Source organism: Cajanus cajan, chromosome 5 (genome assembly GCF_000230855.2).
Source record: "Cajanus cajan strain Asha chromosome 5, NIPB_CcT2T_4, whole genome shotgun sequence".
Classification (NCBI taxonomy): domain Eukaryota; kingdom Viridiplantae; phylum Streptophyta; class Magnoliopsida; order Fabales; family Fabaceae; genus Cajanus; species Cajanus cajan.
The window spans coordinates 11,454,078-11,525,288 of NC_138521.1; the positions used below are offsets into that span (position 1 = coordinate 11,454,078).

The window sequence follows — 71,211 nt, forward strand, 5'->3', positions numbered from 1 at the left end:
AGAAGAAGATGGGTTGGAAGACCAAATGAAGAATCGAAAGAGGAACTAGAAGAAATAATATTAACTTTCACCCTACCTAAGAAAGGAGATTATTATTGCTTGAACCCATAAATAAAGAGGAAAAAGGATGTACTGAGTAAGTACTCAACTATTGGTTACTAAGGGGGAGGCAAGGTGATGGGAATTGCTTAGAATATTTGGGAGGCAAAAATGGTAAGTAAGTCCTTTTGAGAACTATAAGGGATCCTATTTATAGGCGTGAAGAGCTCTGAGAAATAGAGTGTTGCACCTCTTTGAACCATTAGATCTCTTCAAGATCAACAGATGAAATAAAAACAACCTTTCATATTCCCACAATGTTTCTTGCCTAGGATTTCAAAAGCTTGCTAAGGTATTTGACATGCCATCATTACACACTTGAGGTGACCTTGATGTTACATACCTCGAAACAACGGCATATCCAGAAAGCAAAAATTTATAAATTTGAAGGTGAGAAACGAAAAATTCTCCTGTCAAAAGGATACTGAACTCTTATCCCTAGAGAATCAAAGACTTGGGGCTTATGTATCAGAAAGGTCTTAGATCACCTTACAGAAGACATGTCGACTCCCAACATGATGTCAGAAGGTTAGTACCTTATCTGAAGAGTAGGTATCTGAGCACTAATTGACAAGTCAAGCATGTGTTACTCTTAAAACTAGGTCGTCCTCAACATGTTGAACCCTTTCTTCTACAATTAAGTCTAGCATATGATAACGCTCGTTAGATGATAATAAAAAGGTCTTAAAGATTTTTTAATGTTTCCTTGAGTCATAACACTTTCTCTCCTATTCATACTCCTACATTTCACTTAGCCCCTGTTTGTTTCAGGGGATTTACTGTTCACGACGAACGAAAGGTGAAGAAACTTGACGTTTGTTTCCGCTGATTTGTACCGAAAGAAAAGCAAAGAAAAGCGGGAGAACCCGCGTGGCCGTTCCTCGCGAAGTTGTGAAGAAAAGAGATGAAAGCCACATAAGAAATGAGAAAACCCGATAATACCCCTGCCCAAAAGCTGAAAAGAGATGAAGCTCTGCCATGCTCATGCATGCAAAGACTGTGCCATGCAGCAGAGGAATCTTTGCCATGGTTCACGAGCCTTTGTCTTTCGTTTGAATGGCACAGTGACGCATTTGAAATGAGGCTGAATGGGTCTCACTAGTGACGCGTTTATAAGATACTTGGAAGCTCTGTGTGTGTTGTGTGCTCGTGCGAGGGTGGTTGTTGCTGCAGTGATTCTCGACGGGGCAGCCATTGTAGGTAAGCTTCACTTCTTTATGCATGAGGGAGGGTAGCCGAGGTATGAGAATGAAGAATGGAGGGCAAACCGCAGTGAAAAACTGAACCCCTAGCCAGCATAATCGATTATGCATGGCACATAATCGATTATGGGTTGGCATAATCTATTATGCTGAGGCGTAATCGATTATGCCAGCCCATAATCGATTATGTGCCATACATAATCGATTATGGTGGCATTTTTTTGCTTCCAGGCGTGTAACGTAGTTAGTAGCCCAGAACGGGTCATTCCAAACTACTAAAATAAGGGTAATTTAGTAGCCTAGAACGGGCCGTTCCCAAACTGGAACGGGCCATTCCAAACTAGTAAATTGGCTTAAAAACCCTAATTGAGAACAGGCCGTTCCAAATTGGCTGTTATGGGTAAAAATACAACCCCAAAACGGGTCGTTCTGATTTGAGAACGGGCCGTTCTGGATGTAAATTTTACATATGACGTTTGAGTTCAGAACGGGCCGTTCTAGATTTGAAACGGGCCGTTTTGACCACTCCTGAATTTCTATAAATAAGACCTATGTGCAGTTGAGGAGGCGAGGTTTTAGAGAGAGGTTCTAGAGAGAAAGACTCTGGGTCCGTGAGCTCGTTTCTCTCTCAACCAATTTTTAAAGTTCATGGGTGAAAGTGGTTGATTTGTCATTCGTAGTTATTGTATTTTTTTATGCATTGTATGTATTGTTTTGCTAATGGTTTAAACATTGTAAACTTGACCATAATGTTATAAAAGTATTTATTAATGGTGAAAGACACATTTTAATGTTATTAGTTGCAATTATGTTTTATGGAATATGTCTTATGTTTAACATCATATTTTTTATTGGTTATTTTATATATAATTTTCAGGTATGGCATCCGGTTCAAGAAAAAGAAGTTCAAAAGAAACAAAAGGAAAAACTCATGTCACCTCGGACAGAGCAGCTGGTCCTAGACTACCACAAATTGAAAAAGTTCTAAATCAGACACGCTTTTTCAGCTAGCGTGATCAGATGATTAAATATGGCAAGGAGTTTTACCACAGGATAGTCCTTCATCCAAAGGTTATGGACTTTAGCTACTTTGCCACATCAAGGCTGTATTTTCACCACCATATAGAATATCAAGGTTTGCAGCATTTTGTGGCTCTCAAATGTGATTTCTTTGAAGATCTTATTAAGGTCTTCTATTCGAACTTGAGAGTATCTGAAGCTGGTTTCCTCTATAGTGACGTGAACAAAACAAAGATAAAAATAAAACCATCTGATTGGTTAACTCTGGCTGGTTTGAAGTATCAGGGGCAAAAATTATCATTTCCACACATCCTAGAGGAGATGCAATTCGACCATGACATAGCACTGACATCTATGATTAGACTAGAGCTGCAGGGCCGAAATGTCAGAAATGTATGAAGTCTTAACATTAACGACAGACTCCTACATTATGTCTACGTCCATATATTGGCTCCCCGATCAAGTAACTTTTCCCAACTCTTGCAAGAAGACATTTTTGTGTTATGGGCCTTAAAGAATAACATTTTGATCAACTGGCCCCATTATATCATGCAACACATGGTCAAATGCAAGGACAATGGGATGCCTCTTCCATACCCCATTTTAATTTCACGCATTTTGGCTGTTTCTGGCGTAGACTTATCAATTGATGTTGCAGTCGAATTAGGGTGGCCACATTTTTTTAATAAAAAAACCTTGAAAAAATTAAATGTCGTCAATGTCAATGGGGTTTGGTTACATGGCAGGGATAATCATGATCATGGCCAAAATGTTGAAGATGAAGACCATGCAATGCCTGAGGACCATGCTGACGAGCAGCCTACTGACATCACACAACAACCTCAGTCCAGTATGATGGTCAAATGGTTTCCCAAATATGGACTGACATTGAAGGGTTACAAGAAGGATTAAATAATTTGACCATCAATGTTAACAGAGGTTTCGATCGAGTACATAACAGGCTGGATGACCTCGAACAAAAAATTGATGACTTTCAGCGTTCATTTGAATAAACTACGTTATCTTATTTTCTTTTTTATTATTATAATTTAAATATATTTTATTTAGTTGCAACATTTTTCATTTCTATTATTTTATGTCATATTTAATTATTGTTTACTTAATTGATGACTGAATTGTATTTTCTGTTCCATTTTACAAATATGTTATTACCCATCTACTTTGTAATGTTAAAAATTTCTTAATTTTTAATTGGTAAATTTAACTTGTACAATTAACAAATGTATCTTCATTTCATCCTAATTTTATCAATTTTTTTAATTTATTAATTAACTTTCAAAAAAAAATTGTACATTTTTTTATATTAAGAAAATTCTATTATTTAAATATTGACATCAAAAAATGGAAATATAAAAAAAATAAAGTAATACATGTTTATAAAATTAAAATAATAACACTTTCATAAACATTAATAAAATAATGTTAGAAAATATAATTATCATAATAGATTTTGTTATTATTATTTATTATTATAAATATTATTATTATCATTATTATTAATATTATTATTATTTATTATAATTACTATCATTATTATTTATTATGATTCTTATTATTTTCTAATATTTATTATTATTATTATTATTATTATCATTATTTATTATTTTTTTTAATAAATTATACCTATTAATACAATTTTATTATAATTATTATTATTTACAATAAATAATATTCTACTCATTTTTAATCCAAGGGTAAAAGTGTAAATTACATATTTATCTATTAAATTTTTAATTTTTATCTATCACATCAATCAATTTCTACACAAATTCTCACAAACTTTCCACTCACTTTCTACTATCTTTCCGTTAATTCAAACAACCTCACTTTCCACTCTCTTTCTCTTCAAATCTTTCCTTTTCCACTCCCCCAAATCCATCCTTCAATCTAAATATAACCTTAAGCTCATTTATGAAATTATACTGTACACTCTCAATATTTATTAACTTTGACATCAAAGTCTCTTTTATATGTATAACCACCAATCTAGAATCGAAGACAAAAATTTTAGAAAAGGACAAATATTTTAAATTTCTAACAAATACATTTACCAAATAGTGTAATGTATCATTTTCAAATTTCTTTCTTTCCTCTCCATGTTTTGCTTTTGTATTTCAAACGAATGCTTGAAGTTTTTTTTTTCTTCCTTAAACGTGTCTTTCAAGTTGCAATAGTTAAATTAAACGCAAAAATGAGAAAAGCAAAAGGCCAAATATCGCGTCTTCCTTTATATATAGTTAATTTAAATTATTCTTTTGTCTATTAATTAATGACACGATAATATTTTAATTGTAAATGGTAACCTTATGCGATGCTCGGGTAATGGTTTGATAGTGGGTTTTGCTATAGCTTGACTATTTGATTTTGAGTAAAGCTTACTTTAGTGACATTACTTTGAGTTTTGAATTAATACAATCGTAAATTTCTTCTTTTAAAGATGTATTTAAAAATTTTTAGTTTTGAGAAATAATGTGCATGACAACGCTTTTTAAATTTAAAAATTAATTTAAGTGTTTATTCATTTGTTTTTAAAAGTAATGAATGATGAAGTGGTTACTCATTTGTTTTTAAAACTAATGAATGATTGGGCTCATCTTTGTTGAGGTTGACTATGGTAAGATTGTTTTTAGTTATGCTCTCGGTTGGTCCAACTTGACTTCGGTTAAGCTGTAGTTGATTTTGATCATAGTTCAACTATTATTGAATGATGTTCTTAGCGTGTGTTTGAATTTGATTTTAGAAATCAATTTTTTCTTCTCTTTCTAAGTCTAACAATGAATTTACACTGAAGCTATTATTTGTTCTTTTTACTCAAACGTGAAAATCCACGTTTAAAATCCAATACAAACACGTACTAAGAATTAGGATCCTGAAATGGATTAAATTAGGGTCCATTGCATTTTAAAAAGCAATATATTAACCTCCTGAATTACAATACTGACTTAGGTCAACAATATTAAGCTACTTAAGTTGATTCTTGTCTTAAGCAGATGTATAACCCAATGGATTGAACCATGAAATATTTTTTATCCAAATAAAATATAAGTCATTGAATTAAAATTATATGCGTATTCAATTAACATTACTTCTGAATTATTTTATAAATGTTATTTATATCTTACATTGAAGATTCTTAATGAGACGCAATAACAGTTAAGTTTTCATTGATAAACTGTCAGAATTTAATTTTTTCCCATCATAACACACTATCTATCATAAAAAGTTTGATTGAGATTCATATGAATCTAATCATTGAAAAAATAATTTCACGAATTTTTATAAAATAATTGCGTAGGTAATTAGATATATATTCTGGTGAACATGAACAAGAACAGAATGAGTAGAAGCATGTTTGGATGGGTCCCAGTGACTGAGAAGCTGATGACGGTGAATGTGGTCTTGGCGGTGATGTGTCATACGTCACCACGAGTGATGGAGACTTACGAGCTGATGTAGATAAAGCTGGTTGCGTCTCCAACTCCACTACTAGCTACACTTACATTGCACACTCTCTCTTTATTCACTCGCATATACAATTATTTGTTATTCAATAATAACAACTTGCATAGGTACAGATAACATGATAGCATCTCCGATGTCCGTGCCATATCACTCCCACATCAACTCTAGTTTATTTTATAAGTTACTTAAATTTTAGTAAAATTGTTTGTAAAAATAACTTTGCTAAAATTTAAGTAATTCATAAAGTGAACCAGAACTAATTTAACAGTGATATGGTATAAGAGATTGCTTATAAGCAACCCCATTATAGATGCTATAAGAGAGGAAGTTTGTTTTTTAAAACATTTTTTTAATGTATTTATTTTTATTGATTAAAATTTATCAAAAATTATAAAAGTTATGATTGTGAAATTTATTAAATTATATATTTTTTTAATAAATTTCAACCAATTAAAACTCAATTTGATATTTTTAGATTTAATTCTGATTAGAATTATATTTAATTATTAAATTTAAGATATTATGTGAATAATATAAATGTTTTCTAACAAACATACATAAGATAATTATATATATATATTATATATATTATTATGTTGATTTAAATTTATATAATAAAATATTATATAAGTTTTAATTTTTTTAAAAATTTGTGTTTACTTGATCTATATATTAAATTTTTTTAATTTAACATGACTATATATATATATATATATATATATATATATATATATATATATATTTATAACAAAAAATATTATGTGATTTGGGTTTTAGGGCATGAGCTCATATATAGTGATAGATCTTGTCAAAATATTTAAGGGAATCAAAATGATATATTTTAAATTATTTATAGTATAATATATAAAAAAAAGATATACATTTTTAAAAGACAAAAAAATGGGGAGAGCATTGACTGCCTCTAATAAATTTTCTCACTGCTCACGAGGATAAGTGTAATAATTTTGAAGGCTAAAAAAGAGGTTAATCGAAATATTTAACATCACTAATCAATGTTTCAAAAATAATTTTGAAGGCTAAAAAAAGAGGTTAATCGAAATATTTAACATCACTAATTAATGTTTCAAAAATTAGATTGACGATCAAATAGGTCGCAAGTCAAATTAGTACAAATTAGTAGATCATTTCGTATGATTAAGTCTTTATTAAAATTATTTTAAAAATTATTTATAATATATATATATATATATATTATACTTATAAATTCAATAAATTTTTTATCATATCTTAGAAAAACACAAGAGAAATGTAATTAATATAATATTGAAAGAGCAATTAACTTATAACTATTGAAACACATAAATTAATATAATTTTAAATTAAATAAATATTATACAAATTATTTAAGTCACATAAAAAAATATTTGAATCATGTGAATTAATATATATATTTAAACAATTATAAATTTTATTTTATTTATTAAAAATAGAAACATGTAATTAGTTTTTTTATTTTTTATTTTTAAAAAAAAATTGGTTAGCCAACTCACTTAACTCATCAACTCGTGTGGTGGATCGAGTCGAGTTGAAATTTTTCTAACTTGACAAAAAGTAAGCTAGGTTGGATTGATCAGTTTAAAGCAACAACCCATGATGAGTCAATCCATATGAGTCGAGTTGACTTACTTTGACACCTCTAATTTTTAAGAAATTTTCTCCAATGAGATGATTCATAGAAATTATTTTGTTTATCATAATTATTTATGAATTAAACATTAATATTTTAAAATAAATCAACTCCTATATATTAAACATGAAATTCTGTCGAGTATTTTTAAAAAATTTTCTTCAATGATAGATTTTTAGAAATTTTTTAACTTCTTATCTAATTTTGTTTTTATTTATTATATTTGTAAAATATACTATTAATAAATAAAAATAACATTATTTTATAATATAAATTTTTTATTATAAATCTAAAATATAATTTTATGTTTAAAAGTATCTATTTTTACAAATTTTGAATATAATTTAATTATTTAAACATAATATTTATTTGTATATATAATTTACCATAAATTTTAGTTACATATAATATATATTTAGCATGTGCATTAAACATGTTAAAATAATATTTATCAATAAATAAAAATAATTTTATGCTACTATATACATTATTTATTATAAATCTAAAATATAATTTATATATTTAAAATATTTATTTAAACAAATTTAAATATAATTTATATGTTCAAATATATTATTTATTTACATAAATATAATTTTTTATTATAAAATTATATATATATATATATATATATATATATATATATTAGTTACTAAGTTATATAAGTTTTAAAATTAATTTTGTTGACAGACTAAAACATTACTTATTATTTAATCTAATCACTCTATTTTTAAAATGATTAAATTAATCTTATTATTTTTTTAAAATATTTAATTTAGTCATTTAATTTTTTTAAAAAAACATTCAACATTATATTTTTATCGCTTTTAACATAAATTGTGATAAAAATAATATTAAATATTTTAATAAAATTAAAAATTAAATTAAATAATATAAAAAGTAATAAAATATTGAATCTTGATTTATTAATTGGTGAAATACTAGATAATCCAAAATTTTCTTGAATGAGATCCATGAAAATAGCATTATAAGAAAAAATTTATAGAACTTGAAGAACTATTTTTTAGATAAAATATTAAAAGAATGTCCAAAAATACATTTATAAAATTTCCATACCAGAATCTATAAAGAAAAAAGATGAAATTAAATTCTAAAAATAAATAAAGAGCTAATAATTTATCCTAAATTATATAATACAACTAAGACAGATAGGAATATGTATGCATTTTCCAAGCAATATAGTGAGAAGGGTTGGCTTCTTGTTGCACATGGTTGAACAAGCTAATCCAATATCTTATGGTTAAAAAAATCACAAAATATCCAAAAGATGGCACTTGGTAGTATTGTGCTAAGAAGAGATCATACTCAAAACTACAATGACACTCATCAAGTTATTCCCAAGCTATACATATGATTCATGAGACATAAATAATATAATAACAAGCCAATTTTGATTCGGTTGGTCGTCTATGCCACATTGCCACCTTATGATCCTTATCCTATAACAATGATTTTTTACTATTTTTGTTCAAGTAGATTGAATATACGGCAAGTTACTCCATGATTTTACATTCTAAAATCTAAAATAAATTTATATATCTATATATTGATGTGATGTAAGAACTGTCCATCCATGTGAGTTTAAAAGAGACAAGAGAAAAAAGGTAAATAACAATGAATGAAAGTTAAAAAAAAAATGACAAAAAAATGACTTCAATAAGATTGACAAAGAAAGATCAACAAAAATAACAAAATCTAACGTAAAAAAGATGAATTGAAAGAAAATAAAAAAGATGAGATATTTAAGAGAAGCAATTAAAAAGAAAGAAAAATTTTATTCACACCGAAACTGAAATTGAATTAGAGAGAAATGATCTGATTGATCTCGCTCCTTTTTTTTCAAAATTTTAAAAGTTTAATAATATATTCTTAAAATAATAAATAATTTTATATTAAAAAATATTATATTAAAAAATCATACTTTTCATTATTATAAAAAATATATATTTATATAATCCATTTATTTCTTTTTACTTTTTTTTTCAATCATCTGAACAAATTTTCTTTTATCTTCTCCCACACTGTCACACACATACATATTCTAATTTATTTTTTCTCTATTTTTATTATTTTATTTGTCTTTTTTCTATTAACTATTTTTTATTTTTATTTTCTCCGAGTTCTTTTTCTAATTCTAATATTTTGTGTGCATAAAATAATAATAAAAAAAAGAAGTAAGATAAAATAATGGATAATAAAAAAATATACAGTTTTAAAATGTTTGAATTGAGTAAATGAGAAAATATATAAAAAAAATTCTTTATACTTGTTTTTTTTTATTCGTCCCTGGAGTATCCAGGACCGATAAGGGAGGCATCTCAAAGGGTGAGATAGCTAGCCCCAAGATTTAACGCGACTGTCCCTACCGCTGAACCACACGCTTGAATATTTGTTTAATTAGATAGAAAAATAACGAAGAGAAAGAAAACGAGTTTTTTTTTTCTTATAAAAACACATTTATCCTTAATATATATATATATATATATATATATAATATAATATAATATAATACTTTTTAAAAAATAAGAGATATTGTTAGAGTTGTTAAAGTAGGCTACTTGATCTAGATTAGTCTGACCTATTATTAGTTGGATAATATGTGGGTCAATCTAACCTTGTTATTTTTTGGTTAGCCTAAGAAAAATTAACTTGGTCTCGACTTATCAATAGTCGATGCGTTAAATAAGTTAACTTACTTTAATTAAAATAAATAAATAAAATATTGAACTTTATATATATATAAAAAAAATTAAAAGACGATCTTAAATCTTTCAAATTTTAAAGTGTTAATGCTAACAAGCAAAATGTTAAAAAAAAATGTTTTCAAAAATGTCTTCAAAATATCTTTGAAAATGTTTATCAAACAAAGTATATGATGCAAATAGATAATATAAATTAGACGAAATATACAATTTGTCTTATCTAAATTAAATATTTATTATTTATTGAGACTAACAACAAAATTTGTATTGAGTGGTTCATTCTTTAACATATCAAACCAGAAAAACCATCTTGGAACTTACAAATCTATTAAAGAGAAAAATTATGTTTTCCATTAGAACTAAGATCCATGAAATCACGAAGAAAAATAGATAAAGTCACAACTACAACTATTCTGAGCTGACATTGCTTCTGTAAGTTCCATTTGGCATGAAAAGTTGATAAGTAGTTTTATTGATTAGATAAGAGGTGTCATTTGATGAAATATATTTAATATTTGTATTAAATGAGTCAAACAGTTTCCTGCCAAGGAAAGATGATGAAGATAGACAAATTAAATGTGTGTTGGACTCAAAATGTTGCAACGGTCATCTTTTTCAAGCTAGTATATAAGAAGATTCAAAACTTAAGAAATAAAATATGCACAATATACATAAAAGACTTGTATAGAAAGAAATAATTTCTGTAAATCATACTTATTCTTTCTTGTAAAAAGTTAACTGCTTTATATTAATTGTATAATGTCTAAGTAAAACAAACACAACATATGTATAACCTTTATAATCATTGTTATAAGGTTGAACCAATAGAGGCTTGTTTGTAAAAGAATACTTGTTTTGAGTCTGAAGAGACTTGTTTATAAAAGAATACTTGTTTTAGCTTAGAGGCTTGATTGCTTGAATAAACAAGTTAAATAATACTTAGGATTGAGTCATAAGTGATTTGTTGAAAAAATACTTGCATCTTTAAGATAATGGAACTCAATTTGGTTAGATTGAGAATTGGATGTAGTCTTAATGATTGAAACGAATCAGTATAAAAATACCTAATATTCCATAAAAACAATTACATAAAAGATATACTAGGTCGAGTAATTTGTGAGCCAACCAACGATTGGGTCCACCATGAGTTAGTCTGTGATGAGTTTACCAAAATTTTCTTATACTTAAAATGGATCAAATTTTTTTTGACTCAATCCAACTCAAACGATAGGTTGGATTGGCTCACAAATTATAACTCATTTTGACAACTTTAGATATTATCATAAAAAAGTAGTTTTTTTAAATTATATGTTTAGTAAAAATAAAAAATTTGTCATTTTATCTTAAAGTTTCACTTCCATAATATGTCAAATATATAATTATAATAAGGTTAATTTTGTAATTTTCAATAAATATCTATCTCTATCCATTTTCTTTGAGGAAAATATTGTATTTTAAATTAAGTAAAAATAATTATCCTTCAAATATTTAAGAATTTGATTTTTATTTTATTTTATTTATTTATTTATGTTAATTTCCTATCCCATAAATTAGTCTTTAAAGTTAAATTTTCTTTGTTAAGTGATTGTGTATGCTAATAATTTATAATTAACTTATTTATTAATATTCACATAACTATTTAATAAATGTCAAATTATATGATATACATAATTTTTCTATTATTTATGGTCAAGCATTCTCTCTTAATAATAAAATATGTATTAGAACACCTCTTCATAAAATATGTATTAGAACACCTCTTCACTCGTATGTGGCTATTAAAAGTCAATTAAATTATCCTTTATTAAGATATATTATCATTTAACAAATGATACTTAACTTAATAAGGATTAATTAATGTGAAAAAAGTAATAAAAAACAAAAAGTTAAAAATTATTTTTAAGAAAGACTAAAATCAAATTCATAAAAGGAGATACTAAAAATTTACTTGATCCTATACTGAATTTTCTATCTACTCTATTTTTTTAACCAAACAAAACCTGAAACTATTTATTGTCTTTCACTCTCCTCTCCTTTTCTTTCTTTCTTTCTCAAACTCTATTGAAACAACAAACAATGCGTTAACGTAATACTCAATCAAAGTATAGAGACTCTGTTACCAAGTACACATAAACTCAAATTCTTATCATCATAAAGATACTCCACTTGCTTAGCTTAATTTTGAGCCGCAAGATGATGATGGTTGTGTAAGTCTGAATGCATGGGAATAAAACTATAAGATGAGGGTCACACGTGACTGGGCTTGGCTGGGCCTGGGCCTGGGCCTGGGCCTGGTGAAGTGTGATGATGCCAGCACTAAAGCGTACACGTCAGAGACAATCTTTGACCGTTGATTAGGTTCCCAGGATGCGATTTCCGCCGTGGATTTCACTTCTGACATGCCATCCTCTTTCTTGCTACCGACAAAATGACGTATCCACGCATTCACATGCTCTTTACTCGGTGGACCCCACCTCACTTTTTCCACTTGACCATTTTGCCCCTACCCGCCGCATTCTCTGCGTTTTTTTTTTCCGTCTGTTCACATTTGCGAATGTCGTGGCATTATGTCATCTCAACTAACAATCATTACTGCATCGCATAAACGTTACTCATCTTTGACCACTCGCCTCTTACGTAATTTTGGATATGTGATTATGAGGAGGGAAAATGCTGTATCCTCCGTTTCCGAAAATAAGAATTATTTTTTTATCATTAAAAATTGGTTATCAAAATTTTTTATATATAAAAAAAGGTTCTTACACATGGGATCCACGTCATGTTACTTCAATGGTAAAATTTGTTTGAACTGATTTTTATATTTAAAAATTTATTTTTTTAAAAGCATATTTAAAAACTTTATTAAGAATCATCATCGGAGATGGTCCAAAAGTTATTTTTGACTTTTTTAGGCTAACTCATTTAGACTTCATTGTGTCATTATTACTTAACTTGTTTTTGTCACCTTTAATTTATTAAAAATGAAAAGAAACATTTGATATCTTAAGAATGTAGAGATTTTTGTTGGGATGAAAAGAGTGAGAAAATAATAAAAATTAGAGCGTAAAAAAATATTACTGAATATACCAAGTAGTGGTGAAATTTAATCGAGGTAGAGGGGCCCAATTCTTTCAATCGGTATCAACAAATTACCTTTTCGTGTTACTTATTTGTTTCAACCATTGGGCTTGCTCGGCCCATTTATTCATGGTGAGACATGCAACTAAATTTGTCATGGTCTAACTATACCAAACAAGCCCATGCATATCATCACTCCAAGTCCAAATATAAATTAAAATTATGTAAAAATGTAGATATTTTCATGAAGCTAGAAGCATAAAGAGAAAAAGGAAAAAAAAGAAATTCATTAATCGTGTCTAATATGAATTATTATGTATAATAAATTTGTTACCATTTATAATAAATAATTAAAAAGTCATACTAATAATATGAATTGTAATTATTTGATGGTATAAAAGTATTTTAAACAAGCATATATAAATAGAGGGTGAAGATGTTTTCGTTTGGTAAATGAAACAAATTCAAAAACTGAGTGCGAGATGCTTAAACCAATATCAACTGGCTAGCTCCTTAATTATTTTTAGTGGGCTTTATTACACCCCTTTTACTATAATCCAAACCAATCATATGTTTTTATTACTGATTACCACCCAAATCTTTTTAGAGATAAAATATTTCCCTGTTCAATATTTTCTACCGGATTAGGGATAGTGGGCGAAAATTGAAGATCATACAACCAATAAACATTTAACTGGAAACATTTAACTAACGTTTTTAAGTTACGAAGCCTAGAGATATACCTATGATTTGCCAAAGCATATATTACTAGTTACATTTCCAGCAAACCCATAGAAAAAAAAAAGACTAAGGCTGCTATATAGCCTTTATAATTTGTAGTATATGCTTTAACAACCAGTCTCATGCTGTTATTATATTGAGCATTGATCACTTCCCAGAAAAGAAGTAGCTTTAAGTGTTGAACAATCCATATATATGTATAACCAGTAAAATACCCACAATTAGTTTCACAATCTAAATTATAAACCATGTTGTTTTTGTTAATTAGTCAACATTGGTATACTTAATTGAACGATTTAGCTTCCAATGTATAAATTGGAAATGGCTCTATATTTTAATAGTGTCATTCTCCTTGATCTCCTTTTAACCGAATTAGGTTTTCCAAGAACTTTAGAGTTCTGAGTAAAAAAAGAATAATTTCTTGAATCACATGAGTTTATATGTTGGAAGCTTTTAGCTCTTTATATGCATTATAGGTAGCTCATCTTCCATCGTTTGTTAATTAGTCAACTTTAAAACAAGTGATTCGATGCATGTAGTTCATATAATATGGGTCTCCCATTGCTACCTCAAACAACATTAGCCTTGTAAGCACTTGATCAAGGGTGAAAAAAATAATGCGTACCCTTAAGGTGCCCATCAGTTTATATGTATTTTCGAAGTTCTTAGTAATTTGCATGATCATATCTTCTTTAGTTGATTCAAGTTATTCGGTGTGTGATTTTGAGGCAATCTTCAACTTTGGAGATTCAAATTCGGATACGGGTGGGTTTCATACAGCCTTTCCTTCACAGCCTCGTCCCTATGGAATGACTTACTTCAAAAAGCCAGTGGGACGTGCTTCTGATGGAAGGCTCATTGTGGATTTTCTTGGTATTGAACCAACCGTTATAAGTGCTTTTTTTTATTTTTTATTTTTATTTTTAACTTCTCTGTTGAACTTGATAATGTTGTTAATTAGAGTTTAACATATACATTTTAATGCAAAAATTCTTAATTAACTAATAAAAAATCATACCTATGATACACTTGATTGTGAGACTATGACTCTTGTTTATGGATCCATTACATAGATGATTTGTAATTGAACGAGAGTGTAAATACGTTTTGCAATATATTATTTTATTGATTTAAATGTATTTTTAATTCCACTAAAATAAGTGACTTTTGATTTTGGTCTTTTGAATTTTTTTTTTCACTTTTCATTCTTCTAAAATTTATAATAATTGTTTTTAATCCTTATGAAATTAGTAAATTTTAATTTTGATCCCTATAATTTATTTTTCTTTGACCTTCTTGCAAAAATTTAAATACACCTCTCTAAGGATAGTTGTAAGGTAAATAATAACATTTATTTTATTTTAAGGATTTATATAAAATTTTAGAGATGTTAAATACTAACATTACATCCCTAATATTTGTGGATAATGCTTAATATGATCACTTAATCTTTTAAAAAATAAAAGTAATTAAAAATTATTACATAAAAAATAAAAACTAAAAAAAAAAGTTAGTCCCAATTAAAAAAAATATTGAGATGGAAACCAAAACTTTCTAATTTTATAAGAACTAACAACATATATAAATCTTATTTATTTTATTAAATATTTGATGTTATTTGGTGTTGAACATGCAGCTCAGGGTCTTGGCTTGCCATATTTGAGCCCATATCTACAATCAATTGGATCAGACTATACTCATGGGGCTAACTTTGCATCTTCAGCCTCCACTGTGCTCCCACCCACTACTTCCTTCTTTGTAAGTGGGCTCAGCCCATTTTCCCTTTCCATACAAATCAGGCAAATGGAACAATTCAAAGCCAGAGTTGATGAATTTCATCAAACAGGTACACAAAAAAAAAATGTTACTAGAAATAAAATAAAATATGCATTTGTTTTAATATAATAACAACACACTACACACTCACTTATACTCATACAAGTCTTCCATTACATGCACGACACAGGAACAAGGATATCATCTGATTATTTCTCAGGAGCGAAAATTCCTTCACCAGATATATTCGGAAAGGCTATTTACACGTTCTATATTGGTCAAAATGACTTCACTTCCAAAATAGCAGCCACTGGTGGTGTTGATCGAGTGAGGAACAACCTTCCTCTAATCGTTTCCCAAATTGATGCTGCTATCAAGGTTTGAATGTATCATGCATGTTATATAATCATATTTAAGACGAATTTTTGTGTTATATTCATTCAACCAAGTTGGCACAGTATTAATATATGAGAGGTTAGATTATATATGGCATGCCAGACAATTTTAATGATGCATCTTAATACCAGTCCAAGGAAGTTCTACACTAATAAAAATTAAGAAAAAGCATTATTTGTTAAAGGAAAAATGTAGACGATTTTTTACGTGGTCATGTGACTAAATAAATTTTAATTTTAACCATCTATATGTTTAGTTATATGACTTGTTTTTATAATAAAAAAAGTTCTCATCTGATACACCATTATTCTATATAAAAGAGAGGTAGTGCAGAACTAGTGGGTAAAAGAGTGTGTTTGAGATCTAACATTATTTATTTCTTTTTAGTTGATAAGGTAACTTTGAAGCTAGTTAATCATATATCTCTATTAGTTTTTTTTGGGGATTTTCAAATGCTATTAGTTAATTGAGAACTTTTAGCCCTCACTGAAATTTTTGGGAGAGATCACTTATTCATACAACAAATTCGTTTCACGTTTTTTTACAATACTATTACTTCTTTCCATCTCATCAACATCATATCGTACACACTCTCTCTTTGTTATATAACATGTTTAAAATTTTGTAGGAGCTATATGCACAAGGGGGGCGTACATTTATGGTATTCAATCTTGGTCCTGTGGGATGCTATCCAGGATACTTGGTGGAGCTTCCTCATGTTGCTTCTGACTTTGATGAGTTTGGATGCATTGCTTCTTGCAACAATGCTGTCAATGATTATAACAAATTGTTGAAGGAGGCATTGAGTCAAACCAGAAAAAGTTTACTAAATGCTTCCCTTATTCATGTGGATACCCACTCTGCTCTGTTGGAACTCTTTCACCACCCCACATATTATGGTACATGCACCTTTCCTTGACTGGTGTAGTTTAACAATGATCTTATGAATGCTTCTTATCAATTGTTATAGAAACACCCTTTAAGCCATTATACACCAACAAATATTAGCATTGTTATACATAATTATGATTAGAGAAAGTAAGTTATATACCTCGTAATGTTGTTCAATTACAATCTATCATGTTTAGTAAACTCGTTTACTTTTATAATAGTTATCCTAAAAGTCACACCAACAATGATTTTTGATTAGTTGACCGTGTAAAACTGCTTTACATTAATAGTGCATGAACATTAAACTCTGTATGAACATTAAACTCGAATAATTATGCATGAAATCAATTATATTACCAAGTGCCATATGCTACCAGTGCTATTATTAATTTTTTTTATTTTTTTGGATTCAATATTTATAAACCAACCATGCTGATTCCACATGTGTAGAGCTGATTTCTTGTTTCAATTTGTTTTCTTGGAGCAGGACTAAAGGATGGTAGCAGAGCATGTTGTGGGCATGGAGGCGGTTTCTACAACTTTGAACCTAAAATTTTGTGTGGCAATATGATTGCAAGTGTATGTGATGAACCCCAAAACTATGTGAGTTGGGATGGGATCCATTTCACAGAAGCAGCAAACAAGATTGTTGCACATGCCATTCTCAACGGCTCTCTTTTTGATCCCCCTTTCCCTCTTCATGAACACTGTGATCTCCAACCTATTGGTTGATCCAGTGCCTGCAACATTTGCTCTCTCTTATTTACCTATTAACTTAAATCATTTCGAAACACTCGGCAATATCAAAATATTAAGTAATGTTTTGGTTTGTGGAGTGTCACTTAATGCTTGTGTGTAATAATAGTTCGAACAAAATCATGGAACTTGTTGGTATCATTACTGTTTGATGAAAAAAAAAAAAGTTATGCTTTGGTTATGTATGTATGGTATGATCAATTTCTGAAACTGCTGAACTACCATGCTTCATGTTACATACAAAATATTTCAGTCAGAGTTGGCCTATCTTCCTTTAAAGATTGTTACAAGTATATTGTAATGTTCTATTTGAGTTCCAATAAAAAGTCCTTCAGATTTGGGTTCTAATGAGTATCACATCATATCTATCATTTTATGAATACCTAAAGCGCATCAAAGACAATAAATCTATTTGGATACAAGATAAAAGCATTTTTGAAAATTTCTTTACTAGAAATAAATAATATTTTCAGTAAAAAAATTCTCATAAATACTTCTAAGTTTGTATCCAAATAGGTTTAATAACCAAGATGCAAAATCTTTGGTACCTTACAAATAGATGTGGCTATCTTGGTCGAAGAGAACTCTTTCAAAATTCATATAATTCCTAGGAATTCTTGTCTAAGTAAATATTAATTCTTGTCTAAGGGTTAGAAGGAGTCCAATGCAACCAAGCAGGGACATTCTAATTATTTTTAAAAAATTAAACAAATCTAAATGCTCAAAATAGTCAAGTTTGTTGTCTTCATAATGCATCAACCACTGTTTGTATTTGTTTTTAATAATCAACCTGCACAGCTAGTGCACAGATATAGACAAGAAAGAAGAATACTAAGGAGGTGGGGGACCAGAGAATTAAAAAAATTAATTTTTATCTGTGCATGAATTCCAAATAAAGAAATTTAAGTGAAAACAAAACATGACATCAATTAAAGTGCTATTAACACCTAAGGTGATGACTATATCGCTACAAAAATATATGCTAAATTTGCTGTACTTAACATTTAACAATTGTTTTGTTGACAAGGATCAAATTCAAAACAAACCACATTTGTGTACTGATTCATTTGCAGGAGGTAATTAATACTACAAGATAGAGAAATGAGGAAAAATTGATCACCAATGAACTATTAACGAATGGCATCTTCATTCTCAAGGATTGGTTGGGTTCTAATCGATGAAGCTAAAGGCAATTTAGTTTCTCCAATCCAAAATGTATCAAAAAGCTCACCTCCTGATGATATTCTCTCCAATTTTCTTATTCTTCTCCTCTTGGCCTCCTTAACCAAAGCTAGCAATATCAAAACCAAAATAACCAACCCAACAAAACCTATTACAAATCCTAACACCCACCATATAGTAAATCTCTTGCTTCGTGTGTGAGGTTCTTTTGGAGAAGATGGAACTACAAGAGTGTAGTGCCCTTGGCTACGTGCTTCACAGACATATGGCTTACTCATGTTTATGAATTTCACCAATCCATCAACACTAAACTTGGCACAAATTGGTGTGTTATTTTTCCCATGTTGCTCAGCAAGAGGAAAACGAATTCTGATGGGGTCACCACGGATGGTAAAGTCAATATTCTGATTAATGAATGCTGATTCTGAGGAACTGTAGGCCATAAGACCAAAAACTGGAGCCACCATTGTGTAGTTAGACACATTGTAATAATGAGAAGACCAATGCCCCAAGTTTTCAAATAAAATAACTATTCTCTTCTCATTAGGCTGTGACACAATCCGTGGTGGAAGATTGAAGAAACTAAAATTCATTCCTCTTAACCATAGAGAGAAACTGCGCAATCTAACAACTGAAACTTGCATGCCTGTGAAGTTAGAAGGAAGGGAAACATTATAGAGAACACCTGTTTTAGGATTTTCTATCTCTTTGTTTGCTTGCTTGCAAAGAAAGGCATCCAATGATTCATGATCATAATAAGTGTGTGAGACATCAACCAAAGATGACAAAAGGAAAGACACAATTACCAATGTAACATGCCACCATCTGTGTAGCCCCATGAATGTCACCCCAGAAGCCTTCTTCTGCCTCTAATGCTAATGGCTTTCATGCAAATCCATGGATGAACCAAACCCATTGAAGCTTTTAAGATGCAATAGTATTTTCACTACTCATTAGTGGAAGGAAAATTGAGTCTAATTTCTCAGCATAGGCACAAACTTGGCTCTCTTTTCCTGACCAAGTGTTGGCATCAAAATGATGTAATGTGGGGAGGCACTTTATGGATTTGGTTGGGAAGTTAAACTTATGCCACCTTATACAAATGATTAGGTTCCAAAAGGAACGAGAAGAAGGGTATGAATTCTTCAACTATTGTTATGTATGTGGAGATCCTGTTGGAGTTTCTTGTGCCTAGAAATGAGAGGTGTGTGTGGCTGTGGGGAAACTAATGAGGCGATGAAATATGAGTTGAAGTGTTGTATTGTAATGACATTGGTCAGCAAATGAAAAGGGGCATGAAACATTGGAAATTTGGAACCTGAGTTGGTGATGCTTTATAGGTTGTTAATTTGTTGTTGACTAATTGTCATTATTAATTATTGGATTCTTCAATGACAAGGGTATTTATTTAGGGTCCTTCTTGCATTCTATTTAGGGTTTTGGTCAAAAGATAAAAGGGAAAAAATGGTTTGGTCATCATGACCTGTGCCAACAAGGACTTTAGGTGCCATGCACCTCCAATGCCTATTTTAGGCAAATAATTCGTTGGGGCAGCAAATTAGTTGGTGAGTTTTAAATGATTAGTTTTATTGTCACTTGTCAAGGTGGAAGCAATGTAGTGAGGTTGTATATTTACTAAACTTTTAAATGATTTTGCAAAATTCTTAAACTAAACTAAGTTTAAAATGTTAGCAAAATTGTACTCTCCAATTTTTTGAAGGACGTACTTGGGATGGGAGGGTGTAAAAAGTTAGAATCATTCTCTAAATATAAGAATCTTTTTATTAATTCATCTGTTAAAAAAATTAATTTTTATTACGTAATCATGTTTTTGTCGAATCTTTTGTCGATGTTAAAAAATTTAACATAAAAACCTTTAAAAAGGTTGTTAACTTGTTTTAATAGTTGGTATAATGCACAAAATAAAAATTTTATTTATTATTTTTAATTTATAAATTTTATTATAATTAAAATTAGTAATGAATATATACTTTTATACATACCAAACATATTTTAAATTTATAATAAATATTTTTATTGAGATACAAGGTTATTTTTAATTATTGATATTTTTAAAATTTAATTTTAAAATAAATTTGAAAATAATATATTAAAAATAAAAAAATAAGAAAATTTCTAAACATATTTTTTCCCCCAAAAAGTACTCATTCCAAATAGATATTTTCATTTATATACATAATATCCTAATGGTAGATTCCCAAAAACCACTCGTTAACTTTTTTCATTATATTATTATTTATTTATTTGAAAACAATAAATTTAGTAAACATGTTATTTAAAATAACTTATGAATTTAAATTAAAGTTTAATACTTTTGAATTAATTTAGTTTAGATATTTTCTAATTAGTTAATTTTAGTATTAACTAATTTTTTATCCAGAAAAACTAAAATAAAAAATATGCATTCTTTATACACACATACGTGTAGATATATATATATATATATATATATATATAAAGAATATTAAATTGTAAAAATTTTAAACTTCACATTTTTTTTATGAGTTAATCACTTATATACTGCTAGTGTAAAATTTTTTTACACTGACAACCAATTATATCTTTTAATTATGCCATGTCATTGTAAACACATTTATTTTTAACAATGACATGACACAATTAAAAGATATAATTGATTGTCGGTGTAAAAAAACTTTACACTGACAGTGTATAGATGATTAACTTTTTTTTTTTATATACATTTCTTTTAAAAGCCAAATAAAATGTTTAGCATATAAGAATACCCTCTCTATAATTAAAGCTAGAAGTTTTTCTGAATATTCAGTACCCTGCAACAAGTTTTTCATCCCCACCTCCCAACGCAAACTAAATAGAGTAAATACTAATTTATAAGTTATTAAATAAAGTAAATTTTACTCTTCTCTTCATAGATACTTAAATTACAGAGCTTTTATATTTATTTTAAAATATTACACTCACCTTACAGAGCTTTATATTTATTTTAAAAAATTACACTCACATTTACTGAGATAAAGGTAAATAAGATAATTGTTCTTTGTTACATTCAACATTCATGGTAGTTATTCTTAAAACCCTGCTATCAAATTTGACAAGTAAGAAGATGAAATGAACATTTTCAATAAAGTTCCAAAATAAGTGTTAAAAATTAACTGCCAATTACATTCAAAGTTATTACATTAAAAAAGAAAAAAAGAAGTTACATATTTCTTCTCAGGAAGAAAGTCTAATTTTAGAAGTTGAACGAAAGGAGCGTGTAACCTAGTCATCAATCAAGGATTAGAGTATACTTTTAGCATACATTTTATTAAAGAAAATTTTGTTAGTTTATATGAGAGAAAACAGGTCAGAACATATGTTATATTTCCGTGTCCTGAACTCATATATGACTTAAATTTCTTACACAGGGGAAGAAGTGAAAAGATAATGGTTTCCATTGAGAGCCATATACATAAAATTTGCTACATTATTTTAGCAATGAAATGGGTTCATTACAGGGGCAATAGAGGTCGAGAGGAATTCTATTCTACATCAAGGGATACATACGACTCTTATACAGGAGATAAGAGTAAAACAAAAACAAATGGTGCTCACAGAACATAAACTTCACTTGGTACCTGCAAACACCATTCTATTCAGTTCCAGCAATTTTCTTCTTCAGTGCATCAATGTCTGTAGCTAGCTCCTTCCTGCTAGACTGTGTATACAAATACACATATATTACTTATAAGATGTACAGTGAATAAGGCAAGCGTTGCAGATGTAGAAAAGGGTAAGTAGATCCAGGGTAAAAAAGTGATCATTCAATCACTTTTGAATTAAGGGTCTGTTTGAACAAATTTCTCTATAAGCACTTTTAAGGGAAAAAAAATAAAAGAAAAATGAAATACATTTAACCATTAGCTAAAATTAGCTTATGCATAAATACATAAATTGAAAAACATTTTGGAGAAGCTGATATAAGTAAGAGAGCTTCTACTAATTAACTTCTACATAAGCTAATATTACCTTTTGAAGAAACTTATTTCATTTTTCTCTCCTAAATTTTTTTTTGAAGAAGTTTATTCACACATGTCCTAATTCAATAGCTCATTTACCCAAAACAAAACATCATAGCAAAAAGGTAAAAAAGAAAACAAAACATGAATACAACAATATTGACACCAAAGCAATCTCAAGGCCTGATATACAAAACCACCACTTATGTCCATACAACAAAACGTGTTAGATTCTAAAATCTAAAATAGTAAAGTATTCGTGGTGTATTCTACTTACCTTAAACAGAAGGTATCGGTAGACAAACCATCCAGTGTACCCTAGCCCTACCAACTCCATAATCTTTGGAAGCTGAAACATACATAAAACAATTTCAGATTGGTTCACCAAGCTTTATATAGCATAGAAACTCAAGCATATAACCAGAAGTGATAGTACAATATGGTAAAAGTTAATCAGATTCAACAAGAGTGATGGCTTACCAAGGGAACTGAGTTGATGGCGCTCACAAGAATTGAAGATAGCCAAACAGCAACTAGAGCCCCACCACCATAAAGAAGTACTGTGGACTTGTTTTCAACAGCATCCCACTGATTATGATAAATGTAAGATATTATTTCCACTTGTTAAAACTTAATATAGTGTTTGGTCAGAGAGGAGGGGAATTGATAAAAATTTGGGAGAGAATCCCCCCCTCCCTTTGAACCAAACAGTGTAAAAGCAGGGTTGGCAAAGAGGATATTAGAATAACAAGATGGAGGATTTGTAAAAAGGAAGTCGAGGATAAAACCAAATTGTTGAAATGATCCAAGAAGTAAAATTCTTGCCTTTTCCTTCAAATCTGTGAACAACTCATTGGCATCTACTGGGGATGATTCCTCTGAAGAAGCTCTGGTCTGAAGCAGAGAAGATTTCCGGGACACTGAAAGGGAGAAAAGAAGAAAACAACTAAAATTATTAAAAGATGAATAAATAAATAATAAGAAAGTTATAAAAGAACAATATGACTGAGCTCAATAACTAGAACATTGAGAATGCAACAAAAAAATGAATTACTAGTGCTAAGGATAGGATCATGCTAAAACTACAGACACAGAAGGCTTAACCATGTGTATAAGATTCCTAGACAAGTATTAATTTGTGGTGGGCATTAATTTCCTCATTCACATTGCAGAAACTAGCTTAATTTTCTGGATTGGTGTTTGGATTTAGCCAAGTGTATCAACTCAACATAAGTTGTTTACCACCCTCAATTTCAAAATGCAGAAGTGTTTCAGTTAAACAATTAGTATCACCTTGGACATATTCACAGGGATGATCAAAACATGGATTAAGGTACATGAACATGACAATCCTACCTCTCACTTAATCCCCTCATTCACATCACAAAACAAATCTAAGTGTAAGGACTTTAACTAATAATAACAAAGGAGAAACACACATATAAGAGGAAATAAGGGGGGAGAGACACAATATTCCATGAGTGAAACAAGATACATGAGCTTGACAGCAGCTAATTAGCAGTGACAGGCCTCAAATTAAAAGTATAACATTGCATGAAACAATCATATTATCTATGACAAATAATAAAGCAACATACTTTATGAGTTCATGTAACTGAAACAATTACTGAAGACTAGCCTCTAGACTCAATCCCATTAGTAACTCAAACCAAACCTAATTGAAAATTTCACACCCCATTGTTTGGAGTTAGCAAAGGTTGCTCCTTTTTGCATATCAGTTTAAGAGGAAAGAAGACTAAACAAAATGTACATTAAATTACATAAAAAAAAAACCCTTTTTACAATTTTTAAGAGAGAATTTTATAAAATCTTAAAAATTTCAAACATGCAACAAAAGCAACAAGGAAAAAGAGAAAGGAAACAAAAGAATACCTGAAAAGTGGTTGAGGGAAGGTGAGAACAAAGTGGTGGTGGTGTTGGAGACACGGGGAGGGAGAGAAGGCAAAGCAGAGCAGCGTGTAACGTTGGTGGTGGTGGTGGTCGGAATCCTAGGTGGGAGTAGCACCGTCACTGCCGCCGCTGCCATTATTATTATTAATCAGAAATGTGATGCCTATCCCCAAACCAAGAAATTGTCACTTTGGTTGGTCTCACTTTGTTTCTGTACTCCCTTCAAATTCAATAGATATTTATTTAATTATTTTGAAAAAAAGAGAGGACATGTTGCTCACAATGACTTGTTATCCACTGCCACAATACAATCTGGGACACCGATTTCAAACATTTGACACGTGGACCAACCTCCCTCCCTCATTGGCTACTTCCCTATCTTAAAATCCACATCCCAAATCACCCTTAAACCTACGACCATTACTGTTGTTGCCATTTACACCTTTTCCCCTTCTAAATAAACTATGCATTTCTTTTGTTTAGTAATAATAATTATTATTATAAATACTCTATATTAAGATTACCTTTTTGTATAAAAAATATATAAACCCTAATTTTTATATCTCAATTTCACTGCTTTCCAAATTTTTATTAATTTTCTCTCATTTTCTTTCTTTGTCGTAAAATTATTTTACCTTAACTTTATTCTATTTTAACTCTTATAATTATTTATATATAAAAAATATATATTTCAATCTCAATAATGTATATTTCATTGCATTCTTTGATATTTGTGTTCATATATTTTATGAAATGATTGATTGTTACGAATGTTCATGACTTATATTCTTTAATTAGGTTATTCAAGATTCAAATTATGATTTTGAGTATGAAATAAATTATATTAGAATAGTCACCTTATGCAATCTGATAATCCTTAACAAAAATTAGTTTATTTATAATTATAAATACTTTATACCAACATTATGTTTATAAAAAAAAATATCGAACATCGTTGATATATTTATCGATAATTGTTAAATAATTATGCATTGAATTATTTTTTAATTTTAAAAAAGTATTTTTAAGGAATTGATGTCAACACTCTTATAGAAAATATTTTTCATAATGAAAAAAATAGTAGTTATTCAATAAGTGTTTTTCAACGAGAACATTATAGAAAGTATTTTTTTGAAAGAGTGATTATATTGGTTTTTATGGTGTGTGGGACGAGGGAGAGTGAAGTTGAAGCATAATCGTATAAAGATGTTCTTTAAAAAAAAAAAAAAGAATTATTTAGGTAAATTCAAATAAAAAAGGAGTGTGTTTAGCAAAAAGAGAAGTGTAAATAGTAAAAGTCTGCAAAATCCATATGGTAAACCTACGACCATGACTTCAATCCTCCAACCTGGGTCCAATCTGGGCCGGCCCACTGAAAATTTCTTTCCGCCCAGCCCATGTTCCATCAACACACTCTCCTCTTGGTCTCTCTTTGCCCTACCAAGTTCCGAAAGCCACACTCACCTCTCACTCCAAACCACACCTTCCGAGTCCGAAGGCCACCGACCCACCACCGGAACCATGCTGCGCCTCCTAAAGCCGAAGCCTTTTCTCTCCGGGCACCACCTCATCCAGCGGTGCGCCGTGAGCGGCACCGCGAAGGGCAAGGCGAAGATCAAAGCCGGGCAAGCCCTAAAACGCTCCCGCATCACCACCAGAAAGCCCGGATCCGAACCGAAGCCCGGAGGCCCAACCGGGTCGCGCGAGAGGCAAGAGCGCGAGCACCTCTACGAGCAGTGCCTCCAAGCCCCCACCCCTCTCCGCCACCTCACCCCAAAGCAGCGAGAGCGCGAAGCGGAGCGCGAGAAGTTGGGCCTCATCAGCAAAGACAGACAACGAGAAATCGACATGATGAGGAAAAAGAACCAGAAGTTTAAGGTTTCGGAGAAACCCACGATTATTGGGACTCCTGGTTTGGACTACGTGAGTTTGGGGTTGGTGGATGTTGAGAAGTTGCCCAAGTATGAGTTGAATGTTGAGGATGGGAGAAGGTTGGCGAAGGAGTATAGTAGGGTTCTGATGAGGAAGCATAGGGCGAGACAGGCTGCGGAATCCACGCTTTTGAGGATGAAAAAGGAGGCAATTGATGCTTTGCCTGAGGGTTTGAGAGAGGCTGCTTTGGTTCCTGATTTGAGTCCTTTTCCTGTTAATCGCTTTATGGCTACTCTTACTCCTCCCATTGAGGGTTACATTGAGCAGGTTAGGGAAGCGGCTAATAGGGTCAGTGGAATGGAGAAGATTAGGTGATTTTGTTTATGGATTGGGATGGAATAGCTAATAACATTGCTTGTTGTTTGACTGGTTGGAATAGGATGTAATGTCATGAAATGTATTTGGTCTCATGCTTTTGTTGTTGTTCTTGTTGGATCAAACTCACTTGTTTTTGTTTAGAGGTGTGGGATGGAATGATGATAGAAATAAGTTTTGGGAGGAACCAGGATGAGAGGACTTTTACAAATTAGTTCATGAATGAGTTAATTTTAGCTTATAGAGAAACTAATTTAATTTCATTGTTTCTTCTGGTTTTCTTCTTTTATTAAGTGTTTTTGGAGAAATTTATTGACACAGGTCTATAGATTGTTTGGAAGTTGATGAAATGAAATGCGGTGTGAAGATGGTTTTGTTTTTCTTTCTTTCTATTGGTTTGGGGTGTTGGATGAAATGAACTAATTGTTTTCTAATTTCAGTTTGGGTTAAGTGATTTTGTAAACATGGGAAGAAATGTCTAGTGAATGATATGATGGTTTTATTTTATTTCATTGCTTGTTAGTTGTTACTTGATTATGTTTCATTTGATCTTGTTTTTAGATGAGAAAAATATAAAGGGATTAGGTTTTGAAGTGCATTAATGAATTGACCTTAGGGTGTGATTTGTGATGTTATCATGTTATGGTTGAGCTAGTTTCTTTTTGAGAAATGATTAGAGTGAAAAAAAGATTGTTGATCAGGAAAAGTTATGTTTGACAACTGATGAAAATTTATCTGGATGTTATATGCAAAGAAACTTGTGATTACTTATTGTTTGGAGTACACTAGAGTGGGATTGCTCTTTGCTGCTTGCTTGTATGGAGTGAACATATTAAATGACTAGTATTTGCACTGATACTTGACATCTATTAACAGCAACTTTAAATATAACTCATGATTTGGTTATTGAAAAAATTCAACACATGTAAAATTAGTGATTTGTATAAGTGATTCATAAGTCAAGTGCTAAGTTTTGTAACGACAAATGTTGAGTGATCCAATATGAAATCAACTAAAAACACTATCAGAGCAGGAAAGAAAATTTACAAAAAGGCTTGGAGTTTGTTTCAGCCTTTTATAGATTTAAAATATAATGTTGGCATGCTTGACTCATTTTTGGGTTGATTCATACCACAATCACCTGTATATGATCCAAACCTTCTTGTGCATCTTGCCGCGGATGTGGCAGAGGCGCTTGGTGTGTACGGTGTACCAATTAACAGGACTCTTGGATGGACTGTGTTGTGTTGTGTTGTGTTGCCCCTCCTGTAACCTCGTCAACTTTTTTGGGCTTTTTGACCCGAATAAATAAAAATAAATAAAAAATACATGAAATAAATTAAAAAAAAATAATTTATCAAAGTAGGTGGTTTCGGACAATGTGGCGCCACGTGGATGAGAAAATGCAGGGGAGGGCGTTTTTCAGAAAAAGCCTCCCCCATGCGCCTTGTATGGGTGACGTGGCACCTGACACACGTGGAAAAGAAAGAGCAGGGGGAGGCGTTTTTCAAAAAGAGTCTCCCCCCAGGCGCCTTCTATTTACATAATAACACGTGGCAGGTTGAAAAAGAAAGAGTAGGGGAGGAGGCGCCATCTGTTCAACATTTGACACGTGGCACAACTTCCCCCATTTTTTGTTTAAATGTGAGTCCGAGAGTAGAGGCTCAGATATGTTTTTTTTTAGAAAACGCTTGTACACCTGGCGCTTTGAGAAAAAGCTTCTACCACTTACGTTCTGAAAAATTTTATTGCCCCACAAAATTATTTTTGCACGCTGTTATCAGGTATGATTTGTACTTTATTTATTTAAATTAGAAATAAATAGTTAAATAAAAAATGTTTAGGGCTGATTCGTTAATGGTTTCTGGGTGTGGAACGGCCCGTTCTGTTTTCAGAACGGGCCGTTCTGATTGAACAATTTGGTTGTTATTTTGGATCTGGAACGGGCCGTTCTGAAAGTAGAACGGGCCGTTCTGGGGTCGTTCTGGTTGTTTGCTTTACTGAAAAATGGAAGGGATCACAATGGCCCGTTTTGCTTTCGGAACGGGCCGTTCCAGAACCCAATTTAAGACACGTTTTGTGCAATGAGAATGGCTCGTTCTGGTTTCAGAATGGGCCGTTCTGATTGCAGTCATGAAGGATTTCAATTGAAAATTTTGAATTATTATGAGGGATTAAATTAGGCATTTAGGCATTTATAAAATTTATTAGTAATTAGTTGTTTGAGTTTAATATTTAATTTGTTTGTTTGTTTAATTATATCAGGATGTCTACACAGATGATTCATGTAGGACCTATCGACGATTCATTATTAAGGCTTCAACCATTCCATATATCTAAGCATATATGGAATGGAGCTGAAGATAATGTTTTGAAGGTTAGGAGAGCAACACAATCAGAGTTGCGTGGTGTTGAGATTCCAGTTGCTATTTAGGATCTTCTACAAAGGGCTGGTTTTATGGGGATGACGCAGATCAGTTACTTTCCTATGGACAATCATTTAATTTTTGCGTTAGTTGAGCGATGGAGACCAGAGACCCACACATTTCACATGCGCTTGTACTATGACGTTGGAGGATGTTGCAATGTTACTTGGGTTGAAGATCTCCGGGGCACCCATTACTGGATACGTAACTATGGATTGGGGAGCTCTTGTGCAGCGCCTTCTTGGCATGACACCCCCTGAGTCAATGCCTGCTGGCGGTTGATTGAGGATGACCTGGATTGACCGACACTTTTCTAATGTTTCTGAGCATATACATAGCCAGGAATAGTTGGAACGCTATACTAGAGCGTTCATTTTACGCATAATCGAGGGATATCTATTAACTGATCACTCTAGCTCGTTTGTATCCCTCAGATACCTGAGTTTCCTAGAAGACCTGGATGTTTGTGGTCAAATGAGTTGGGGGTCATGCATCCTGGCGAATATGTACAGGGAGTTGTGTGTGTGCACGAATTATGATCACAAGGAAATTGGTGGTTCAGGTATTTTACTGCAATTATGGGCATGGTATCGGTTTCCATTTTTTGCACCACCTTATCAACCTTTATCTACATTTCATGTTCCTCTAGGGGCAAGGTTAGTAACTATATTACTTGTGATCGATTTAAGAATAAATATATTTAGAATTAATTTGTATATTGAAGAATTAATGCATTTTTTTGTTTTTATAATAGGTGGGATTATGCGTTGCATAAACCTAGAGAGAAAACAAAAGATAAAATTGTGAAGTATAGAGAGTATTTTGACCGTTTAAAAAGAGAGGATGTAAATTTTAATTTTTAATATTTTATTGAAGATTTATATTAAAAAATTAAATTATAAATGATAATTGCTAATTACTTATTTGTTATGTTGTTTTGCAGTTTGTATGGCAACCATACTTGGAGTTACTACCTACATTACCTCCTTACTGTTTTGAGAACTCACAAGTATGGAGGTCAACTATCCCATTGATTGATTTCCACATCGTCGAGTATCATTACGCAGATCGTGTCATGCAACAATTTGGGATGGTCCAACACATTCCTGCGCCTCCTATTCATCCAGAGAAATTGCATGATCTTTCCTTGAGAGGCAAGGATAACACGGACTGGTCACGCATGCACGTTCAATTTGTGCAGGAGTGGCAATCACAACTTCATCATGTATGGACACAACTTGCGTGTGATACACCACACTTGAGCAATAGCTCAGAATACATGGTGTGGTATAGGAAACATACAAGGCGGTGAATTTCTCCTTCTAGTGCAAAGAAAGGATATGTGGTGAGTACAAATCTAAAGATGTATTTAAATAATTACTTGTGACATATTTACAAATTTAGTGTTCTGATGATATTTGTTATGTTATTTGTAGACTGATGTTTTGGAACACATGTATCATGGGACCAGTGAAGAACATAGGGATTCCTTCGATTTTACCATGATGCATGAGAGGATCGACCACTGCTTGCAGTTGCGAGACGAGGTGAGCAGGGTGAGTTTTCCTTTTACACCGGCTCCAGCTGCAACATTACCACAACCAGACGCAGTTCAGGTGGAGCACATTGGGGCAGGTCGACGAAAAGGAAAGGGGCTAAGTCGTAGACGAAGGCGAGTTGATCTCTAGTTCAGGTGCATAATTTAACCATTTTTTTTTCATTACACAATTACAAAACAACAACAACAAATACATATTATTAACTGAAGTTCATAATTTTACCAATATTTAATAATAATATTCTCCAAATTTAAATTTTACAATCCACATAAAAAATTACATTACAACCATCCTAATTAGAAATAAACATAAAACTAAATTACAAATATTTTTTCCTCATTAAATCAAATATTCTTCGGAATAACCTGCAAAAAATGTAACATACATTTGTTAAACAATATTAGTTACAAAATAAATTATATTTGACTAACACTACTCACCTGTTGTACATTATTTTGTTATATTAAGGAAGTAAGGACCACGGAAACGGTTGGGGGCAAACACGACAACCTGAAGAAAAAAAAAACAAATTCAATTCAACACATAAATAACATATAATTTAATATTATACAATAAATATTACCTGTTTCAGAACTAACACACACCCCACAACAATGTCTTCCCCATATTGTTGGTGTTGCTTAACTTTGTAATGTAAGCTTGCACCAATCGTGGCAGTTGGGTCCTGAAATAAATATTTACAATTAATTACAAAACAATTTCTTTTAATGTATAAAATTTTTACTAACCATACCTTTAAATTAATAGTATAATTTCCCTTTCCAGTTGGGGTCATAGACTCCACAAAAGCAACAACTGTTGGAACTCTTTCTAAATTGTGGTTGATATTAATCAATGTTGTCACTTCAGGTAGATCTATTGTTAAAAAAACAAAAAAAATTAAAATTATTTGCATAATTAATTTTACACACATGAAACTTAATATGCTAAACAAACCTCTAGATTTGACATAATGAACATCATAGCGCCACGGGTTAGAGTTGAACACTAACATCGCAGGTCCGTTAAGATCAGACAAGAACTGTTGTGTTGGCAAGGGATTTTCAGATTCCCTGTTCCTCATTGTAGCTTGGACCAAACCAACTGATCCAGGAATAAGACGGCCAATGTCACGTGCACTAGATGTCTCTTCGTCATTATCATCCCCAAGTTTTGGTGTAGGGGGTGACAACGGAGACAATGGCTCCTGTTCTCTAGCTTCTTCATTCTGTTTAGCTGCCATAACACTTCTCATTATTGACAAAAATTGCTCATCTGTCAATACTTCTTATGATGGAACAATGTTTTCTTCTTCGTCACTATCAGGTACATAATTTATCCCTCTACGAGACATTCCTGATAAAATATAAATCAAAATAAATATTCTATTAATATTGTTTCAAATTCTAAAATTTAAAATATTTAGTATAATATCATAATTTTTAACATTGCAATAAATACATTTATTCAATTACAAAAATTAAATTATATAACTTTTTCAATTAAATTATTTTTTATTGGCGCACTGGAACGACCCGTTCTGATTTTCGAACGGGCCGTTCTCATTGCAACAGTGGTGTGTTATCTATGTATCTAGAACGGGACGTTCTGAAATCAGAACAGCCCGTTCTCATAGCGCTCATAAGATGTTCATTTTAGTTCCAGAACGGCCCGTTTTCGTTTTAGAATAGGCCGTTCCAGAACAAAAACTAACAAGTATTAAGTACAATAAGAACGGGTCGTTCTGCTTTCAGAACGCCCCGTTCTTATTGTACATAAACTTCCTCACTTTACCATCCAGAACGGCCCGTTCTGAATACATACGTTTTCAGAACGACCCGTTCTACGTTTAAAACTTACGTACTGACCATTCTATTTAAAAATAATAATAATAATCATTGCACCACTCTATTTTATCTTTGAATCTCCATACAATATATTATAAAAATTAAAATTTAAAATTACAACAAATAAAATATGATACTCACTTGCACTATCCTGGACCACCAAATAAAATATGATAGCATCTGGACCACACCGGAGGAAGTGAATTTTGTGAAACCCAATAACACGTTCTACATTTAACTAGTGTTTGAATTTGATAGCGCCTGGGGTTGGGGCGCCACGTACAACGCGCCTAGGGGAGAGGTGCATTAAAACGTGGCAGCACGTAAACAGATGGCGCCTCCCCCACCTGCTCTTTCTTCTCCAACCTGCCACGTGTCATACCTAAATAGAAGGCGCCTGGGGGGAGGCTCTTTCTGAAAAACGCCTCCCCCCTGCTCTTTCTTCTCCACGTGTGTCAGTTGCCACATCAGCCACATAAGGCGCCTGGGGGGAGACTTTTTCTGAAAAACGCCCACCCCATGCATTTTCTCATCCACGTGGCGCCATGTTGTCCGAAACCACCTACTTTGATAAATTGTTTTCTTTATTTAGTGTATTTTTTATTATTTTATTTATTTATTGGGTCAAAAAGCCGTAGCTTTCTCTCGAACTGCTCTATATATACGTGGACCAACACAGTAACTTTCTCTTGTAATTGTGGGGCTTTTTGACCCCAATAAATAAAAATAAATAAAAAATACACGAAATAAAAAAAAAAACAATTTACCAAAGTAGGTGGTTTCGGACAGTGTGACGCCACGTGGATGAGAAAATGCATGGGGTGGGCGTTTTTCAGAAAAAGCCTCCCCCAGGCGCCTTATGTGGTTGATGTGGCAGCTGACACACGTGGAGAAGAAAGAGCAGGGGGAGGCGTTTTTCAGAAAGAGCCTTCCCTCCAGGCGCCTTCTGTTTAGGTATGACACGTGGCAGGTTGGAGAAGAAAGAGCAGGTGGGGGAGGCGTAGAGTTGTCAAAGTGGGTCGGAACCCGTGGGCCAACCCGGCCCACCTTGAAAACGGGCCGGGCCGGGCCAAAAAAATTTGAAGTTTTATAGTAGGTAGGTATATCTCAACCCGGCCCACTTTGACCCGACTCACCTAGGCTAAACCCGTGGTGGGCCGGGTGGCCCACCAACCCGCCAACTTTTTTTTTTTTGCAATAAAAATTTAAGTATAATTTGTAGTTAATTTTGTATGATGGTATATTAAAAATGTTTATTTTAGACTTTTATCATGATTTGTATTTAATTTTGTATGATGAATTATGACTTATAACTATTAATGATGTTAATTTTATGACTATTATGTTAATTATAATTAATTTAAAATTTTGAATTTTGTTAATAATTTTTTTTAAATTTTTGGTGGGCTGGTGGGCTGGCCCGTATAACCCACCAACCCGTGGTGGGCTGGGCCGGGCCAATTTTTTTTTTGAGAAAATTACAAGTGGGCCGGGTTGGGTTGGCTCTTTTTAAAGTGGGTCAAGGTGGGCCGGCCCACATGGACCGGGTTGGCCCGTTTTGACACCTCTAGGGAGGCGCCATCTGTTTACGTGCTGCCACGTTTCAATGCGCCTCTCCCCCAGAGGCGTTGTACGTTGCGCCCCAACCCCAAGCGCTATCAAATTCAAACACTAGTTAAATGTAGAACGTGTTATTGGGTTTCACAAAATTCACTTTCTCCGGTGTGGTCCAGGTGCTATCATATTTTATTTGGTGGTCCAAGGTAGTGCAAGTGAGTATCATATTTTATTTGTTGTAATTTTAAATTTTAATTTTTATAATATATTGTATGGAGATTCAAAGATAAAATAGAGTGATGTAATGATTATTTTTTTTTAAATAGAATGTACGTAAGTTTTAAATGTGGAACGGGTTGTTCTGAAAATGTATGTATTCAGAACGGGCCGTTCCGGATGGTAAAGTGAGGAAGTTTATGTACAATAAGAATGGGGCGTTCTGAAAACAGAACGACCCGTTCTTATTGTACTTAATACTTGTTAGTTTTTGCTCTGGAACGACCTGTTCTAAAATGAGAACGGGCCATTCCGGAACTAAAATGAACATCTTATGAGCGCTATGAGAACGGGTCGTTCTGATTTCAGAACGCCCCGTTCTAGATCCATAGATAACACACCACTGTTGCAATGAGAACGGCCCATTCTGAAATCAGAACAGGCTGTTCCAGTGCCCCAATAATTTTTTTTAATTGAAAAAGTTATATAATTTGATTTTTGTAATTGAATAAATGTATTTATTGCAATGTTAAAAATTATGATATTATACTAAATATTTTAAATTTTAGAATTTGAAACAATTTAATGGAATATTTATTTTGATTTATATTTTATCAGGAATGTCTCGTAGAGGAATAAATTATGTACCTGATAGTGACAAAAAAGAAAACATTGTTCCATCAGAGGAAGTATTGACAGATGAGCAATTTTTGTCAATAATGAGAAGTGTTATGGCAACTAAACAGGCTGAAAAAAGCTAGAGAACAAGAGCCATTGTCTCCGTTATCACTCCCTACACCAAAACTTGGGGATGATAATGACGAAGAACATCTAGTGCACGTGACATTGGCCGTCTTATTCCTGGACCAGCTGGTTTGGTCCAAGCTACAATGAGGAATAGGGAATCTGAAAATCCCTTGCCAACAAAACAATTCTTGTCTGATCTTAACGGACCTGCGATGTTGGTGTTCAACTCTAATATGTGGTGCTATGCTGTTCATTATGTCAAATTTAAAGGTTTGTTTAGCATATTAAGTTTCATGTGTGTAAAATTAATTATGCAAATAATTTTAATTTTGTTTTTGTTTTTTTAACAATAGATCTACCTGAAGTGACAACATTAATTAATATCAACCACAATTTAGAAAGAGTTCCAACAATTGTTACTTTTGTGGAGTCTATGACCCCAACTGGAAAGAGAAATTATACTATTAATTTAAAGGTATGGTTAGTGAAATTTTTATACATTAAAAGAAATTATTTTGTAATTAATTGTAAATATTTATTATAGGACCCAACTGCCATGATTGGTGCAAGCTTACATTACAAAGTTAAGCAACACCAACAATATGGGGAAGACATTGTTGTGGTGTGTGTTAGTTCTGAAACAGGTAATATTTGTTGTATAATATTAAATTATATGTTATTTATGTGTTGAATTGAATTTGTTTTTTTTTTCTTCAGGTTGTCGTGTTTGCTCCCAACCGTTTCCGTGGTCCTTACTTCCTTAATATAACTAAAAATAATGTACAACGGGTGAGTAGTGTTAGTCAAATATAATTTATTTTGTAACTAATATTGTTTAACAAATGTATGTTACATTTTTTGCAGGTTATTCCGAAGAATATTTGATTTAATGAGGAAAAAATATTTGTAATTTAGTTTTATGTTTATTTCTAGTTAGGATGGTTGTAATGTAATTTTTTATGTGGATTGTAAAATTTAAATTTGGGGAATATTATTATTAAATATTGGTAAAATTATGCACTTCAGTTAGTAATATGTATTTGTTGTTGTTTTGTAATTGTGTAATGAAAAAAAATGGTTAAATTATGCACCTGAACTGGAGATCAACTCGCCTTTGTCGACGACTTAGCCCTTTTCCTTCTTGTCGACCTGCCCCAATGTGCTCCACCTGAATTGCGTCTGGTTGTGGTAATGTTGCAGCTGGAGCCGGTGTAAAAGGGAAACTCACCCTACTCACCTCGTCTCGCAACTGTAAGCAGTGGCCGATCCTCTCATGCATCATGGTAAAATAAAAAGAATCTCTATGTTCTTCACTGGTCCCATGATACATGTGTTCCAAAACATCGGTCTACAAATAACATAACAAATATCATCAGAACACTACATTTGTAAATATGTCACAAGTAATTATTTAAATACATCCCTAGATTTGTACTCACCACATATCCTTCCTTTGCACTAGAAGGAGAAATTCATCGCCTTGTATGTTTCCTATACCACACCATGTATTCTGAGCTATTGCTCAAGTGTGGTGTATCACACGCAGGTTGTGTCCATACACGATGAAGTCGTGATTGCCACTCTTGCACAAATTGAACTTGCATGCGTGACCAGTCCATGTTATCCTTGCCTCTCAAGGAAAGATCATGCAATTTCTCTGGATGAATAGGAGGTGCAGGAATGTGTTGGACCATCCCAAATTGTTGAATGACACGATCTGCGTAATGATACTCGACGATGTGGAAATTAATCAATGGGACAGTTGACCTCCATACTTGTGAGTCCTCAAAACAGTAAGGAGGTAATGTAGGTAGTAACTCCAAGTATGGTTGCCATACAAACTGCAAAACAACATAACAAATAAGTAGTTAGCAATTATCATTTATAATTACAATTTTTTAATATAAATCTTCAATAAAATATTAAAAATTAAAACTTACATCCTCTCTTTTTAAACGGTCAAAATACTCTCTATACTTCACAATTTTATCTTTTGTTTCCTCTCTAGGTTTATGCAACGCATAATTCCACCTGTTATAAAAACAAAAAAACTATTAATTCTTCAATATACAAATTAATTCTAAATATATTTATTCTTAAATCGATCACAAGTAATATAGTTACTAACCTTGCCCCTAGAGGAACATGGAATGTAGATAAAGGTGGATGAGGTGGTGCAAGAAATGGAAACCGATACCATGCCCATAATTGAAGTAAAATACCTGAACCACCAATTTCCTTGTGATCATAATTCGTGCACACGCACAACTCCCTGTACATATTCGCTAGGACGCATGACCCCCAACTCATTTGACCACAAACATCCAAGTCTTCTAGGAAACTCAGGTATCTGAGGGATACAAACGAGCTAGAGTGATCAATTAATAGATATCCCCCGATTATGTGTAAAATGAACGCTCTAGTATAGCGGTCCAACTGTTCCTGGCTATGTATATGCTCAGAAACATTAGAAAAGTGTCGGTCAATCCAGGTCATCCTCAATCGACCGCTAGCAAGCATTGAATCAGGGGGTGTCATGCCAAGAAGGCGCTGCACAAGAGCTCCCCAATCCATAGTTGCGTATCTAGTAATGGGTGCCCCGGAGATCTTCAACCCAAGTAACATTGCAACATCCTCTAACGTGATAGTACACTCGCCGAAGGGCATGTGAAACGTGTGGGTCTCTAGTCTCCATCGCTCAACTAACGCAGAAATTAAATGATTGTCCACAGGAAAGTAACTGATATGCGCCATCCCCATAAAACTAGCCCTCTATAGAAGATCCTGAATAGCAGCTGGAATCTCAACACCACGCAACTCTGATTGTGTTGCTCTCCTAACCTTCAAAACCCTATCTTCAGCTCCTTTCCATATATGCTCAGATATATGGAATGGTTGAAGCCTTAATAATGAATCGTCGATAGGTCCTGCATGAATCATCTGTGTAGACATCATGATATAATTAAACAAACAAACAAATTAAATATTAAACTCAAACAACTAATTACTTATAAATTTTATAAATGCCTAATTTAATCCCTCATAATAATTCAAAATTTTCAATTGAAATCCTTCATGATTGCAATCAGAACGGCCCGTTCTGAAATCAGAACGGGCCGTTCTCATTTCACAAAACGTGTCTTAAATTGGGTTCTAGAACGGCCCGTTCCGAAAGCAAAACGGGCCATTCTGATCCCTTCCATTTTTCAGTAAACCAAACAACCAGAACGGCCCGTTCTACTTTCAGAATGGTCTGTTCCAGATCCAAAATAACAACCAAATTGTTCAATCATAACGACCCGTTCTGTTTTCAGAACGAGCCGTTCCACACCCAGAAACCATTAATGAATCAGCCCTAAACATTTTTTATTTAAATATTTATTTCTAAATTTAAATAAATATAGTACAAATCGTACCTGATAACAACGTGCAAAAATAATTTTGTGGGGCAATAAAATTTTTCAGAACGTAAGTGGTAGAAGCGTTTTCTCAGAGCGCCGGGAGTACAAGCGTTTTCTAAAAAAAAACATATCTGAGCCTCTACTCTCGGACTCACATTTAAACAGAAAATGGGGGAAGCTGTGCCACGTGTCAAATGCTGAACAAATGGCGCCTCCTCCCCTGCCCTTTCTTTTCCAACCTGCCACGTGTCATTATGTAAATAGAAGGCGCCTGGGGGGAGGTTCTTTCTGAAAAACGCCTCTCCCTTGCTCTTTCTTTTCCACGTGTGCCAGGTGCCACGTCACCCATACAAGGCGCATGTAGGGGAGGCTTTTTCTGAAAAATGCCCTCCCCCTGCGTTTTCTCATCCACGTGACGCCACGCTGTCCGAAACCACCTACTTTGATAAATTGTTTTTTTTTATAATTATTTTGTGTATTTTTTATTTATTTTTATTTATTCAGGTCAAAAAGCCACTTTTTTGTTTCTTAATTAAAATATTTGTTTCTCTCTTCGTATTATTATTCAAAATCCCGTTGCTGTATGCGCCAAATCTAGGGTATTACAAAAACTAATAAAAATATTACTGTTACAACTATATAAGACTTGTCACTTTTGCAAAGTTTCGTAAGTTTCTAATTCGAGTTTTGTATACGAAAACAAGAATAGTTGGGAGAGAAGGTGGTTATGTTATTCGACAAAAGTTAATCAATAGCAAAGTTGGTAAATATTTTTTACTAATAGCTTTTAAAAAAATTCAATAGTATTTTTCAGTATTGTGTATAAAAAATGTGGTGGTGATTGTGGTTGTAGTCGTATTCCAATTAATAAGTTGCACTCCATATTAATAGCATAGTTAAAAAAAAAATAGTGATACTTTTTTGGGATTAAAAAAATTGTGTGAAGTTTTGAATTGGATAATATTTTTATTTTGTATTCTTGAACTTAAAGGAAGATAATTGCAATTTAGAAGATAAAATACAATAATTATTATTGATTAAAAAATCAACTATTGATATTATTAATTTTAAATTTTATTTTGCAAGAATTTGATTTTAAAACAAATCTTGATTTTATAATCAATTATAAGTGCATTTTATCTCCTAAAATACAATCTTTCTTCACTTTAGAATAAAATCCATTGTTCTTTGCTTGATTTAAAACAAAATCATAAGCGAAGACAAATAAGATTAAAAATTGATAAAGAAGAGTAAAATATATATTTTTTTACTCAATATATTATAGACAACTTTTTATTTCAAATACAAAACATTCAAGAAATAAAAATTCCTCTTGTTATTATTATCTAATTTTTATCAAAATTGTCATCCGTTATTGTCATCATTGTTGTTATGCATGTTTTTCTCTTATATGTTATTCATTTTATTTTAAGTATTTTTAAGAGTTAATGATGTTTATGTTTTATAACATTGGTTAATGGATTAGTTTTTATTGGAGGTGCTTTATTTCTTTAGCTAGATTTATTTTATAAATTATTTTATTTCAACTATATTATTTTTTATTTAACAAAAATATGCCTTTTCAAGAAATTAACCACCATTTTAAAGTCATTGGTTAGTAGAGAGGAAGAGATCTTCTCATGTAAAAAAAAAAAAAAAAAAAAACTTTGAGATTTTGAATTAAATCTCATCCTTCATTTTACTAAATTACTGCTTTATTATAAAAATTTATTATATTAATAAAATTTATTGAATGGATAAATCCAATCATGTAAAAATATCACATGAAAGAATCATTCACGATGGTAGAGCAGAAACCTTCACCCGTTTTAACTCGTAGTTCACAACCACAAGCTATACAAGTGTCCATAGGAAAATGTATATTACCCTATAAAATCTTTGTCTCATAAATGAGTTTGCATCTGGTATATTCCTGATTGGATTACTTTCATTGCAATTCTTTCGCCTCTATAATGTCCATCATAAGGTGATGAATTATATTGAGTGAGAATGGTGTGGCTTTCTTCCATAAGAACACAGCCAGTGGTTTTCAATGTTAGCATAATAAGGACAAGGTTGTGTCACAACTGTGAATAATTGCTCATTTGGAAATGTTTCCTTGATGAGCAAAGGTTCCTTTATTTTAAGTATTCTATGTTTTCAAGTCAAGACACGTGGTCTGCAACTTGTTTATTAGTCTCCTTATTTATGTCAAATTTCCAAATTAAATTGTTGCAGCAAAATAACCCAATTTTCAAATCATGTGTGGAAATGAATCCCACATTTGTTGAAAAGTGACAGGTACGGTGCAAAATCATCTACTTCTCGTATCCCAGGTGAGACAGGTTTAGCTCCATCTGTACATTATTCTTGTTTTATTCCTAAGGTGATATTACAAGATTGTCAAGATATTATATCCCGAATTTTCTAAATTTAGTCCCTGCGTTGATTAAGAATTGGATTCTACATCCTAATTCGAAATTGTTGTCCTTTTTCTTTAATAGAATTAGAATTAGAATTAGAACTGGATTCCTGATTTCCTGTCCAGCAACAAGAACATCACATCACAACGCAATTAACAAAACATGCTTCTGGTTCTGGGGTTATGCCCAACATTTAAATAGACTTTATCATTAAAATTTAAGAAAGTATTTCTTTTTAAATTTTAGAATGTATTTTATATATATTTCTTAAATGTGTAATTAAAAAAGATAGATAAAAATAAAGACAATTATATACAATATCATTTTTTAATTTAAAATAATGAAACTGAAATTTTAGTACCAAAGAACCCATTCGGCTGAACATGTAGGTCGTGTGTTTATTATTGACAAGGCGAATGCTAGCCCAATAAATAAATGATTTATAGGAATAATCGCTCGAATTCGACCATGAAAATGTCCAGATTACCATTTTCTGAAGAATAAAATTGAACCCCTGAATTCTATTCTCTAAAAACATATATAACTAGACAGAATTATTCAACAGTTAGTGGTGAGTAACGCAATATATGAAAGAGTGAGAAATCGAGGTAAAAACTGAACTACATGAAAGCAGAAAAAAAAAAAGAAGAAAAGAAAGTCATACCAGCCATTTCTGTTTTTGATTTTTTTAAATACTTGTTTTCAGAAACAACCTTTAAAACTTAAAATGAACTTTAGATGAGAAATTAATTGCTGGCCGGAAATTATTCTATAAAAAAAATTAAAACAAAAAATAAATCAAGCAGAGGCCCTTGATAATTTTCTTTTGACTCAGGTTAATATAGGCCCTTAGTGGCCCATAGAGAAAACGACTCATACTATGTTAGGTTGATTATGTTAGGTTGATTATGTTAGGTGTGTCGTGTGATATCAAATCCGACACTTAAAAAATCATTTTGAGCAAATCACGGAAATGGAAGACAGGTTCACATACCTAAGATAACATATCACGAGTTATCTTCTGAATCATATGTAACACTAGCCACTTGGGTTGGGTGCAATGCCTATATGTATATTAAGCTTTTGAAAGATTACATGTCAACAGAAAATGAGAAATCGAGTTCTAAAAAAGAGGTCAGAGCTACCAACTGGAATAGAAAGTTTACAACAGGAAATTAGGGTCAGTGCCTGATGGTGAGTTCAGCTCTAAGGTGGAGGACACCATTGATGAAGTAAAGACTATCCTCAGCCGTGAACGAAGTCCATGGAATAGCAAACAAGTTTCTATATCCAACGGCCTTTCCCCCTGTGAACACATAGTTCCCTTTGTACTTGCTAACAAATTCCTCTGTTGGCCTAGACCTTGCAGCAAACTCATAGTCAACGGCAAAGCTTACTGAGCCCTTTTCCTGCATTCCCAAAAACAGCCCAAAGCAATGGAAAGAGCTCTGTTGGTCCATGTTGCAATGTGCTGATAGAAAAAAACCTTGTCCACCCAAGTGGAATGCCTGAGAATAAACCCGGCCACATGGGAACAAGTTGGCACACTCCTCCCTCTTCAGATCCAAGTACACCACACATTGCTGCCGAGGAAGTTCAAATTCTACCACCTTAACGGGCCGGTACTTGTACGCCCTCTCCACAAAGCGACGGTATGAAGAAGCAGAGTCTTCTGCTGCCAGTGATCGTTGCCGATGTGGAGCCTCTGCTTTGAAAAATAGGCCCTCGAGTACAAGCTTGGATGCAACATCATGGTCAAAGTCAGAGCAGGTCAAGACCTTCTTAAGCTTCCGGCAGGTCATGTAAGGGAAACGAATTAATCGTGCAAGCCGTGCACCCAGGACTTCTCGCCTTTCTTCCAGTTTGGGGTACTGCTGTCGAGACCACTTCAACACAAAGTCATATACAGCATCTTCAGATGCAACCTGGAGATCGTCGCTAGACAATATTGCCTCTACTCCAGCTAGGGGCAAGGCCATGACCTCTTCCTGGAATCTGGTCATATGCAAGATTTATTATCATTCAAAAAAAAAATATGATACTAAGATGAAAACAATGAAAAATGGCAACAAAAGAAACAGGTGTTTTCCAAAAGAATGGATAATTAGAATAAAGTATTCCATATAAGCGAGAAAAATGCTTTCCAAAAGACTCTACAGTGGGATTACACAATAGTAAAAGCCTCTCTATAATGTTCATAACCTATTAGTAGCATGTTTGGTTGGACACATATCTAAAATGGGTAAAATCATGTCCAATGTAAAAAATGCAGAAGCTACAATTGAGAGTTTCAGTGGAGACATGTACATTAGGTCATTCAAATGCTAGACCAAACACTATAAGTTAATTAACGAAAAGTAGCAGCCATCCACCAGCAGTATCCAATTATTAGATGCAACACACACAAACATTGGAGTCACTTCTTTGAATATGTATTTTTTTTTTTCCGAACTCTTCCTAATCTCCAACAAGAGCAATGGAAAGAAATTTAAAAAAAAAAAGAGCAGCTATTGAAATCAAAATTTTAATACCAACAGCTAATAAAGGAGGCAGGATGAAGAGGGACTATATATATATAATGCCACTTGATACAAGTAAAAAAACCAGATCAACACAAGGGTTTGTTTGTTATGGTTGAGTATCAGACAATGTGGTTGAAATTAAAATAACAGGGCAAACACTTACTTAGTTATATCCTTGTATCGACCAGCCAGATACTGCTTTGCAGCATCAGTCAATGGTTGGACTGCATCAGCCATTAAGACACTAGAAGGAAGCTCCAGATAAAGCAATGCAGAGTCAGGCGTCATTGGCATATTCCGCAATAACCTGCTGCAGTGTCTCATGCATGAAGCAACTTCAAATTTATCAGCAGCCATCAACACATCCAGTAAAGCTGGTGCTGTAGTAGTGCTCAAGGTATTGCTGTACATAAAATTCAGTAGCTCCATGAGAGCAGCTTCCTCTGCAACACAAAAAGAAATATGGCATTTGTAAGGTAACCATTACAGGGGAAACAGAAACAATTGCACAAAAGAAACTAAAAATCTTATTCATATGCTCATACCAGAGGCATTAATTCTGAGGGTGACATGTCTCTGCTCAGACTCCCTCATCCCATTTGAGAAAAGCTGCAAGAAGTAAAAACACACAGCTAAGCAAACATATTTTTGGCAAAAGTATTCAAATGCTGCCCTATAAATCGAAAAATCTTCATCTACCTTATAGAAGAAAGGACTTTTAGCAGCCAAGATAGGCGAACTGATATGCAGCGTTTTAACTCTAACAACTGCACCTGAAGAGCAGTCCATGCTCCAGTCCGAATCATTACTATTTGTAGCTTCATCACCTACATTAACCACACCAAACTCAAAAGTGTTCATAGAGCAGAACAGAGAACTTTGTACTGAAAGAAAGGAATCAAGGATATCCATATCTGTTTCCTTGTTACACACAAGGGGAGAATGTTATACTTTATGGTAACACTAACACAGATTAAGTGCATGTTTGATTCCCTTCTCATTTTTTTGTTTTAAAACCATTTTCTAATACAATTTCACACTACTGAGCAATCAATTTCACATCCAAAATCTATTACGTTTTAAATAATTGTATTACAAACAAGTATTTTAAAAACCAAAAAAGACCTAGTGGAGATGTTTTCTCATCTTCTGTTCCCAATCCCATCTTGTTCATTCTCTCCCTCAATTCTACACTCTGCACTGTGACTAACATCACCCAACACCTACTATCTGAACAACCATATTTAGTCCATTTTGAAAACTAAAAATAGTTTTTGAAAACAGAAATCAAACACACCCTAAGTAACCCAACGGGTTGGCATGACCTTTTCAGTAGGAATTCCGATTTCAATTCTTGCCAGGAGTGAAAACCCTTTGTGTCGGCGACAATCACAGTACCACAAGCAAAATTAATTTCGCCCAGTGGGCTGGAAATATCCGTAGCAGAAAAAAAAAAAATAAAACACTAAGATTTTCAATGTATTAAACTCAAATACCAGAATGGGGTTCTTCAACCATCGCAACAGCCTCTTCATCTTGATTTTCACACTCATCCACATCAGGCTGTTTCTCTTTCAAAATTTGCTCGTCTGGCACCGAAGCAAGATCCGCACCTGCAACCAAACCAGCACATATACATATTAAGCACAGCATGAAAAAACATCCACTTTCACGCAAACAATATCCAACATACCCTATCAAGTAAAAACAAAATCAGAAACATTACTAATTCCTACAAAAACACACACAATTTCCATTCCCCATTTTAACACTTACAAGGTCCCTTTAAGTAAAAAATATATATAATAATAATAAAAAATCAGAAACATCCTCAATCCCTACAAAAACACACAATTTCTATTTCCCATGTTAACCCTCCCACGGTCCCCTTTTCTATCCAATTTGAGAAAGCACGTCGCACGTGCACAATCACAAGCATTCCTACTTCCAGCAGTGAACAAGTCCACAAACCCTAGAAGAATTTGGAGTAAAAGAAGAGAGGGTACCGGTGTCCCTTTTGATATCCTCGCGGCGGCGCTTGCGGTGGCGAGCCCAGTCGGCAATGGTGGCGCAGGTGTCGGAATCGCGTGGGGCGTCGACGGGGTCGGACATGATCTCGATCCGGAGAAGCCTGTCGGAGAAGTTACTGTCGTTGAAGGCGAAGGCGAAGTCGGCGTCGGAGGTGGAACCGCCGCGAGACCACTCGGACTCCATCTTGATGACCGGGTCAAACAGATCCGAATTCAAATCCTTCATGTGTCTGAATCCAACCAAGATAATCAAAATCCAAATACCACAAAATGGTTTCGCTTTTCAAAGCTTTATTACACAATTAAATAAATAAAAATTAAGTTTTTTTTTTTTTTTTTTTTTGTTGAGGCGGTGGTGAGGTGTGAGGTGGGATGAGATGAGAGACAAAGTGTAACAGACAAGCACTCACAACAATAATGATATCGAAGATATTCCAATCCTCATTCATATATATATATCATAGAGAAATTTGTTTATTGTAAAATTTATTTTGTTTAATAATTTATATTTTATATTAAATTTTAATAAATTAATCGTTAAATTAAAAAAATTTATTAAATTATTTTTAATTTTTTTAAAATTTAACATATATATTACAAATTTTAAATTTAATATTTTGACGTGAAATATAAATTCTTAAATTACTCCTAAAATTAATAAATAAACAGATTTTTCTTTATATATACATTTATCTTTTTTAAGTTCTTTGTCGGCCTGTTACTTTTCTTTTTCATTTTCTTTCTTTTAATTTTTATCATCTCATATATTATTCTATATATAAGAATTAAAATATAACATTTTATTTATTAAAATTTAAAAATAAAATTAAAAAAATTATAACCAAAATGTAGAGTAATTAAACATTTATTATTTAAAATTGATTTGTTTGTAATCTTCACGTTTTTTTTTAATTAGTGCTTCAATTATTAATTAATTGAATAACGAGTATCCGTGTGCGCGCTAGCGAAGAATGGATCCTGCTGGAAATTATTATGAAGAGGTCAATCGAGGAGGCCAGTCATCTTTGGACTAGAATTGAGTTTTGAAACCGAAAATATTGAAATTCTGGTATCAAAGTTCATTCTTAATTTCTGCATCTAATTTTATATATTTTGTTTTAGCATATTTATTTATTACTAAGATGAAGGAAGTATTGTGTGTCTTACTATTTTTTCATAAAAAAATATATAATAGGTGATTTTTCTTTTAAAAGAAAGTATAAGTGTACACGAGAAATTAGGGAGAAGTTTATCTGAGAAGTCTATGGCGGGAAAAAAAAAGAGAGAATAAAATAAAATAGGTTAAAAATCTATTTTAATTCTTTATAATAATTGTTTGTTTCAATTTAGTTCCATTTTTATTTTTGAACTTAATTTGGTCCTTAATAAATTAATTGGTTGTAATGTTAGGCTTTTGTCCAAATTATTTAGACGGAGTTAACTGTTAGCCACGTGGATGCTACGTGGATGTCACGTAGAACTTACATAGATGTCACATGGATGTCAAATTTTTGTCATGCATCTGGAACCAGAAATGGCCCGTTCTGAAACTGGAACGGCCTGTTCTGGTTTCACTCTTCGTGCGTTAATTTTGCATCCGGAACGGGCCATTTCGGATGCAAAATTAACACACCAGGAGTGAAACCAGAACGGGCCGTTCTGGTTCCAGAATGTCACACATACAGTTAATGATTATATCCATAAATTTTAGATCGTGATGACAATACTTATTCATATATTTGTAATATTAAAAATTTTATATATAACTTTTTTAAGTATAAATATATACTATAGTTATTTTTTACAAGTTTTTATATCTACAATTATGATTAAGGATGAAAATAAACTAGGTCAGATTATGTTATATTATAATTTAACAGATTTAAACCTAATTTTTGTTAAAGAATACATGTTATAAATATTATATATTTATCTGTCATAGACATTTTTTAAAATGTTTAGTTACATAACAATCTTAAAAACTTACTTAATAATAATTTAACTAATAAAAACATATAAATAAATATATTAAATCTTATAAAAATTAAGTTTAATTTATTTATCATATAAAGAATAAATAGAAAGTACAAAAGTTTGACAAATATCAGATAAATGAATAACTTCTCGAAATTCATATTTTATACATATGATAATTTAAATATATATATATATATATATATATATATATATATTAGAATATAATTTTTATTTTTAAAATATTATTTTTTAGATAAAAAATTTGTGTATGTGTAAATGGTTTGCTTTCGATTTTTGAACCACACTGGTGCACAATGTTGGTTGGCGTTCTGAATCTAGAACGGCCCGTTCTGAATCTAGAACGGCCCGTTTTGGATTCCAGAACGGCCCGTTCTAGTCTCAAAACGGTCCATTCTTCTGCACGCGTTGATGTTAAATAGTGCATCTAGAACGGGTCGTTGCAGATGCAAAATTTACACATCATGAGTGCAACTGGAACGGGCCGTTCCGGTTTCAGAACGGGTCATTCTGGTTCCAGATGCATGACAAAATTTGACGTCCACGTGGCATGTACGTAGCTTCCACGTGGCATCTACGTAGCTTCCACATGGCATCCACGTGGCCAACAGTTAACTCCGTCTAAATAATTTGGACGGAAGTCCAACATTGCAATCAATTAATTTATTAGGACCAAATTGAGACCAAAAATAAAAGTGGGACTAAATTGAAACAAAGAATTATTATAAGGGACTAAAATATTATTTTAGCCAATAAAATAAAATAAGGGATGGAAGAAGTAGTGATAAGAATACAATAGTTTAAAAATTATATATACTAAAAGAAGAAATTATTATTTTTAATTTAATTCTTTTCATCTATTATTATTAGTATAAAAGAAATATTTTGTGTCTCTCTATATTTTAAATAATAATAATAATAATAATAAAAGACAAAAAATATAATGAAGTTGGTCATTACTTAAAAAGTGAAAAAATTTTGAACTGTAAAATTTATGTGAGTGATTTAGAAGTGATTATAAAAGGGCAAAATAATCCAAAACGTATACAAGGAAAAAAGACACCTTTTTTTTTATAACTAGTAGAATGCCTTTATTGTTGAGAAAATAAAAAGAAATAGGTGATTATCAATTAGTTACATAATTATTGAAAGTAAAAAAAATATAAACTAAATAAGAATAGTGTAAGAGAGATAGTGAAAGAGAGTAGTTTAAAAGTTGTTATAATGACAATAAATCAAGTTATCGTTTTTATATATATTATAAATTATTATTATTATTATTATTATTGTTATATTATTATTGTTATTATTAGTTTAAAATAGACAATTTGTACTTTCATGTATTTTTCAAAAAAATAAATATAAATATTATAAAAAAATTAAAGTTAAATAAATGTAAGCAAATGAGTAGTTATTTATAAAGTTTGAGAAATTTGAAAAATAAATTTATGAAGAAGTAGATAAAAACTACTAACTTCATTTTAATTTATAAGATTCAACTTAAAAACATTGTATATTCTTTTATTTAAGACTAAATTGATATTGTTTCGTATATTAATTATTTTTAGACTAAAATACCTTTAATTGAAGTTTGTTCTCTGAATTTGATAAAATGCATTAATTATAATCTCTTCAAAGAATATGCACTCTAATTAATTAGGAGAAAGATAAACATTTATTAAAAGAGAGAAATAATATGAAACATGCGCTCTAATTGGTTAGAAAACATATGAATATTAATTAGAAAAGAGAAGTATTATAAGGTCATTTTTCAAAAAAAAATATAAATAAGACAAAATTATTATTATCAACTAAATTAACTACTTTTTTTAATCTTGGTGAATGAGGTAATTGAGTCTTATAAATAGAAAAATGGTAGTAAATAAAAATATATTAGAGAGAAATAGTATTTTAAAAGTGAAGGCATAAAATAGTCATAAGAATGTGTATACTAAAAAGGCAAGTCACCTTTATTTATTAATTAATAGTATAAATTAGTAGGAAAAAGAGGTGTCCCTCTATTTTATTTTTTGGTAAAGTCCCTCTGTTTTTTAAAAAAGAAAAAATTGACTTGAAAATAAAAACATTTTCTAGCTTAGGTGTAACACCCCGAATTTTCTACTAATGTAATATTTACTATTATTTATTTTATATTTATGAAGATTAATTTCTTATAGTTGTTTAAGTTAATTAAAAGGGTTTTTATAAAATATTGTAAAGGTTTTTAATAATTTAATTATTTGTGAAAATTTTTGTAAAATTCTGTTTTCCTTACGCCGGAACGGGCTGTTCCACAAGTGGAACGGGCCGTTTCAAACAAAGAAAATATGTTATTGTTGAAGCAGCAGAACGGGCCAATCCAAGGTAGAAAAGAGGCCTATTTGGATTTTTCCAGAACGGGTCGTTCCCAAAGGGAAACGGGCCGTTCCGGAATTCTAAAAATGACTAAAATGTTTAGTTAGAAACGGGGCGTTCCCAATTATGGTCAACCTATGCTAAATGGAACCCCAGAACGGGCCGTTCTAGTTTTAGAACGGGCCGTTCTGCTTTTTGAAAACGGGCCGTTCCGATTTTAGAACGTGTCATTCCAGTTGAGAATTTTATGTATATTTGAAGGATCCGGAACGACCGTTCCGAATTCAGTACGGGCCGTTCTGGGTACACCAGGATGCCTATAAATAGGGGCAAGGAGGGTGAAAAATTTATACTGAGTGATAAAGTAAAATCTTAGAGAGAGAAAGAGAAAGAGAGAAAAAAACAGAGAGAAAGAGAAAGAAAGAGAGAGAAAAAGAAAGAAAGAGAGGGAAAGAGAGAGGGAATCCAGAGGAGGAGGTCTTGCCCAAGTTTTAGCTCTGCTTATCCAGGTAAGGGGGGAGTGAGAAACCTCGCTCGGGAGTGTGAGGATAATTGTTGGATAGTTTAATTGTCGGATTGGCCCCCAATCCCTTGCCTGTTGTTCTGTTTTACTTTCTATTTGCTCTACTTTGTTCTTTGTTGGAAGTAATAAATGAATATGTGATTAATGCTAAAAATAAATAAGTTTTAATATGAATAAGAATGCTTTCTGTGGATCTCTGTAAATTCCTGTGCAGACCTTATGAGGAGTATTTATGACATGACCATGTGAAATATGGACAAATGACATGAGACATAAGAATGGACTATCGAGACAAGCTATGATTATGAGACCATGAAAAATGATGATATGATGTATTAAATGAAATTATGTAATAAGTTAAATGTTGAGTCAATGAAATTATGACTGTATGACATGCATCATATGCATATATGACTCCAGGTGTGCCGCTGAGGCCGAATACCAATGATGCTAACAAGGTGTACCTTAGGGTCACCCACGACTAACAAGGTGTACCTTAAGGTCACTCACGACTAACAAGGTGTACCTTAGGGTCACCCACGACGTAACATGCTAACGAGGTGTGCCTTAGGGTCACCAGTGATGTAACCAAGTGTACCTTAGGGTCACCAATGATGATATGTGAAACTTTCATATGGCGCCACATGCATGCATTTATGAGTCGAGTCCATGACATCATAGCATGATAAATGAGTATATATGTGATATTTATTATTTATGTGTATTGTTTACATGTGACTTATTTATGTTTTGTGTGTGTATGTGCTATCTAATCTTTATTTCTGCACCTGAAACTGAGTGAGATGTTTCTCACTCCCTTGTTGTTCTTGTATATGTTTAAATTATGTTGCAGGTGATCATGATGTTGGTGATGAGGCTTAAGGCTTCAGTTGGACATGCTCTGATAGGATGTGACATCGGGGCTTAGCTAGCTTAGTCTAATATGTTATTGTTTTAATAACTTTAGTTTGTTTTCTTTTGTAATTTATAGCAAAGAAATAACGTAAATAAAGTTTGTAATCTTTCTTTTGTAATTTTGAATGTCCTTGATAAAAGATCAAAATGTGCACTTTATCATATTATTTTTATTACATGATTTGAAGGTTATAAATTAATTCCTAACTGGGAGGCACTACCACCTTTGCTGAAATTAATCTATACTTTTCTTTATATGATTTCTTGAGTTTTGATACTTACATGTTGACTTTTATGATTTAGGAGTTACGAATGTGAACCTTCTACCTTATAATATTTGAGACAAATATTTCATCCATAAAAGAGGTGGTCAATTATGAAAGATTTTATTTACTCAAGAAAAAAAAATTATTGTTTACATTTATTGTGCATTAATGTTGGGGTAGAAGGTGTCACATTAGGGATAACATGCAAACAATACTGGGATATTCATGTAATAAGATGTAGAACATAAAATATTTTTTTGTCAACCTTGACTTGAAAAAATAAATTCCCTATGAGGTTACAAACTAGTCTTGTACATATATGCATATACATGTAATATAGAAGTATTGAAAACACAAAGCTCTAGCACCGATCAAGTATTTCTACATAGATGATGTATCAAAACAACTCTACACACACAAAATGCCATATCCAACATGGTCATCTAATTGTGCTCACCCTCCACCTAATCCTGACATGCTCCTATACAAAGTATAATTACAGTAATTCAATAAATGAAAAAGTAAGGGTAAGCTTGTAAAAAAAAAACAACATATCATATAAGAAGTAATCAACTTCAAAAAACATGCACAACTTTAAAAGCATCATGACAACTTTAACAAATTTCAACTTGATCAATAAAACAATTTTCATAATTTAACAACTTAAAAAAACATATCAACTTAACAACTTATGCATCATCATACATTTTCAACTTTAGAAATCTCCTACAATATAGTGAATAGTCTAAGTGATTTTATCCTACCAAATCACAATGTCTACCTTGTCATCTCTAGGTCAACTATAGGCAACTTCAAACATTGTAAGTTGTTTAACAACTTATTTAGGTTTCTAAGATTTCACCACTTACACTAAAAAATCCAGTACTACTATTAGGAATAGAATAACTTAGAAAATCATTTAATATGCCTAATTTCATAAATAAATCATGTAAGTTTCCGATATACTCTTAAACCTTTTAGATTCCTACTAGTAATTAAATAATTAATTAATAATGATTAAAGATAAAATAAAAAAATATTTAATGTTACAATTGTAAAATGACACTCAAATTAAAATAAACAATAATTACTAAAATATCAAATAAAATGAAATAGAGAGAATAACATTTATTATCGTTTATTAGTATGTATAAAAAAAATATAGAATAACACTTATTATTAGATAGAAAGAGGTGGAGTATAAAAAGTTGGAAAGTTGGTGCTGATTAAATAAATTAACGGCCAACGAAATTTTTCGCTGCAAATAAAATATTTGTTTAGAGTCTCCATCCAATCTTACGAGGCTCATAATATATACACTTTTTGTTTTTTTTATAAGTACACCTCTTTTATTTTATTTTTTAAATTTATAAAATATTGTAGTTTTTTTTTAAATTTTTTAATTTTATACTTCCAACTTTCAATTTTTTACTTTCTTTTTTTTTTCACATACTTTTTTTTATAGTTTTCACATGCTACCAAAATAGGTGTGATGAACGAAAAGTAAGGAGATGCATGTAAAAATTAAAAAAAGGAAGGAAGATGTGTGAAAAAAAGTACTAAATTAAATATTGTAGATATAAAATTAAAAATTAAAGACAAAAAAATTAAAAATATTTTAGAAATTTAATTATTTTTTTTTAATAAGGAGGTGTACTTATAGACAAAAGGAGGTATATATATCATGAACCCACTTATGATCATGTAATCGATAGGCCTTATTTAGCCGAGCCCAACACTAGGCCCAGCAGATAAACCAATCAAGAGATGATACATGATGAGATAACAAAGAATACAGTTTCATTAACACCACCCATTTTCTAACTTTTAGGTTAATTAGGTATGTTCCCAGCTATATATCTAAAGTGGAAAATGCTAGCTCTATGAGAGTTATTATTTGTGGATTTGAGTGTGCTTATTGATACTCGAAGCACTGAACTGACATGATAGTTGAAGATGTTAGAATTAATGCTTCATGCAATATATAGTGTATATGATAAGTGCTTAATTTAGCATTTTCTTCCGTATATATAACGCAAGTCAACTATACATTGAATACAGCATCTTTGCAACAAAGTTAAAATATATATGAATATACTTCATGAAAATGCTGATTGATTTTATAAATAAAGTCATAATCCCCGCAAGAAGATTTTAGCTGAACATGCATTTGTAAGTCGATGTCTTTAAGTAAAAGGGTTTAATTAACTTAACAAAATTTCCACCTATACTTTGATCAAACTTGAAATTTTACCAAAACGAACGTGTTATTAAGATATTACGGATAGATTAATTTACGGAGTATTTGGTACGTGAAATGTTTTTATTTTTTTAGAATCTTAAATATGTAATCTTAATTTTTTATATTTGGTAATTATTTTAAATAAAAATATTTTTATGAATATAATTTTTTGAAATCATTTTTTTTTAATTTTCACACAAAATATTCCATGAGGGGGGTTAAGAATCTAAAATTTTTAAGTTAGGAAAAAAATTATATATATAAAAAGACCACAATATCTCTTTTTAAAACAAAATTTCTTTTCTTCTATTTTTCTTTCTCTCTATCTCCCTCCCTCTCTTTCCCCCTCTCTCTTCTCCCTTTCTTACTCTCTCTCTCTCTCTCTCTCATATTTCTATTTCTTAATTTCTCTTTCTCTTACTTATATTTCATTATTTATTGATCTTGTCAATTTTAATAATATTATTAAAATTTTTCTTGTTTGTACAGTTTAATGATATTTGTTAATATTTTTTTATTTGGATAAAATAGAATAATATAATTTTATTCTTCTTATTTATAATGTAATATTTTATTTATTTATTTCTTTTGTTAAATTCTATATTTAAATAATTTTAAATAAAATTTTTAAACTTTTTAAAATAATTTAATGTCATATTGTTACAGATAAATAATTATCTCAGTTTGTTTTTCTGTTAGATGATAGATGTGTTGATGGTTACATTCAGTTGGATTAGTTAGATATAAATAAGTGTGTCTTGTACATTTGAAGATAGTGAATGAAATTCAACTTTCAATAATTTCTCTTCTGAATCACTCTCTGAGAATTATCTCTATTCATGTTAACCATGTTTTTCTGCATGGTATCAGAGCCCCTTTCCTAGGGGCTTTGCTGCGCAAATCCAACTCTGAAACATTTCTTCTTCTCGTCGTTCTTGATTTCTTCTCTTCTTCTCTTCTCATCGTTCTTGATTTCTTCTCCTCTTCTTGCTTGAATTTTAATGGCGAATCAAGCAATTGATCCTTCAAATCCTTTCTACTTGCATTGAATGAGAATCCTGGAATTTCTTTGGTGTCAGTTCTATTAATCGGTGAGAATTACCATTCTTGGGCTCGAGCGATGACTATGGCACTCAAATCGAAAAATAAGTTGCAACTTGTTGACGGTTCTTTACCGAAGCCCGAAGTCGGAGATCCATCGTTCTTGGCATGGGATCGATGCAATACTATGGTGTTGTCATGGATCAATAAATCATTGGATGCCTCTATAGTTCAAAGCGTCATTTGGATGGAAATAGCCTATGAAGTGTGGAATGATTTACGTGAAAGATATTACCAAGGGGATATCTTTCGTATTTCTGAATTACAAGAGGAGATTTACTCTATGAAACAAGGAAACCTGTCGATTACTGCTTATTTCACTAGTTTGAAGAGCTTGTGGCAAGAATTGGACAATTTTAGACCAATTCCTCATTTTTCTTGTGCAGTTAGACGTAATTGTGATTTGATACCTACAGTGAAAGCTTATAGGGAAAATGACTATGTCATTAGGTTCTTGAAAGGACTTAATGAACAATATGCAGCTGTGAGATCACAAATTATGTTAATGGATCCTCTTCCTCCAATTAATAGGGTTTTTTCCCTATTAATTCAGCAAGAAAGACAGATGGGAGTACTGGTTGAAGATTCTCAAGTGCTAGTTAATGTAGTTGGTAGTTCAGGAAGAGGAAAATATAAGGGTCCTAGAGCACAAAACATGGGCTCGGGAGGAAGAGGAAATAGAGGGAGAGGACAAAGCACAAAGGTGTGCTCATATTGTGGTAAGACATGTCATTTAGTGGATACATGCTATAAGAAGCATGGTTTTCCCCCTCACTTCAAAAGGGTAAATGCCATCAATCACTATAGCACTAATGATGAAGAGGATGTTGATGATACTCAAATTATTTTTGCTTGAAAGGAAGTGGGGGAGAGTACAAGTATGATGTTTACTCCAGCGCAACATAAAGCATTACTTGCATTGCTACAACAATCAGGAAATCAAATTGGACATGCAGTGAATCAAGTAACTAGTTCTTTAAATCATCAATCATTCACAAAAACCTTAGGTATAATCCTTGCCTTGTCTCAAAATTGCAATTCCAGTTCTTGGATCATTGAAACAAGAGCTATAGATCATGTATGCAATTCCTTAAAGTTTTTTCAGTTCCACAAAAGAATTAAATCGATTCCTATTAAGTTGCCTGATGGGAGTCAAATTTGTACTCAAATCTCAGGAGCAATATATATGTCAAAAGACTTCTACCTGACAAATGTTTTGTATATTCCTGATTTCAGTTTTCATCTGATTTCAGTTTTAATCTGATTTCAGTTTCTAAACTAACAAAATCATTATCTTGTAAATTCACTTTTTCTGATTCTGATTGTCAGATTCAGGACTCCCACTCTATGAGGATGATTGGTGCAGCTAAACTGAAGTCAGGACTTTATGCAATGGTTCCCAATGATCAGTCAAACTTGGTACAACACTGTATCAACAATTTTTTTACGTATGATTTTGATCTTTGGCATATGAGGTTAGGTCACCTATCTCATGAGAAATTGAATATAATAAAGAATCTATACCCCCATATTGAATGTAATAAAACTACAAATCCTTGTGAGATTTGTCATTTAGCTAAACAAAAAAGATTACCTTTCAGTGATAGTGTGAATACTTCTGTGGAGTTTTTTGATCTGGTGCTTGTTGATATTTGGGGACCCTTGTCCATTCCATCTATTTTTGGTCATAGGTACATTCTAACCATAGTAGAGGATAAATCTAGGTTCACTTGGATTTACTTGATGAAACAAAAATTTGAAACATCAAACCTACTAAAGAATTTTGTTTCTTTAATTCATACACAAAAAAATAAAAATAAAAAATATTAGATCCGATAATGGTGTTGAGTTCCTTATGAAAGAGTGGTATGCCTCAGAAGGAATTAATCATCAAACTTCTTGTGTGGAAACACCACAACAAAATGGTATTGTAGAAAGAAAACACCAACACATTCTCAGTGTGGCTAGATCTCTCATCTTTCAGTCAAATCTGCCAAAAATTTTCTGGAACTATGTTGTCAGTCATGCTGTACACTTAATCAATAGAATGCCAACTAGGTATCTCAATAATAAATCACCTTATCAAGTCTTAATGAATATTTTACCTGAGATATCAAACCTAAAGGTTTTTGGATGTTTGTGTTTTGCATCCAACTTAACAACATCAAGAAAAAAATTTGACTCAAGGTCTAGGAAATGTATTTTTCTAGGTTTCAAAACAGGCACTAAAGGATACATTTTATATGATCTAAAAACAAGAGAAACCTTCATATCTAGAGATGTTATGTTTTACGAAAAATTATTTCCTTTTCATAATAATGATAACACTGCTAGTGTTAATAAATTAACACCCATTACTGTCATGAATCAAATTCCATGTCTAGCTGATGATCTTTTTGAGAACGATGAGAAATCATTAAATCAAGGCTTAACTAATGAACAACAAAATGAGGGATCACATACGAGTTCCAATCAAAATGTAACCATTGAACCAGCACGACAGTCACAAAGAGTTAGGAGACCTCCCTCATATTTACAGGATTACCATTGCACACTGGCTGCTTCAGGAGCCACACCAACACTCAAATCTGTTAGGTATCATATTTGAAATTCACTCTCTTATGATTCATTACTTGATTCCCAAAAACATTTTTCTTTGGCTATCTCTTCTATTGTTGAGCCCAAAACATATTAGGAAGTTATTATTGATGATTGCTGGAAGGGTGCTATTGAAAGGGAACTAACAACATTGAGTAAAAATCATACTTGGACTCTAACCTCACTTCCTGAAGGAAAGAAGACTGTTGGGTGCAAATGGGTGTTTAAGGTCAAGAATAATTCGGATGGAAGTATTGAGAGATACAAGGCGCGACTGGTTGCAAAAGGATTTACTCGAACTACTGGGATTGACTATTATGTGAATATGATGAGACAATGTGAAAAGTGAATATGAGATATGAAATATGATAATATGTGACAATGAGACATGACATATGAGTAACTATGACAAGTAAAGTGATGACTCCATGAAGTGTGAATGTGTGTGACATGCATCATATGCATCTATGTGAAGGGTACGATATGGAGTACATCATTAGGAAAGGCCCTCCTTGTGTAACAGCTTGGGGGAGTCCTAGGGGATATTGCGGTTTGGATGTCTCGATTATGCCCGTTTATGAGGACGAGACGTAACTTGCGCAGCTTTGTTATCCTGACCAGACCCTAGTAGTACAACCTTCTAGTTGAGACTGTATAGGTAGCTCCTTACATGTACTCCTAGACTACCTTAGGTGTGTTGTTTAGGCAGCACACTGGTGATATGTGATATGTGATTAACACCACATGCATGCATTTATGAGTCGAGTCCATGACATCATTGCATGATAAATAAGTGTGCACGTGATACTGATTGTGTATGTGTATTGTTTACATGTGATTTGTGCTTTTGACTTGTATATATTATGTTTGTTGTATGTGTGTGTGCTGTCTAACCTTTATTTCTACATCTGAACTTGAGTGAGATGTTTCTCATTCCCTTGTTTGCTCTATGTGTATTTTTATTGTGTTGCAGGTGATCATCAGCATGAGGATGTTGGTGATGAGACTTAGGCTTCAATTGGGAGTGCTTTGATAGGATATGTGCCATCGGAGCATAGCTAGGACTAGTTTAGGACTTTAGTTTCTTTCTTGTTTGGAAAACCTTAACTTATTTCTTTTGTAATTTCTGCAAGTGAACTATGATTATGTATGTGAATGTGAATCCTTTACCTATTTGCTAATTGAGAAAGTTTTTATTCATTCAAATTTTATCTTACAATTATTGTGTATTATGTCGGGTAGAGGGTGTAACAAAAAAAAATAATCTACTTAGCTAAAAATGTCAATAACCGCAACAGATATAATCCACGCGGACAGCTTGACCCCTGTTAACTAAAATAACCATATCTAGAGTTCTAGACATCCATTTTGAGTGATTCCAAAGCCATTAAATATCTAATACCCAAAGATACAACTTTTGTGAAGAACATGAAGCCCAAAAATATTGTTAAGGTCACCTCGGATGTCTGACAACACAAAACTTAATCTTTCGCGCACTAGAATGGAGATTGAACTTATAACTCACATAAATCAATCAATTCTTAATATTTTTACACGATTCTAGAGACTAAATTATAGTCCCAAGTGTCTAATTTCTAACCCAACAAACGAAAATTGATTTCGCTAATCACACAAAATGATACCACAAAATTACTAAGGTATATGACAAGGAAAAATCTCACAATTACCCATCAATTCATATAATTAAGGGTGCTCATCAATCTATAAGAACCCTAACTTACAGAGCACATGCCAATGAATCCAATTATCATCTAGATCATCAATTTTACCAAATAATATAACAACCACATTTATAAACCAATATAAAACCTTATTGAATCATCAATTTTATAGAATTTTAACTCAAATAGTAAAATCCCCAATTTTTTCAAAACCTAACTCAGAGACACTTTTCTACAATTTATTTCTCTCTCCCAGATCATTATTTTACAAATTGTTTGCATATTCCTAATCCTCAATACATGCAAAATTTAATGGGATCATCAATTCATCAAACATAAATAATTATAAAATTACCCATAATCCTACGGGATTCCTCCTTTACCCTGTAACACCCCAGTTTTCAAAAAGGTTATTATTATTATTATTATATGGTATTTGGTCATAATTATTTTAATAATTATATAGGAATATTATTTTGTACGTATTAAATAAGTATTTTTATTAACATTTTTAAATAAATATTTATATGTTTTAAGAGAAGGTTGATTTTATATGATATTTTGTTATCGAAATTATATTATTATATTTTGGGTCAGAAATATATTATTATTATAGACGAAAAATATTTTATAATATACATGTATTTATTTTATTTAATTATTTTGAGGAAAAAGAGAAGTGGGTTAGAAGAGAAGGAAAATGGGTTGGGTTAACCCAGTCCAATGGATTAATTTTAAGAAAGGAGTTAGGTAGCGTTAACCCTATCTGTCTCATTTGCGTTCTGAAGGGTTAGGAAAAAAAAGAGGAGAAACAAAGAGCTCTAAGGAAGAGTACTCAGGAACGATCTTAGATCACACTAAGACCATTTGTCTTCTGCTCATCCAGGTAAGGGGAGAGTGAGAAACCTCGTTTTGGGTGTGAGAATATATGTTGGGTAGTGGGATTGGCCCCCAATCCTGTGTTTGTTGTATTTGTTGTATGCTCATGTATGAGGGTTTTCCCAATTGTATCTGTTTCATCTATTGTTCCTCTTGTATGTAATTAATTGTATAAATTGCTTGAATGAATGATTAATTTCAGTTTTAAAATTGTAATTGTATGATTTGAGATTTTCGTGGGTTCCTACGGGAAACCCTATGAGAAAATTGGCAAAATATGAATATTTTCTGTTTTTCCTTCTGATTACTTTGTTTTGTTCCTTATTGGATGTGATGCATGAGTATATGGTTAATTTTGAAAATGAATATGTTTTTATATGAATTAGAGTGCTCTGTGGGTTCTTACGAGAAACCTATGAGAAAACGGGAAAAATATGAATATTTTTTGTTTTGCCTTCTGATTGCTTTGTTGTGTTCCTTGTTGGATGTGATGCATGAGTATGTGGTTAATTTTGAAAATAAATATGTTTTTATATGAATTAGAGTGCTCTATGAAAATTGTGAATATGATGTGATAATATGATAATGTGATATGGTGATGTGATGTGATGATGTGATATGATGATGTGACATGATGATGTGATATGATAATGAGACATGATAATGTGATATGATGATGTGAAATGATGATATGTTATGATGATGAGACATGATAATATGATATGGGAATGAGATATGAAAATGTGATATGAGAAAAACATGGAGTCTTGATTGACATGCATCATGTGCATAAATGTTTTTAAGGGTACGATATGGAATACACCGCTAGTGAAGACCCCCTAGTGTAAAAGCTTTGGAGAATAGTCCTTGGGGATAGCTCAGTTTGTAAGTCCCAGTCTCGCCCATTGTGTGCATGGGATGTATCTTGCGCGGGTTAGCTATCCCGACGAGACTCTAGTAGTATGTCCTTCTAGTGAGAGTGCGCAGAGGGTGTGACCCGACATGTACTCCTAGACTACTCTTCGTGTATTGCTAGCGGCAATATGCCATGTGATATGTTACTGGCGCCACATGCATGATAAAATGTAGTCTATGTCCATCCATGTGCATTTTAATGTTATATGATAAATTGATATTTTTATGTCTTGAATGAGTGAGATGTGATATTATTATTAATTTATCTGTGTTATATATGTTTTGTTTGTGTTTGGCTATTCGGTGTATATTCCTACACTGTGAGCCAGAGTGAGATGTTTCTCACTCCCTTTTCTTGTATTTTTTTTCCTTGACTGCCTTACAGGTTATTATCAGCATGAGGCCGAAGATGTTGGTGATGAAGCTTAGGCTTCTATATTGGGATTTGCTCTGATAGGACATGTGACATCGGGCATAGATAGAATTAGATTAAGATGTTCTTATTAAATTATTTTAGAAACTTTAGTTTTATTTCTTTGTAATTTCTGTTGATTTTGTTAAGTTATGGATGTGGTACTCTCTATCTGAACACGTTTGATATTTTAATTATGAAATGTTATGTTATTCAAATTTTTTTATTATGTGTTATGGTATGCGGGGTAGAGGGTGTCACATTAAGTGGTATCAGAGCAGGTCGATCCAATCGGTCGTGAGTTATGTACTTATAATGATTCTATTGTGTACTCTGACAGTGTTTTGTTTGTTGTATACTCTGATGATGATTTGCTTTGATAATGATGATGATGATGTTCTCTTTGTGCTGATATTTTTGAGTTTTATACTATTAGATTATATTGTAATTAGAGGAATGATAGATAGTGTTAGCTAATATCATTATGACTACTCTTCTTCATTCTTATGAGTGCTGAATGGTTTGATACTTCTTGCTTACGTAAGAAGTAGTGGTTGGGTGGTATCGCTTGTGTTGCAAGCATATGTGCGAGTAGTAGTAGACGAGATATTATGCTAATCAACTAGAAACTATTGGGACCTTAGATTTGGGTGAGACAGTGATTTGTCGAGAGTTTACGGTTAATAGAGTTTATGGAATCTATAGTTGTAGCGATTGAATTCAAGGAGGTTGTATTTGAGAATTGGAGTTTTGGTATCCTTGATGAGAGATTGAAATGTTGGTAATTCCCTTAAGTGTTGGTGCTGACATGTTAACCGTTTATGGTTTAGGTAGCATGTGAGTTTTATTTTCTAAGTTTGTTGTGCTAAATATGTGAGTTGTTTTGGTTTAGGATTGTAGTGGGAAGTTTGAATATGAAGTTGAGGTGTGAGTTTGGAAGGGTTGAGGTATTTTTGTGGCCTTAGATATATTGATACACTATTGCTGTTTGGTGTAGATGATATTTTCGCTGCAGTTTGTTTGTGCCAGTATGAGTACCGTATTGACAGATCTAGATTTTATGGTCTTCAAAAAAGTTGTAGCCTTGGACATTGTCTTTCCAATGGAACTGGAATCAGGTAAAACGGAGGTCTAGAACTCCAGTTATAGCTACTTTGGTGATCAAAGGTCTAGCTGTAAGCGCTGAATATATCTGCTGCGGTTTTTGAAATTTTTAGCTAAGAAGATGATCTTTTTAGAATCTTATGTCTTCATAGGAGTTGTAACTTATTCTCTTAGCTTTCTTTTGAGATAGGTTTGAGATCATTTGGATGAGTATAACTCTCTAGGTATCATTTTCTTTGATCGTTGTTGAAGGGATATGTATGGTGTCATGATATTTTTGAATCGTTAGGCAATGCAAGGATAAAAATTGATTTTTTTGTCATGATTCTGAGATATTAGGTGGATTGAGAGGTTTTTTAAGGTTGTATGATGTTATGTGGTAAAGTTGGTTCATGTACATGCTATATGGAGTAAATGGTGATTGATTCGTACATGCTTAGGAATGATATATATCGATTGTTTGAAGTATGTATTCTAATATGATTTGGTATGCATGTATGTTGATATGAGGATAGATAACCTTATGGATCAATTAGCGGGCATTTAGTAAGGTTGACCTCAAGGTGTGGTATCATCAAATTAGAGTTGATAGTGAGGATTTATCTTAAACAGTTTTATGCTAAATTATCTAAGTATGATTTTTGATTGTATGAGACGAGTCTTCTAGGTTCTGTAATTTCTAGTAGAGGTATAACGTAAGTCTATCTAAGATAGAAGTTGCGCTTAAGTGAGTGATACCTAAGTCAATTAGTGAGGTTAAGAGTTTTCTTAGATAAGCTTATTATTATAGGAGAGTTATTGAGGAAATTCCTAAGATAACATTACCTTAGACTAGATTGACGAGGAAGAGGAGTTGCCTTTGTGTGGGATGACAAGTATGAGAGTAGCTTCCAAACTCTTGAGAAAAGGTTGGTTAGTGCTAATATTATTGGATTTTAGTAAGCCTTTTATGGTATATAGTAGTGCTTCTAAGATAGGTTTGGGCGAATTATTAAATTTAAACTACATAATTTATACATTTAAGATTTTAAATTTAAATAAAATATAATTTTATAATGATAACTAAAATATCCACATTAATTTATAAAATTATATTTCATCATTTTAACAATTAAATAACTAAATCATATATATGCATATTCAAGTAAAATAGACATATTTATAATATTCAATTAATTACATATTTTCAATTATTAAATTTAAATTATATAATTTTTACATTTAAGTTTTTAAATTTTTAAAATTTAAAGATAATTTAATTTTATAATGATTACCAAAATATCCACATAAATTTATAAAATTGTCTTTCATCATTTTAACAATTAAATAACTAAATAATATATGCACATATTCAAAAAAATTAGGCACATTCATAATGTTCAATTAAATACATATTTTCAATTATTAAATTTAAACTATATCATTTTTACATTTATGATTTTTTTAAAATTTAAAGATAATTTAATTTCATATATTTTAACAATTTTAACGATTATTTTTATCTACATATATTTTAAACACATATATATTATATTTCTTAATTTTACAATATACAATGAATTTTAAAAAATATAAATTATATACTTACTTGTAACCAATTTGCAAAAATAAATGAAGAAATAATGTATGTGTTTTTTAACTTGCAAAATAACATACAAAATTAATTTAAAAGATAAATAAATAAATAAATAAAAAATTATAAATAAAAATAAATTAAACAACTTACAAGAGTGAGTAAGGAAAAAGGGAAGGAGGGTTAGAATGAGAGAGGAGGTTCTAAATTTATAGAAGGGATAGAAGGGAAGAAGGAGGGAGGAGAAGTGGAACAAGGCTGTAGAGGGGGAATCTGCGTGCTCTGTATCCTCGACATGGAGAGACGTTTCAAGGATGGAGCAAGACCCCCATGTGCCATCTGAAACGTATGCAAAGCGTAGGGGGTCACCTGTGCCATTCATCCGTCAAAGGCTATCAAACCTGTAAAAACCCAAAAAACGGATGGAGCATGGGTCCCTATGTGCCATCTGAACCCTATTAATTTGTCTCATTCAAAGAACCCTGTCCCCCTACGCCAACTTTGATTTCTGCCACATGGTAGAAATCAACTAAATTGGTAACTTGTTTTTTTTAATTAGTGTATTTTATTAATTTTTTAATTTATTTCACCCAAAAACCAGAAGACTACTATTCCGATTCAACAAAAAACAAGTATAATACTTGTTCTTACCGGAGATCTGCTGTAGAGGTGATCCGCCGAGTAAGATTGGTGAGCCTCCTTCGCTGGTACGCTTGATGTTCTGAGATGGGGGTGACACCTGCAAAAGAGACTCCGATGCTAAAGTTAGGGTTTGTATGAGTGTATGTCTCGTATAAGTAATGCACGTACCTTAGTGTGGATTAGGGTTGCGTTAGGCCTTAGGCCTGAGATCAGTTGTGATCTAATTAGATAGCGGATCTCGTCTGGACCGAGATCTCCTCAGATCAGTTATGATCTGGTTAAGTGACGAGCTGATGTCACATAACGCATATCCAAGGTCGTCATGCGTTGTGATGCCGAGCTAGGAGCTCGGCCTTGCGGTACGGATAGTACAATACTGTTTAGGAATTAATGTAGTTTATATTTTTTCCTTAATCCTTGGAAGTTGAGTAGAGGTGGATAATGGTGTAACACCCCAGTTTTCATACTTTTATTGAGGGTAATTTAGTAATTTTATAAGGGTGATTTAGTAGCCCAGAACGGGCCGTTCCCAAATTGGAACGGGTCGTTCCAAACTACTAAAACGAGGGTGATTTAGTAGCCTAGAACGGGTCGTTCCCAGACTGGAACAGGCCGTTCCAAAATACTAAAATTGCCTACAAATCTTAGTTGCAAATGGGGCGTTCCCAAATTGGAATGGAGCGTTCCAAACCACCAAAAATGCTTGTAACCCTAGTTGGGAACAGGCTGTTCTGGTTTAAGAACGGGCCGTTCCAAACATGGCTGGTATGGGTTAAAATGTAACACTAGAACGAGCCGTTCTGGATGTGAAATTTTATACATGACGAATGAGTCCAGAACGGGCCGTTCCAGATTTGAAACGGGTCATTCTGGCTCCTAAAATCTATAAATAGAGCACTCTAACACTATTTCCGGACACACTCTCTGGAGACCAAGGAGAACGAAGAGGAGGAGATCAGACAAATTCTGCTCTAGCTTCATCTTCTGCTTATCCAGGTAAGGGGGGGAGTGAGAAACCTCGCTTGGGGATGTGGGAATAATTGTTGGGTAGCAGGATTGGCCTCCAATCTCTTGCCTGATGCATGGTTCTAGGAACAGGCTAAATATGAATGTTTTCTATTTTGCTTTTTGATTCTTTTGTTGTGTTCCTTGTTGGCTGTGATGTATGAATATGTGATTGATTTTAAAAATAGATATGTTTTGATATGAATTAGAGTGCTTTATGGGTTCCTAAGAGAACCCTATGAGAAACATGCAAAATATGAATATCTTATGTTTTGCTTTCTGAATGTTCTGCTGCGTTCCTTGTGTGATGTAGAGTGTGAATATGTATTTGATTTCATAATTAGATAAGTTTTGATATGAATTAGAGTGTTCTGTGGTTTCTTGTGGGAAACCCTATGAAGTAAAATTAGGAATATGATCTTTGGATGATTTTGAGGAAATATATGTAAAATTGATGATGGCTTCATGTTTTGGATAATTTGTGACACCCTCTACCCCAACATTAATACACAATAAATGTAAACAATAATTTTTTTTTTCTTTTTGAGTAAATAAAATCTTTCATAGTTTGATAACATCTTTCATGTATAAAACAAATGTCTCAAATATCATAATTTAGAAGATTCACATTTGTAACTCATAAATCATAAAAAGTCAACATGTAAGTATCAAAACTCAAGAAATCATATAAAGGAAAATATAGATTAATTCGAGCAAAGGTGACAATGCCTCCTAGTTAAGAATTAATTTATAACTTCCATGACTATTTTCTTAGTATTCTTTTTTATTCCTTCCCATTAACACTAGTTGATTTAGTGCAAATATATAGCAAAATGAAAATTATTAAGATAATTAAATTAATTTTTTTAAATTAAGATATAATTAAGTTATTTTCATGTGCCTAATTTAATCGATTAACTTGTTTCTTATTTTATATATAAATAGGATAATTACATATAATTTTCTTTTAATTAAACTGAACGCAGTGGTTTACACTTTACAATATACTTGTTTCACCTTTCTTTGGGTATGTAGATCCTATTTTGATATTTTCTTAACACATTTGGTTTAAAAATAATTTTTTTACATTATTTGTGTTTATATTGGTAGTTCATTTAAAAGTTCCAATAAAATTACATTAAGATTTTTGCAAAACCATCTCTATAACATATAGGAATGGAATAAAAAGAGTCATATAAATATATAACAATATTTTTCTTCTCTTTTTTATCTTTCAAGATGTATAGCATAAAGAAATAAAACACTCGTTATTTTTTTTCCATATAATAACAATAGCATTCACAAGGAAAAATGAAGATCAAACATATAAATATATATTAGAGTTGCAATGTCGATTGCAACTTCACCATTGTTGCAAAACTCTTCTTGTCATTACTTCATGAGACTTTTCTTTTCTCAATTACTAGCGGAGATACTTGACTTCTTGGATTTGCAAGATTTATAACAACCTAATTATAAAATAACATTTGTTAGATATGCTACCATGGTAGAGAATTGTTCAAGATGATTGATGATGAATATTTACACCTTAATAGAATAATTGACAAGATCAAGTTGTCACTCTAACAATGAATCAAATTGCAACGATAAAAAATAATAGTCATAATGAATAGAACACTAGTTTACACCTATTCAATTGAATTATTTTTGTAATAAATAAATATATAAGCTATTTGACCATTATAACTTTTTGTACCACTGTTTTTCAACTAAAACAAAACAAAACAAAATAAAGTTGTATTTTAAAGAAAAAAAGGATTTGAGAAGTTAGTGTGGAGCTCCCTTCACGTCAAAACAAAAAGATCAAGGTAACCTCATCTCCCAATTCATGCAAACCCTTGAATTCAAACACACATCTTATTTTGTTACGAAATCAGAGGTATCCATGAACTAGCAGTAGAGGTTTACTGTCATATACTTTTAAACTTGAAGTGAAGGGAACTCCAACCTAGATTTGATACCCAATATCCTAAAGTAAACACTACTTTGATGCATAAACAAGAAAAAGAGAAGTGTTGATTTCAATATGAGAAACCCTCATTTATATAGACTAGGAAATAAGTTTGATGAAATCTGGACCATTAAAATTGTTGAACCAAATATGTTAAAAAATCTAAAGGATTAATGAAACATGTATATAGTATTAATTACAAAATCCTATATTATTAATGCTACATTAACTTTACAAATATGTATTAATATTATGGAGTCATGTACAACTAAGTGGTTACTTTCAGGAAATTAAAAAGGTATAGCTAAGATGGGACACCATAATATTATTCAAGAATAATTCTCGTGAGTAAGATTGAATGACTCCTTTTTTTTTATTTTTATGAACTTGTTGCATAAGGACGAATCTTGATATTGATATGAAATAAATTATGTTAAAAAAGAAAAGTCTACATTTTATATACTCATGATTTTTGGCAAAGATTGAACACGTTTTTGATGGTGGTCACATTTTATTAATATCGTGTAACCCAATAACAAACTAGTCTTTCTAACAAGTACACTGGTTAAGGAATCAATAAATAATCTTTTTGTTATGAAGAACTACAATAAATTTACAAGAAAGAATATATATATATATATATATATATATACTTTTTAATTAAAAAAATTCTTTTGATTCCTTAATTAATGCTCTAAGGATACCAGTTAGCATTTTCCCTTCGCATCAATTCTGAAAGTATATTATGACACCTTCTAACCCACATGCCATAATACATAATATATTGAATGACTGAATAATTTTCTTGAAAGCCTCTACATAGTTGTTCATATTTGTAAGGTTAATGTAACAGTAATCAGTTATGGATATTCAATTAATACAATATACATGTTTTTATCAATCATTAGTATCAAAATCTCATTTTGAGATTTTTAACATCTTATCTATAAAGTAATTGATTATAACATGCATAATATTAACCCCTATTATATATCTTTAAAGTATTTAATTACCCCATCCGATCCACACAATTGTAGTATTTGGAAAATGTTCTAAAATGAATGATATTTTTATTTTTCATTGCAAAATTAATTATACTTTTTCCTTATTTGCCTCTTCAATAATCCTTAATAAAGCCCCATTATGGTAAGATATCTAACGAGTGCTATTTAATTTTATAATTAAGTTGTTGTAAAGCTTGCAAATCCAACAAGTCTAGTGTCTAGTGAGAAAAGAAAAGTATGGTGAAATGACGACGAGAGGAGTTTTGTAACAATATTAAAGCTACTACCAAAGTTGCAACTCTAGTTATGTGTTTGATTTATATTTCTCTTATGAATGTTATTGTTATTGTACAAAAATAATGAACCTTTTTTATTTTCATTATACATCTTGAAAGAAAAAAGGAGAGAAGGAAATCTCATTATATAGGTATTTTTACTCCTTATATTCCATTTTTATAGGCTATATATGTTAGCAAAGATGATTTTACAAAAGATCTTTATAAAGTTTTATGAAAAGTATGAAGAGAGAGAGAGAGGAGAGAGATATGAAAATACAAAATTAAAGAACACAATTGAAATATATTTTACTACACTATATATACATGATCATGTAATAAACCATTAAAAAATACGATTATGACAACATAAAATGTGGTGCACGCACCCACTAAATCTATTATATATATAAATTTATATGTACATAAGAATATTATAATGAATATATGAATCTATTAATGTTATAGACAACTTTCTGGCACAAGTGTTCCACTACTGGTCCCCTCAATGTTCTTACAAGACGAGGTTGCAGCTTTGTCGTTGTAGTTTAGGTTTATATCCTGTAATTTGATTCCTTGACATGGGCTACTTGGACTGCAATCAAATGTTACTGCCTCTGGTGTTGCTGAAGTTCCATTTATGTTTGAATATGTTATTTGGCTGATTTTAATTCCTGAAGTCTGGCAAATATAACATAACATATTTGTACGTTATTCCAATAATATATATAATAATTTTGCATATTAGTTAAATTTCATATCCTATAGACAAAGTACCTGGCCTGGACAACCTTGATTGTTGGGACAATAATTTTGATCTATGATGATGGGATTCTCAACTTTGTCCATGATGATGTTTTGGAAGCGAACATTTCTAACAAACCCTTTGCTTGGTCTGGCCCAAGTCTTTATCCTCACCCCATTGTCAGATCCAGAGAAGATGGCGTTGGTTAGAGTCACATTTTCTACTCCTTGTTCCTCCATTTCTTTACCCAAGCTTCCAATGCTGCATGTGTGAATCAAATGATATACACTTAATTAGATGTTATATATAGTGATGATCAATTTCGTTAGATAAGGATTATGTGGTTAATTAATTACCTTACTCCATGGCCAGGGCCACATTTAATGTTGGACATGAAGAGGTTGGAGGTGGCATCACCGATGGATATGCAGTCATCCCCAGTTTGCAAGGTACAACCATTAATAGTAACTCCAGTTGAGTGTTCAACATGAATGCCATCGGTGTTAGGGCTCTGGTCTGGTGCAATAAGCTTTACATTTTTGACAACAACATTCTTGCAAGTGTTGATCACAAGGTGACCTAGCTGGCTGTTCACTGAAGTTATGCCACTAACCACCAAGTTATTGACCCAGTTGAATGTCATTGACTGCAATTCAAATTAAAATTAGTTTCTTATAATTAATAAATAAAAATAATAACATAGGCATAGGAAATATTGCACGTATATACATACCCTTGCTCCAACGGGGCAAGTCTTTCCAGATCTCCTGCAATTCCAGAAAGCAGCCCCTTTAGCATCCAATTTGCCTCCAGAAACAACAATATTCTCCACATGATTGAATAAAATCCAATATCCAGAATTTCCTAGTGCCCTGTAATCTTCAGGAGCCACAAGAGTCCCAGCTATTTGGAATGTGACCTTCCTCTTGCATGGACCTCGGAAATTGGTGTTTCTTAGCAGGTACCTCCCTTTAGGCACGTAAATAGTCGCAGGACTTTGACTAGTGCATGCTGATTCCCATGCCTTTAAGAATGCTTTTGTACAGTCACTTTTTCCATCTGCTTTTGCCCCAAAGTTAACCACATTATTATATGCAGTGGTTGGACCTGCATTGGAAAGCCCTAACAA

The 71,211-nt window shown here is 31.9% G+C and overlaps 10 protein-coding genes across 11 annotated transcripts in view; 4 read left to right on the forward strand and 6 right to left on the reverse strand.

Moving 5' to 3' along the window:
- Positions 1-14,526: 14,526 nt before the first annotated feature.
- LOC109813818 (GDSL esterase/lipase At4g01130) lies at positions 14,527-18,161 on the forward strand. The gene is made up of 5 exons (XM_020378080.2): positions 14,527-14,867; positions 15,631-15,840; positions 15,961-16,148; positions 16,795-17,065; positions 17,545-18,161. Exons 1-5 carry the CDS (start codon positions 14,612-14,614, stop codon positions 17,787-17,789), a joined length of 1,170 nt encoding a protein of 389 aa, XP_020233669.1. The 5' UTR covers positions 14,527-14,611; the 3' UTR covers positions 17,790-18,161.
- Positions 18,162-18,791: 630 nt separating this feature from the next.
- On the reverse strand, positions 18,792-20,231 carry LOC109813825 (uncharacterized). Its single transcript, XM_029274449.2, has 2 exons — positions 19,802-20,231; positions 18,792-19,641 (listed from the first exon to the last, which is right to left on the reverse strand). Exons 1-2 carry the CDS (start codon positions 19,818-19,820, stop codon positions 18,944-18,946), a joined length of 717 nt encoding a protein of 238 aa, XP_029130282.1. The 5' UTR covers positions 19,821-20,231; the 3' UTR covers positions 18,792-18,943.
- Positions 20,232-22,408: 2,177 nt separating this feature from the next.
- LOC109813828 (CURVATURE THYLAKOID 1A-like protein) lies at positions 22,409-25,135 on the reverse strand. Its single transcript, XM_020378091.3, has 5 exons — positions 24,887-25,135; positions 23,819-23,913; positions 23,474-23,581; positions 23,271-23,342; positions 22,409-22,692 (listed from the first exon to the last, which is right to left on the reverse strand). The coding sequence occupies exons 1-5, from the start codon at positions 25,038-25,040 to the stop codon at positions 22,627-22,629; spliced, it is 495 nt and encodes a 164-aa protein (XP_020233680.1). The 5' UTR covers positions 25,041-25,135; the 3' UTR covers positions 22,409-22,626.
- Positions 25,136-26,331: 1,196 nt separating this feature from the next.
- Positions 26,332-27,414, forward strand: LOC109813826 (copper ion binding protein). Its single transcript, XM_020378089.3, has one exon. The coding sequence runs from the start codon at positions 26,426-26,428 to the stop codon at positions 27,149-27,151; it is 726 nt and encodes a 241-aa protein (XP_020233678.1). The 5' UTR covers positions 26,332-26,425; the 3' UTR covers positions 27,152-27,414.
- A 153-nt stretch (positions 27,415-27,567) lies between these two features.
- On the forward strand, positions 27,568-36,941 carry LOC114916875 (uncharacterized). Of its 2 annotated transcripts, XM_029274451.2 has the most exons (8): positions 27,568-30,233; positions 30,332-30,422; positions 30,521-30,922; positions 31,014-35,773; positions 35,857-35,978; positions 36,048-36,147; positions 36,221-36,292; positions 36,368-36,941. In XM_029274451.2, the coding sequence occupies exons 4-7, from the start codon at positions 35,647-35,649 to the stop codon at positions 36,265-36,267; spliced, it is 396 nt and encodes a 131-aa protein (XP_029130284.2). In that variant the 5' UTR covers positions 27,568-30,233; positions 30,332-30,422; positions 30,521-30,922; positions 31,014-35,646; the 3' UTR covers positions 36,268-36,292; positions 36,368-36,941. The 2 variants fall into 2 exon arrangements, 1 of the variants encoding a protein (XP_029130284.2); XR_014433880.1 differs by having other exon boundaries at positions 31,014-36,292.
- LOC109813832 (uncharacterized) lies at positions 31,476-32,391 on the reverse strand. Its single transcript, XM_083074244.1, has 5 exons — positions 32,094-32,391; positions 31,891-32,012; positions 31,720-31,821; positions 31,616-31,646; positions 31,476-31,501 (listed from the first exon to the last, which is right to left on the reverse strand). The coding sequence occupies exons 1-5, from the start codon at positions 32,389-32,391 to the stop codon at positions 31,476-31,478; spliced, it is 579 nt and encodes a 192-aa protein (XP_082930370.1).
- LOC114916876 (serine/threonine-protein phosphatase 7 long form homolog) lies at positions 36,582-38,257 on the reverse strand. The gene is made up of 4 exons (XM_029274453.2): positions 37,632-38,257; positions 37,444-37,534; positions 37,006-37,344; positions 36,582-36,851 (listed from the first exon to the last, which is right to left on the reverse strand). Exons 1-4 carry the CDS (start codon positions 38,255-38,257, stop codon positions 36,582-36,584), a joined length of 1,326 nt encoding a protein of 441 aa, XP_029130286.2.
- Positions 38,258-42,297: 4,040 nt separating this feature from the next.
- On the reverse strand, positions 42,298-46,295 carry LOC109813824 (BTB/POZ domain-containing protein POB1). The gene is made up of 6 exons (XM_020378086.3): positions 45,856-46,295; positions 45,346-45,462; positions 44,549-44,676; positions 44,395-44,458; positions 44,013-44,292; positions 42,298-43,322 (listed from the first exon to the last, which is right to left on the reverse strand). Exons 1-6 carry the CDS (start codon positions 46,103-46,105, stop codon positions 42,509-42,511), a joined length of 1,653 nt encoding a protein of 550 aa, XP_020233675.1. The 5' UTR covers positions 46,106-46,295; the 3' UTR covers positions 42,298-42,508.
- A 9,000-nt stretch (positions 46,296-55,295) lies between these two features.
- Positions 55,296-56,132, forward strand: LOC109813834 (uncharacterized). The gene has a single exon (XM_020378096.2). It carries the CDS (start codon positions 55,296-55,298, stop codon positions 56,130-56,132), a length of 837 nt encoding a protein of 278 aa, XP_020233685.2.
- Positions 56,133-69,276: 13,144 nt separating this feature from the next.
- LOC109813835 (polygalacturonase) overlaps positions 69,277-71,211 on the reverse strand; it is a 2,051-nt gene continuing 116 nt past the window's right edge. The window contains exons 1-4 of the mRNA XM_029274454.2: positions 70,816-71,211; positions 70,439-70,728; positions 70,115-70,343; positions 69,277-70,018 (exon numbers count right to left, since the gene is read on the reverse strand). The exon at positions 70,816-71,211 is cut by the window's right edge and continues 116 nt beyond it. Coding sequence (XP_029130287.2) covers positions 69,800-70,018; positions 70,115-70,343; positions 70,439-70,728; positions 70,816-71,211 — 1,134 coding nt within the window. The 3' untranslated portion in view covers positions 69,277-69,799. The remainder of the gene's footprint in view (positions 70,019-70,114; positions 70,344-70,438; positions 70,729-70,815) is intronic.

Bases quoted from the DNA above. Each gene is read 5' to 3' on its own strand.
- LOC109813834 (XM_020378096.2), top strand. From the start codon at position 55,296: ATGACTATGGCACTCAAATCGAAAAATAAGTTGCAACTTGTTGACGGT.
- LOC114916875 (XM_029274451.2), top strand. From the start codon at position 35,647: ATGAGGAATAGGGAATCTGAAAATCCCTTGCCAACAAAACAATTCTTG. The intron at 35,774-35,856 runs GTTTGTTTAGCA...TTTTAACAATAG, and splicing joins TCATTATGTCAAATTTAAAG to ATCTACCTGAAGTGACAACA. The intron at 35,979-36,047 runs GTATGGTTAGTG...TATTTATTATAG, and splicing joins ATTATACTATTAATTTAAAG to GACCCAACTGCCATGATTGG.
- LOC114916876 (XM_029274453.2), bottom strand. From the start codon at position 38,257: ATGGCGCATATCAGTTACTTTCCTGTGGACAATCATTTAATTTCTGCG. The intron at 37,345-37,443 runs GTAAGTTTTAAT...GTTGTTTTGCAG, and splicing joins ACCGTTTAAAAAGAGAGGAT to TTTGTATGGCAACCATACTT. The intron at 36,852-37,005 runs GTGTGGTATAGG...TGTTATTTGTAG, and splicing joins GCAATAGCTCAGAATACATG to ACCGATGTTTTGGAACACAT.
- LOC109813826 (XM_020378089.3), top strand. From the start codon at position 26,426: ATGCTGCGCCTCCTAAAGCCGAAGCCTTTTCTCTCCGGGCACCACCTC.
- LOC109813828 (XM_020378091.3), bottom strand. From the start codon at position 25,040: ATGGCAGCGGCGGCAGTGACGGTGCTACTCCCACCTAGGATTCCGACC. The intron at 23,914-24,886 runs GTATTCTTTTGT...TCTCCCTTTCAG, and splicing joins TTCCCTCAACCACTTTTCAG to TGTCCCGGAAATCTTCTCTG. The intron at 23,343-23,473 runs GTAAGCCATCAC...TGTATGTTTCAG, and splicing joins CCATCAACTCAGTTCCCTTG to CTTCCAAAGATTATGGAGTT.
- LOC109813818 (XM_020378080.2), top strand. From the start codon at position 14,612: ATGCGTACCCTTAAGGTGCCCATCAGTTTATATGTATTTTCGAAGTTC. The intron at 14,868-15,630 runs GTATTGAACCAA...TTGAACATGCAG, and splicing joins GCTCATTGTGGATTTTCTTG to CTCAGGGTCTTGGCTTGCCA. The intron at 16,149-16,794 runs GTTTGAATGTAT...AAAATTTTGTAG, and splicing joins AAATTGATGCTGCTATCAAG to GAGCTATATGCACAAGGGGG.
- LOC109813832 (XM_083074244.1), bottom strand. From the start codon at position 32,391: ATGAGAAGTGTTATGGCAGCTAAACAGAATGAAGAAGCTAGAGAACAG. The intron at 32,013-32,093 runs GTTTGTTTAGCA...TTTTAACAATAG, and splicing joins TCATTATGTCAAATCTAGAG to ATCTACCTGAAGTGACAACA. The intron at 31,647-31,719 runs GTAATATTTATT...TTTTTTCTTCAG, and splicing joins GTGTGTTAGTTCTGAAACAG to GTTGTCGTGTTTGCCCCCAA.
- LOC109813824 (XM_020378086.3), bottom strand. From the start codon at position 46,105: ATGAAGGATTTGAATTCGGATCTGTTTGACCCGGTCATCAAGATGGAG. The intron at 44,459-44,548 runs GTAGATGAAGAT...TACTTCTTGCAG, and splicing joins AAAGTCCTTTCTTCTATAAG to CTTTTCTCAAATGGGATGAG. The intron at 44,293-44,394 runs GTATGAGCATAT...TTTGTGTTGCAG, and splicing joins CCTCAGAATTAATGCCTCTG to AGGAAGCTGCTCTCATGGAG.